We start from the raw sequence: 72,089 nt of genomic DNA on the forward strand, positions 1-72,089 counted from the left end.
GAAGCAAAGCTCTCACTGTTTGCAGATGATATGATACTGTACATAGAAAACCCTAAAGATAGTATCAGAAAATTACTAGAGCTAATCAGTGAATGTAGCAAGTTGCAGGATACAAAATCAATTCACAGAAATCACTTGCATTTCTATATACTAACAATGAAACATCAGAAAGAGAAATTGAATCAAACCCATTCACCATTGCAACAAAAAGAATTAAATATCTAGGAGTAAACTTACCTAAGGAGACAAAAGAACTGTACACAGAAAATTATAAGACACTAATGAAAGAAATCATTGGAAAGAAATCATTCCCACGTTGGTGGGAATGTATATTGCTACAGCCACTATGGAAGACAGTATGGAGATTCCTTAAAAAAATAGAAATAAAACCACCATATGACCCAGCAAATCTCACTCCTAGGCATATACCCTGAGGAAGCCAAAATGGAAAAAGACATATGTATCCCATTGTTCATTGCAGCACTGTTTACAATAGCTAGAACATGGAAGCAACCTAGATGTCTGTTGACAGATGAATGGATAAAGAAGTTGTGGTATGTATACACAATGAAATATTACTCAGCCATAAAAAGGAACACATTTGAGTCAGTCTGATGAGGTGGATGAACCTAGAGCCTATTATACGGAGTGAAGTGAGTCAGAAAGAGACAGATAAATGTCATATTCTAACACACATATACGGGAATCTAGAAGAATAGTACTGAAGAACTTATTTACAGGGAAGCAGTAGAGAAACAGGCATGGAGAATAGACTTATGGACATGGGGAAAGGGGAGGAGAGGGTGAGATGTATGGAAAGAGTAACATGGAAACTTACATTATCATAAGTAAAATAGATAGCCAATAGGAATTTTCTGTATGGCTCAGGAAACTCAAACAAGGGCTCTGTATCAACTTAGAGGGGTGGGATGGGGAGGGAGATGAGAGGGAGTTTCGAAAGGGAGGGGATATATGTATACCTGTGGCTGATTCATGTTGAGGTTTGACAGAAAACAACAAAATTCTGTAAAGCAATTATCCTTCAATAAAATATAAATTAAAATGTATTTAATAATTAATTACACTCTTTGTGTCAAATTCTGAGCTAGTTTTGGGAGAACAGAGATGGGTCTGCTAGCCCCTGTCTTTGATGAGTTTCCATGATCCATGGTTAAAAGACACAGAGAAATGTCAGGGTTCTCACCAAGATATGGACCAGATGCTAAGAACCACCAAAAGAGTCATGACTCTGCCTCTTGGGAGCATCAGCTAGGTCTTCCCTCATTTCTGCACTCCAGCATTTCTCATCAGTGACTCCAGAGGACACTTGGAAGGTTCTGGAGACATTTTTCATTGTTACAACTCAAGGAGAGAGAGATGTGCTATAATAACTAACCGGTAAAGCTAAGGAATGCTGCTCAGCACCCTTCAATGCATGGAACAGACCTCACTGCAAACAATGAGTCAGTCCCAAATGTCAACAGTGCTATGGATGATAAACTCTGCTGTATTCACTTAACAAACATTTATTGATTATCTTCTCTGTGCCAGGTATGTTTTTAGATGCCACTATGGAGCTGATTAGATATGACCCTGATCTCCATGCTTGCATGTTGAGAAAGGAATATGTGGCTATTAGACAAATATTTCTATAGATTATACTACTTAATAAATATGCTGCTAAGTCACTTCAGTCATGTCCGACTCTATGCAACCCCATAGATGGCAGCCCACCAGGCTCCCCCATCCCTGGGATTCTCCAGGCAAGAACACTGGAGTGGGTTGCCATTTCCTTCTCCAAATAAATATGTATACATATGATAAATTGTGATAAAAGCTATGAGGAGAGAAAGAAGATGCTGTGAGTTCTTGTAATAGGAGTAGTGACTCGGTATGGGGAAATCAGGGAAGGTTTTCCTGAGGAGGTGACATTTAAGGTCGGACCTAAGGGGAGATGGGCATGGTAACCCACTCCAGTATTCTTGAGTGGAGAATCCCATGGACAGAGGAGCCTGGCAGGCTACAGTCCATGGGGTCGCAAATGTGTCAGACACTACTGAAATGACTGATCACACATAGCTTATTCACTTCTTTGTACAGTAGAAATTAACACAACATTATAAAGCAGTTATACTCCAATAAAAAGACCATATCCATTTTTATCCATGTGGTTTTATCAAAACCACAATTAGAATGACTACAATTAAAAAGTTAGATAATAACAAGTGTTGGCAAGGATGTAGAGAAATTGGAACACTAATATGCTTCTGGTGGGGATGTAAAATGGTGCAGCCATTGTCATAAAGAGTCTAGCAGCTACTCACATGATTAAACATAGAGGTATCATGTGACCTATTATTTTCACTCCTACGCATATACCCTTCCAAAATGAAAGCATCAGTTCAGTTCAGTCGCTCAGTCGTGTCCAACTCTTTGTGACCCCATGAATCACAGCATGACAGGCCTCCCTGTCCATCACCAACTCCCGGAGTTCACTCAGACTCACGTCCATCGAGTCAGTGATGCCATCCAGCCATCTCATCCTCTGTCGTCCCCTTCTCCTCCTGCCCCCAATCCCTCCCAGCATCAGAGTCTTTTCCAATGAGTCAACTCTTCGCATGAGGTGGCCAAAGTACTGGAGTTGCAGCTTTAGCATCATTCCTTCCAAAGAAATCCCAGGGCTGATCTCCTTCAGAATGGACTGGTTAGATCTCCTTGCAGTCCAAGGGACTCTCAAGAGTCTTCTACAACACCACAGTTCAAAAGCATCAATTCTTTGGTGCTCAGCCTTCTTCACAGTCCAACTCTCACATCCATACATGACCACTGGAAAAACCATAGCCTTAACTAGACGGACCTTTGTTGGCAAAGTAATGTCTCTGCTTTTCAATATGCTATCTAGATTGGTAATAACTTTTCTTCCAAGGAGTAAGCATCTTTTAATTTCATGGCTGCAGTCACCATCTGCAGTGATGGCCCATCCAAAAACTTGTACATGAATGTTTATAGCAGAAACACTTATGATAACCAAAATGTGGAAACAACCAAGAAATGTATCAACAGATGGATGAGTAAAAATGTTATATATCCAAACAATGCAACTTTATTCAGCCATAAAAAAGGAATGAAATTAGCAATACATGCTGTGACATGGATAAACCTTGAAAACATGCTACATGAAAGAAGCCAGACACAAAATGATAAATATCATATGATTTCATGTATCTTAAATGTCCAGATAAGGCAAATCTATAGAGACAGTAGATTAGTGGATGCTTAGGACTGGAAAGAGAGGAGGAAAGAGAGATGATAGCTTAAGGGTACAGGTTCATTTTGAAGGTGAGGAAAATGTTCTAAATTCAGTATGGTGATGACTATACACACCTTCATGTGGATATATTATATGGTATGTGAACTACATTTTAATAAAAGTATTTTTATAGACAATAATAGCTGATGGTAAATGTGGTGACCTAGAAGGGTGAGGGAGAAGGCAATGGCACCCCACTCCAGTACTCTTGCCTGGAAAATCCCATGGATGGAGGAGCCTGGTAGGTTGCAGTCCATGGGGTCGCTGAGGGTCGGACACGACTGAGCGACTTCACTTTCACTTTTCACTTTCATGCATTGGAGAAGGAAATGGCAACCCACTCCAGCATTCTTGCCTGGAGAATCCGGCAAGGGACGGGGGAGCCTGGTGGGCTGCCGTCTCTGGGGTCGCACAAAGTCGGACACGACTGAAGTGACTTAGCAGCAGCAGAAGGGTGGGATGGTGGGGTGGGAAGGAGGCTCAGAGGGAAAGGATATATGTATACGTATAGCTGATTCACATTGTTGTAGAGCAGAAACTAACACAACATTTCAAAGCAATTATACTCCAATGAAAAAGTCTTATCTTCTCAAAAAAAATGGGAAGCTGTTATCTTCATAACTATTTAAAAAGATAAGAAGAAAGGGAGGAAGGAAGGAGAGAGGGAAGAAGAAAGATAGGGAGAAGAGAGAGACATAGAGAAAGTTTACTTCTATCTCTAACTCAAATATGTGGCTTTGGACTTCCCTGGTAGTCCAGTGGTTAAGAATCTGCCTGCTAATGCAGGAAACGTGGGTTCAATCCCTGGTCCAGGAAGATTCCATATGCCATGGCAACTAGACTCATGTGCCCAGATACTGAGCCCATGTGCCACAACTACTGAAGCCCGTGTGCCCTAGAGCCCATGCTCTGCAACAGGAGAAGCCTGCAGATCGCAACTAGAGAGTAGCCCCTTCTCACAGCAACTAGAGAAAGCACACGGGCAGCAACAAAAACTCAGCAGAAACAAAAATAAACAAATAATTTTTTTTAATGTGGCTTCTTCCTTGAGCTAAGAAAACTTTAGAGCAGTGGTTTCCAAAGTGTCATCCTCAGACCAACTTCAGCATCACCTAGGAGCTTGTTCGAAATGAAGATTCTAGAGTCTCCCCTGCCACCCCTCTTAACCCACACCTGCTGAATTAAACACCCTGGAGTGGGACCCAGCAGCTTGACTCTGATGTGCCCTCAAGTTGGAGACACATTGCCTCAGAAGACTCACTCAGCCAATCTCATTCTGCATCTATCAACCTCCCAGGTTTCTTGATTTTAGGCAACTGCCAAACCTCACTGTGTCCACTGTCTGATTTAAAAACAGAGTATAACCCAAAGGGAAACAGTGGAAACAGTGGTTGACTTTATTTTCTTGGGCTCCAAAATCCCTGCAGATGGTGACTACAGGCATGAAATTAAAAGATGCTTGCTCCTTGGACGAAAAGCTATGACCAACCTAGACAGCATATTAAAAAGCAGAGACATTACTTTGCCAACAAAGGTCTGTCTAGTCAAGGCTATGGTTTTTCCAGTAGTCATGTACGGATGTGAGAGTTGGATTATAAAGAAAGCTGAGCACCAAAGAATTGATGCTTTTGAACTGTGGCATTGGAGAAGACTCTTGAGAGTCCCCTGGACTGCAAGGAGATCCAATAAATTCATCTTAAAGGAAATTAGTCCTGCGTGTTCATTGGAAGGACTGATGTTGAAGCTGAAACTCCAAAACTTTGGCCACCTGCTGCAAAGAGCTGACTCATTGGAAAAGACCCTGATGCTGGGAAAGATTTAGGGCAGGAGGAGAAGGGGACAACAGAGGATGAGATGGTTGGATGGCATCACTGACTCAATGGAGATGAGTCTGAGTAAACTCCCGGAGTTGGTGATGGAAGGGACGCCTGGCGTGCTGCAGTCTATAGGGTCATAAAGAGTAGGACACAACTGAGTGACTGAACTGAACCCAAAGGAATTACCTGATTCTGCCTGAGTTCCTCCCTTGAAGCAGGTCCAGCCTGTGGATGCATCCTTCCAATCTATCTGACTTCACAATCTGTGAAAGTGAAATGGATTCTCATTGGGGATTTCAAGGGAGTGTAGAAAAGGGATTTGTATTAGGTACTTTATGGCTACCTTATTAACCTAATAAAATGTCCACTTATGTACCTGCTCTTTCCCCAAATTTCTTCACCAGTCACTGGATCCATCATCCCCCTTGCACGCTCAGTCACTCAGTTGTATCTGACTCTTTGTGGCACCATGGACTCACCAGGCTCCTCTGTCCATGAAATTCTCCAGGCAAGAATACTGGAGAGGTTTTCCATCTCCTACTCTAGGATATTTTCCCAGCTCAGGGATTGAACCCGAGTTTCTTGCTCCTCCTGCTTTGGCAGGTGGATTCTTTACCACTGCACCACTGGGAAGCCCCTTAGGTCCCCATCAACTGCCAGCAATCTGGTTTTTCTACCTGTTCTTCCCATATTTCTCAAACCAGCCACCACTTCATCTTTCCTCTCCCACATTACCCTCCATCTCTTTCATATTTCTTATCTTAGAAGGAGAGATTAAGACCCTTTCTCTCTTCTTTCTATAATTTGTATCCTTAGACATATCATTTGCTCAACCAACAAAAGCAACACATAGGAGAAGACACTGTACCTCCAAAAATGTGAAGATTTGAAATGAAAAACCATTTCCCCATCAACAATGCTTTCCTTTCCTTAAATACAATAAATGAAAGAGGTGAGGTCTTGAAAGCATAGAAAGCCATGCATTGCAGGCAGATTCTTTACCATCTGAACCACCAGGGAAGCCTGCTTGATTCAGAGCAGGCAAGAAATCACTGTTGCTGTTTCTGTCATTGTTTGTGGCAGAGCAAGCATCCCTCCCTCACACATTGAAGATACACTAGGTACACAGGTTCCCCAACACAGCCCATGGGCATCCCCTCATGCATTCTGCTCTCAGGCACAGTCAACGGGAGGAAACTGACTCAGAAGGTCTCATCACGAATGCATCAGGTTTACTTCCATTTTTTAGACAAGACAATGGACTGAAGTCCCTCTACCTGCCACAACTCCTGTTACAAAACCTGCCATTTCAGGATCTATGGAGAAAGAGCTTGCTGAGGAAGGTCTTCTTCACGGCTTCCTTCAGCTCCTTGTTCCTGAGACTGAAGATGATGGGGCTCAGGAAGGGAGTGAGGGCCGTGTAGGTGATGCCCATCAGCGTGTCTCTTTCCAGAGACTGGGGACCCTTGGGCTTGAGGTAGATGACAGAGGCAAAGCCGTAGTGCACGACCACCACGGTGAGGTGGGACGCACACGTGGAGAAGGCTTTGTGCCGGCCCTCGGGTGAAGGGATCCTCAAGATGGCGGCCACGATGAAGGCATAAGACAAGAGGATGAGGAGACCACAGCCCAGCAGGGCAGCGATACACACCAGGCCCACGCCCTTGGCCACAGTAGAGACGTTGTCCCCACAGGCCAGCTTCATTAGAGGAGGCACATGGCAGAAGAAATGGTGAATCACATTAGAGCTACAGAAGGGGAGGTGGAAAACGGCAGATGTCACCAGCAACCCCATGACTGAGCCTCCAGCCCAGGACCAGGCCACCAGGCAGGCGCAGCCTCGGGGGCTCATGAGCACGTTGTAGCGCAGGGGGTGGCAGATGGCCACGTAGCGGTCATAGCCCATAACAGTGAGCAGGAAGGAGTGGGTGAAGCCAAACGTGAAGGAGAAGAACATCTGGCTTGCACAGGCCGTGTAGGAGATGGAGCGGTTGGTGGAGAGCAGGTCGGCCAGCATGCGCGGGATGATGGCGAAGGTGTAGAGGATCTCAGAGATGGAGAGGGCACACAGGAAGAGGTACATGGGGGTGTGGAGGCTGCGCTCGCTCCAGACGGTGGCCATGATGAGCAGGTTCCCCAGCAGCGTGAACAGGTACATCAGCAGGAAGAGCAGGAAGAACATCAGCTGAAGGTGGGGGAAGGAGGAGAAGCCAATGAGGATGAATTCAGTCACTGCCGAGATGTTGGCTCCCTGCATGAAGGCTGTTCCTGAAGTGAGGTGTGATGTGGAGAGGTCAGCTACTGGATGGAGGGAGGTTGTCAGCTTCCATCACTCCTGGCTCTACCCCAGGGGCTGCTCCTGATAAATGACAGATGACATTGGCTGAGTTCCTACTCTGTGAAGTGAAAGTTGTTCAGTAATGTCCAACTCTTTGCAACCCCATGGACTGTAACTTGCTAAGTTCCTCTGTCCTTTGTCCATTGAATTCTCCAGGCCAGAATACTGGAATGGGTAGCCATTCCCTTTGCCAAGGGATCTTTCCAACCCCGGAATCAAACCCATTGCAGGAGATCAGATCTCCTTCATTGCAGACAGATTTTTTTACCAACTAAGCCATCAGGGAGACCCTCCTACTCTGTGCCACCTAGATTTAATCCTCTTACCAATGTGATGGGGGAGGTGTTGATTTGATTACCCCATTTTGAATATCTTGAGAATATTCATTGAGAATGTTGGGGTGCATAAATGCTAAGCAACTTGTTTGAGGTGAGCTGTCAAACATGGTAGAGTTAAGACATGACCCATGGCTAGCTGCCTCCAAAGTTTATACCTTTCCCATCCTAAAGGAGATCAGTCCTGGGTGTTCATTGGAAGGGCTGATGCTGAAGCTGAAACTCCAATACCTTGGCCACCTCATGCAAAGAGTTGACTCATTGGAAAAGACTCTGATGCTGGGAGGGATTGGGGGCAGGAGGAGAAGGGGACGACAGAGGATGAGATGGCTGGATGGCATCACTGACTCAATGGACGTGAGTCTGAGTGAACTCCGGGAGTTGGTGATGGACAGGGAGGCCTGGCACGCTGCGATTCATGGGGTTGCAAAGAGTTGGACACGACTGAGCGACTGAACTGAACTGATACATCTAGGTTATCTCTGAAAATGAAAATATTCCTTTACCAGAGGTTACAGCCTTTGCTACTTACTCCCTTCTGATAAATCTTGTTCTTCCCAGAGCTTCAGATACCACAAGACCTACCCACCCCATGTCTACAACACTTTGAACCAAGTGCATCTCTAATTTAGTATAAATCAATCAGATTCTTCCTCTAGAGTTACCCATGCTAGAAATCTGAGGCAAGAGACTGTAGAAATAACATTCTAGTTGTTTTCCAGATCCTGTGATGTGCATGTGTATGTTCTGAGCAATGCAACATAGCCATCTGAAAAAAGAATGAGGGAGTCAGCCAACCTGAGTTTGAACCCCTGCTCGGCCTGCTGTAAACTTGAGCAAGGATCTTCACCTCTCTGTACCTCCATTTCCCCCTACCAAACTCAAAGAGTTATTCTTGGACTGTGACCTGGAAAACAGTGAAAAGTATTAGTCCCTCAGTCATGTCCTACTTTTTTGCAACCCCGTGAACTATATGGCCCACCAGGCTCCTCTGTCCATGGAATTCTCCAGGCAAGAATACTAGAAGGCCATGAAGCCATGCCCTTCTCCAAGGGATCTTTCTGTGACCTGGAAGACAGTAGACACTTCATATGATAACTAACTCAATACCCTCAGTGAACAAATGTATATGGTCTGTGATCAGTAAATAACCTTAATTTTATGGGTGTTCATTGTATCTTTATGGATATCTATTTTAAGTGCTTTTTTTATTAGGCTATGTCAAGTTTAAATGGCAGTGAACCACTAATCCCTTTTCTGTCTCTCTGGATTTGCCTGCTCTGGACAAATCACCTAAATGTAATCATACACTCTGTGGCGGTTGGGGCCTGGCTTCTTTCCCTCAGCATCTTCCCCCACACACACCAGGTTCATCCGTGTTGTAGCATTGTCATAACTTCATTTCTTTTTATGGCTGAGCAATGTTCCATTTTATCAACAGATCACATTTCATTGATTTATTCACCCACTGATGGACATTTGGCTGTTTACACATTTTCACGATAAATAATGCTTCTGTGAACATTCAGATAGGGGTTTAAGGCATGTCAGTGGTTGCCAGGGGCTGGAGGAAGGGGATAAATTGGAGTGACTGCTAATGGATTTAGGGTTTCCTTTGGGGGTGTTGAGAAGGTTCTGGAACTAGACAGATGGTGTTTATACATCACGAATGCACTGAATGTCACTGAATTGTATGCTATAAAATGGCTAAGATGGTAAATTTTGTTATATGTACTTATTGTTGCTGTTGTTTAGTCACTAAGTTGTGTATATGTATTTTATCACAATACAAAATAGGGGAAAAAAAGTAGTAAGCACCCTCTTAAGTGGGCTCATATACTTGATCAAGCTCTGATAGGTTGAGAACAAAACAAAAACACAAGGGGACCAGACACTTGGGTGAATGGAGGCTGCATTCCCCAGCATGACTGGTTTCCAGAGTTTCCTGGCCTCCCTCCCTTGAAGTCGCTTGTTTCTTTCCCTCATGCTGGGTCAGCATCTGCCATAGGTCCCCAGGATCACTCATTCCTGGCACTGTGAGATCCTAGAGGGGGTGAGTCAAAGTTAGTGACTTGGAAACAAGACCCTCCAAGAAGAGGCCGAATGGGTGAGACCAAAATCAAGTGGGCTGTGCTCTCAACTTCTCCGAGCTCTCCAACATCTAGTGCAAATTTTCTCAGTATTTGGTGCTGGATCATCCTTTGCTATGGCAGGGGGTGGTCATCCTGTGCACTGTATGGTGTAGAGCAGCCTCCCTAGCCTCTACCAGCTGGATGCCCATAGCTCCTCCTCAGTAGTGACAAACAAAATTAACTCCAGACATTGCCCATGTCCCTGTGGGGAGCAAAGTTGCCCCCAGTTGAGTACCAGTGGTCTAGAGAGCACAATTGTAATTACTTAGCTGGTCTTTCTACCCAGATTTTGGTTCTTCTCCTTCTCCAACTGGCAAACACCTGTTCATCTTTAAGACTCAGCTTAAATGTCACCTCCTCTGCAAAGCTTTCCTGAACATCTCATCCCAAAACAGATTTAGTCACTTGTTCCTGTCTGCTTCCAAAACAACTCCTCTGTAAGTTTAAACCTCCATGAGTTTAGCTCTTTCATGACCTTCCTTACAATGTGTCATGTTGGAGATACAATTGTCTATGGCACTGGATTTTCAGTTCTTGATGAGAGTAGCTACAAGTTGTTGGATGGTGGCACTTATGCTTACATGTTTCTTATGAAATCTTTAATCCAGTATTGTGAGGCACCTGTTACGATCTCTGTTTTACAGAAGTGGCAGCTGTGTCCCATAGAGGACACACTATTTGTCCAAGGGACCATGGCTCCTGAGTGGTGGAGCCAGGATCTGATCTGCATCTGAATGACCCCAATGCCTATCTTTTCCAACCTCTCTTTTATACTCACCACTTACTGGTGGCTGTTAGTGAATGTCCAGGCTACTTCCAGGACCAGGGCTAGCTTCACCATATCAGACCATTCACACACTCCCTCTCTATATTAATAAAGATTACAAAAGCCACAGCCACAAAGAAAGAAAGAGAGAAACTGTAAGAAGATAAGAGTTCACCGTGTCCTGGGGAGGCAGCCCAGGTCTGCATATTTATTTTCTGGGATTATGGGGATGTAGAACCCTGCTAAGACTGGTATCTGTTCAATCTGGAAAACTGTGGAGACAATAAAAAGATTGATGGTTGTCAGGGGCTCAAGGAGAGAGTAGAAGGGATGAATAGGTAAAACTTGGGATTTTTAAGGTGGTTAAATTCTTCTGCATGATACTATAATGGTGGGTACAGGACATTGTGCATTTGTTAAAACTCGTAGGATGTACGGCACCAAGAGTGAACCCTAATGTAAGCTGTGAGCTTTAGTTAATAATAATGTGTCAGTATTGGGTTAACAATTGTAATACAGTTACCTTATCAATACAGGATGTTAATAATAAGGAAATCTCTGTGCAGGGAGATAGAGGGTACATGGTAATCTTTTGCAGTATTTGCTAAATACTCTGCAAACCTAAAATTACTCTAAAAACTAAATTATATTGATTTTTTTTTAAATTAAAATAAATAGGCACAGAACCATGGCATGGGACCAGGAGAGCAGAGAGGTAGACTGAAGTCTCCTGGCATTGATCTACCAAGAGAACACCTAGTGGGTTTCCTATAAGTAAACTGAGCAACCCTGGAGAAAGAGGGAGAGAGTGTGTGCAATCCAGCTATATGACACTTAGATGAACTCATAGTGGGGCCAGATCCCCACCCAGAAACTCAGGGAACAAAATCCACACATGGACAAATCCTGTGCTCATGTACCACTGCAGGTTTTCCAACTTCAGCAGTAGGGACTTTAGGGGTTGATAATTTTTTTCTGGCTGGGGCTGTAGGGCTGTGGGACTTCCTGGGCTTTAGAGGATGTTGAGCAGCATCCCTGTCACTCTCTAGATGCAGTAGCATCTCCCAGTTGTGACGATCAGAAGTATCCTCACACATTGTCAAGTGTCCCCTGGGGAGAAGAACTGCCCCTGTTTGAGAAACGCAGGTAGCTGTATTGTCTCCATCTTGTCTTACCTGTCTGCCCCCATCCTGGCTCTCTCTTCTCATAAAGCTGTTTAGGTTCCCCTCTCTGCAACCTCCCTCCCATCTCAGCCACCTCCTGCTTCCCTTTTCTCTCCCTATTTTCATCCTTGACTCCTTACCATCAGAGCACCTGTCTACCCTGGTGGCTCCCTAATACTTTACACCCCCCAGGAGGTGACTAGAGCCCCTCAATCCTAAATTCTCTTGTCTATTTCTTTTCTCTACTTCCCCACAATCCTTTTACCTCTGGTTTTTGGCCAGGACAGAAAGAGGAGAGAGGGTAAAATTCAGGCAGGTGTTCTCGGTAATGTGGGGTGTGTGTGTTAGTCGCTCAGTCATGTCTGACTCGTTGCGATCCCATGGACTGTAGCCTGCAAGGCTCCTCTGTCCACAGGATTCTCCAGGCAAGAATACTGGAGTGGGTAGCCATTTCCTTCTCCAGCAGATCTTCTTGACCCAGGGATCAAACTCTGGTCTCCTGCTTTGCTGGAGGATTCTTTACTGTCTGCACCACCAGGGAAGCCAACTTGGGGTGGTAGCTCTTTTCTCTCTGCTTATGTGTTCTCACCTGTCCTGCAAAGCAATCATCACATTATCTTGAAACTGGGAAGTGGAGCCTTGACTGCTGTCCCCACCCCATTGACTCAGATTGCACAGGGAGTTGTCTAAACAGGGTGGCTTCTCTGAGTCTGTGGCAGGTGTTGGCTCCTTAGGTCTGTCCTGCTCAAGTGAGAGCGAGTGATAGTGACCCACCTGGAGCTCTAGGTTCTGCATTTTCCTCTGCCTCACTCCAGCATCTGCCTCACTCCAGCATCTGCTTCACTCCAGCAAGAGGCCCCGGCGTGGTGTTTCCCTGCCAGGGAGGGCTGCAAGGCAAGGAGCCTGCCAGCCTGAGCATGCCAGCCGCTCAGTGGGGTTTAACCTGGGCCTGTCTTCCATCATTTATGCTGCCTTTACTCTCTGCCTGTTGCCTCCTCTCACTGCAGTACCATTGTCCCTGCCTGTGCCTCTGATACAGGTATGCCAGGACTCTGAGGAACCCTGTGAGGCACAGGATAACCCCAGGGAGACTCTGTCCTCACTGTTCCTCCCTCCCTGCCTTCCAGGGGTGAGTTGATTCCCTGTGCTTCTCAGAGGCTCCAGCAGAGTCTAATGCTCTGCAGTTGGGGGGTTTGGGGCCCTGGCTTCTGACTTTGGGAGAAAAGCAGCCTTTTCACTGCCCACTGGGGCTGAGAAAACTACCCAATGTACCTTTCCAGCTTCATTCTTTCCCTTCCAGGTTATTTTCCCAAGTAAACGCCTGTTGTTGTTGTTTTTTAATTTTAAATTATCATGCAAATATTTTTTCTTCTTATCAAATAATTGAAATGCTGTAAATCAGGCTCAAAGTCATGCAATGGCCAGTCACAAGATGACTATGATGAATGTGATGGACATATTTACAGACCTCTGTATGCACTTGTATGTATGTATACAGACCTCTGTATGTACTTGAACAAACACAAGCCCATAAAATAGTAGTGTCGTGGGGTTTTGTTGTGCTTTTTTATTTTGTTTTATTCTTGTAGTGAAATTCACACAACATAAAGTTAACCATTTTAAAATGAACAATTCAGTAGCACTTAGCACATTAACAATGTTGCATAACCATCATCTTTATCTAGTTCTAGAACATTTTTATCATGCAAAGAATTGACTCATTGGAAAAGACTCTGATGCTGGGAGGGGTTGGGGGCAGGAGGAAAAGGGGATGACAGAGGATGAGATGGCTGGATGGCATCACTGACTCGATGGATGTGAGTTTGAGTGAACTCCGAGAGTTGGTGATGGATAGGGAGGCCTGGCGTGCTGCGATTCATGGGGTCGCAAGGAGTCGGACACGACTGAGTGACTGGACTGAGCTGAACTGAACTGAAAGTGGGAGATCCCATCCCATCAGCAGTCCTCCTCCCCCAGGTCATTAGCCCCAGATTAGTGGAAGACACAAATCTGCTTTTTTACCTTATGAATTTGTCTCTGCTGGACATCTCAAATAAATGGAATCATACAATACATAGCCTATAGTGTCTGGCTTTTTTTTGAGATTATAAATACTCAGCATATTTTTGAGATTCACCCATCGTGCAGCAAGCATCAGTGCCTCGTTTCTTTTCATAGCTGAGTAATATTCTATTGTGTGGTTTGACCACATTTTGTGTATTCATTCACACACTGATGATATTCTGCCTTTTGTCTGTGTGAATAGTGTTTCTATGGATATTTGTGTACAAATATTTGATTGAATTATTTTTACTTCTTTGGGGGTATATTCCTAGTAGTGAAATTGCTGGGTCATACAGTGATTCTGGATTTAATTTTTTGATGAACCACCAGACTGCTTTTCATACTGTGTGTTTAACACAGGTCTGATTGTTTTGTAGATATCTTTCTGTAATTTGCTTTCTTACTCAGTATTTTGGAGTGATATTCATGTTAGTTTATGTAGCTCAAGTTTTCTTGACCTTGGCCGTGTTGAGATTGGGGGCTGATGGATCATCTTTTGTGGTGGGGCTATACTGTATTCTGTGTGCTCAGCCATATCCGACTCTCTGTAGCCCCATGGGCCATAGTCTGCCAGGTTCCTCCATCCAAGGAACTTTCCAGACAAGAATACTGGAGTGTGATGCCATTTCCTCCTCCAGGGGATCTTCCTGACCAAGGATCAAGCCCACATCTCTTTCATCTCCTGCTTTGGCAGCTGGGTTCTTTACCACTAGTGCCACCTGGGAAGATTAGCATCCTTGATTTCTAGATGCCACTCTGGTCTTGACAAAATTGCCTCTGCTGCTGCTGCTAAGTCGCTTCAGTCGTGTCTGACTCTGTGAGACCCCATAGACAGCAGCCCACCAGGCTTCCCCATCCCTGGGATTCTCCAGGCAAGAACACTGGAGTGGGTTGCCATTTCCTTCTCCAATGCATGAAAGTGAAAAGTGAAAGTGAAGTCACTCAGTCATGTCCGACTCTGTGCGACCCCATGGACTGCAGCCTACCAGGCTCCTCCATCCATGGGATTTTCCAGGCAAGAGTACTGGAGTGGGGTGCCATTGCCTTCTCTGAAAATTGCCTCTAGATATTGCCAAATGTCACCTAGGGGACAAAATCACCTGTAGGTGAGAACCACTGCTATAGAAACACCTCATTTTTATAAAATCAATTTAATAAAGCTGTTTCACAAATATAGGCAGTATACATTCAAGTGTTAGAGATCTAAGCTTGCTTCTAATGTTTCTCCATTATTAGGAATAATACAGTACATATCTTTGTACATCTTCTACTACAAAGAGGCACTATCTAATTCAAATACAAACCAAGTAGTCAGATAATCATGTCATAAGAAACATGAATCTTAAATTTAAGAAGAATAGTCAAGCTAAACTTCCAAGTGACTGTGCTAATTTACACTCTCATCCATGTGTCAGAAGATCTATTTCCCCCACCCTCACCAATGCTTGATGGTGTGAAACTTAATTTTGCTAATATGGTTGTCAAGCAGTCAAGTGACTTCCAACTGTCCCTTAAAACTGCTTGTCCCTAATTACTACTGGGTTGAAAAATCTCCACTTTTTTCATGTTGGAGTGTACTGATTTACAATGTTGTGTTATCCAGGTGTACAGCAAAGTGATTTAGTTATACATATACATATATCAAGGTTTCTCTGGTGGCTCAGACAGTAAAGAATCTGCCTGCAATGCAGGAGACCCGAGTTCGATCCCTGGGTTGGGAAGATCCCCTGGAGAAGAGAATGGCAATCCACTCCAGCTACAGTCCATGGAGTTGCAGAGTCAGACACGACTGAGTGACTAACTAAATACGTATATCTATTCTTTTTAGATTCGTTTCCCATAAGGTTATTGCAGAGTTTTGAGTAGAGTCCCTTGTGCTATATAGTAGGTCCTTATTGATTATTATATAGATAGTGGTGTGGTATGCTAAGTCGCTTCAGTCATGTCCTACTCTGTGTGACCCTTGGACTGTCCTCTGTCTACGGGATTCTCTTGGTTTCTCTGTCCATGGGACTCTCCAGGCAAGAATACTGGAGTGGGGTACCATTTCCTTCTCTAGGATAAATAGTGGCATATATTTGTTAATCCCAACCTCCTAATTTTTTCCTCCACCACACCTTTCCCCTTTGGTAACCATACATTTGTTTTCTAAGTCTATGAGTCTGTTTCTGTTTTGTAAATAAGTTCATTTGTATCACTTTTTCAGCTCAGTTCAGCTCAGTCATGTCTGACTCTTTGTGACCCCATGGACTGCAGCATGCCAGGCTTCCCTGTCCATCACCAACTCCCAGAGCTTGCTCAAACCTATGTCCATCAAGTCAGTGATGCCATCCAACCATCTCATTCTCTGTCACCTCATCTCCTGCATCTCCTGTACTGGCAGGCAGATTCTTTACCACTGTACCATCTGGGGAGCTATGTATCATATTTTGGATTCCACAAATAAGCAATATCATACAATATTTGTCTTTCTCTGTCTGACTTACTTCACTTAGTATAATAGTTTCTAGTTGCATCCATGTTGCTGCAAGTGGCAATATTTCATTCAGTTTTATGGCTGAAACTCCATCATATATATGTACCACACTTTCTTTTTTTTTTTTTTTCACACTTTCTTAATTCATCTGGCATTGTACATTTAGCTTGTTACCATGTCTTGGCTATAAATGCTGCAATGAACATTGGGGTGCCTGTATTTTTTGAATTATGGTTTTCTCTGAATATATACCTAGAAGTGGGATTGCTAGATCAGATGGTAGCTCTATTTTTTTTTTTTTAAAGGAACATACATACTGTTCTCTGTATAGACTGTCACAATTTACATTCTCACCAATGGTGTAGGAAGGTTCCCTTCTCTCTACACTCTGTGTAATATTCATTGCTTGTAGACTTTAATGATGGACATTCTGACCAGTGTGAGGTGATACCTCATTGTAGATTTGATTTTAATTTCTCTAATAATTAGCAGAGTTGAGCATCTTTTCATGTTTTATTTATTTTGGCCTTCTCTATGTCTTCTTTGGAGAAATGTCTATTTAGATCTTCTACCCACTTTTTAATTTTTTTTTCCTTTTCTTTTTTATGCTGTTGAGCTACATGAGCTGTTTGTATACTTTGGAGATTAATCCTTTGTTGGCTGCATCTTTTGCAAATATTATCTCTCATCCTGTGGTTTGTCTTTTCATCTTGTTTATGGCTTCCTTTGCTGTGTAATGCTTTTAAGTTTAATTAGGTTATATTTGTTTATGTTTGTTTTTATTTTCATTACTCTAGAAGGTGTATCCAGGAAGATACTGCTGCAATTTATGTCAAAGAATATTCTGCCTATGTTTTTCTATAAGAGTTTTATAGTACCTGGTCTTACCTAAGGTCTTTAATCTATTTTCAGTTTATTTTTGTTGTGGTGTTAGAGAATGTTCTAATTTCATTCTTTTGCAAAATCTCCATTGTTTATTAACCATATGGGTTCCCTTTTTTGATTGCCTATTTAAAACTTTTTCTCTATTTTTTTAAAGATTGTTTTGTTCTTATTGGTTTGCAGGCATATTATTAGAGATTTTTTAAAATAAATTTATTCATTTTAATTGGAGGCTAATTACTTTACAGTATTGTAGTGGTTTTGCCATACATTGCCATGAATCAGCCACGGGTGTACATGTGTTCCCCATCCTGAACCCCCCTCCCACCTTAGAGATTCTAAATACTCATTTTGCCAACTAAACTTTTTCCTTTGCCTTCTATTTCTTGTGCCTTAATACGGTTCCTGTCAGAAACTTTCTACTTGGTCTCTTCTAATAGTTTTATACTGAAGGTTCAAGGGTTAAAAACTGCAGTTTGTGGGTCCACTGCCTGTTTTTATGAATAAAGTTTTATTGGAACGTGGTCATGACAATTTGTTGACATATTGGCTGTGACTGGTGTGTGCCACAATAGCAGAGTTAAATAGTTGTGACAGATATGTGACCTGCAAAGTTGAAAATATTTACCATCTGATCTTTACATAGAAGTTTGCCAAGCTCTCAAAATTTAATCTACAAAAAATATGTTGCAAACATTTCAGATTTGGTTTCAACTTATTTTTTTAATTTAAATTTATTTATTTTAATTAGAGGCTAATTACTTTACAATATTGTATTGATTTTGCCATACATCAACATGAATCTGCCACGGGTGTACACGTGTTCCCAATCCTGAACCCCCCTCCCACCTCCCTCCCCATACCATCCCTCTGGGTCATCTCAGTGCACCAGCCCCAAGCTTCCTGTATCCTGCATTGAACCTGGACTGGTGATTCGTTTCTTATATGATATTATACATGTTTCAATGCCATTCTCCCAAATCATAGCCCCTCTCCCTCTCCCACAGAGTCCAAAAGACTGTTCTATACATCTGTGTCTCTTTTGCTGTCTCGTATACAGGGTTATCATTACCATCTTTCTAAATTCCATATATATGCGTTAGTATACTGTATTGGTGTTTTTCTTTCTGGCTTACTTCACTCTGTATAATCGGCTCCAGTTTGAGACTTTATTTTCTTTAGAATGGTTTTAGATTCACAGCAAAATTGAAGAGGAAAGCACAGAGATTTCCCATATACTGTCTGTCCCCCCACCCCCAACATGTACAGGGGCTCCCATTATCAACATCCTCAACCTGAGTGGTATATTTATTACAATCATTGAACATACATTGGTACACCATCATGACCAAAGTTCATTGTTTACATTGTCCTTCACTCTCATACATTTTCTGGATTTCAACAAATGTTTAATGAGATGTATTCATCAGTATTATACCATGTGGAGTATTTTCACTGCCCTAACCATCCTCTGTGTTCTGCCTATTTATCCATCTGTCACTGCTAACCTCTGGCAACCACCAACCTTTTTACTCTCTCCATGGGTTTGCTTTTCCTACCGTGTCATTCAGTTGGAATTATACAGTAGGTAGCCCTTTGAGATGGGCTTCTTTCATTTCTTTGTGTGCATTAAAGGCTCTTCAATTGTTTTATGGCTTGATAGATCACTTTTGTTTGTTTGTTTGGATTTCTTGCACTTAATAATAGTTTCTTGTCTGGATGTTTCACAGTATTTATCTATTCACCCACTCCAGGATATCTTGGTTTCTTCAAGTTTTGACAGTTATGAAGAAACCTGCGTAAACATCCATGTGTAGGTTTTAGTGTGAACTGAAATGAGTATTTGGGTAAATACTAAGGAGTGTGATTGATGGATTGCATAGCAAGAGTATGTTTAGTTTTGTAAGACACAGCCAAACTGTTCTAAATGACTGTGCCTTTTCACATTCCCTGCAGTGAGTGAGAGATCCTATTGTTCCACATCCTTGCTAGCGTTTAATGTTATCAGGATTCCAGATTTTAGCCATTGTGATAAAGTTTATTTTTAATGGCTAACATTATCTCAGCACAGTTTAATAAATAACCCACTGATTTGCAATGCCACCCTTTTTAATATAGCAAATTTATTTACACATGGGGCTTTCCATGACACTTATGCTGTTCTACTGTTTTACATGTCTATTTCTGTACAAGATAATGTTATTTTAAAAAATTATTTTAGTTTTCTAACTTAACTTTCAGTTTAGTTCAGTTCAGTCGCTCAGTCATGTCCGACTCTTTGCGACCCCATGAATCGCAGCACGCCAGGCCTCCCTAACTTAACTTTAGTGGTAGTAAAATGTTTATAGTATGTTATTTGTGTACTATAATTGTATGGTAGCATAGTAGTTCATGCTGTCTGATTTAGACACTACTCACTCTGATCCTTGAAGTAAGCCAAAAAGAAAAACACCAATACAGTACACTAATGCATATATATGGAATTTAGAAAGATGGTAACGATAACCCTGTATGCGAGACAGCAAAAGAGACACAGCTGTATAGAACAGTCTTTTGGACTCTGTAGAAGAGGGAGGGTGGGATGATTTGGGAGAATGGCATTGAAACATGTATAATATCATATAAGAAATGAATCACCAGGCCAGGTTCAATGCAGGATACAGGAAGCTTGGGGCTGGGGAACTGGGATGACCCAGAGGGATGATATGGGGAAGGAGGTGGGAGGGGGGTTCAGGATTGGGAACACGTGTACACCTGTGGCGGATTCATGTTGATGTATGGCAAAACCAATACAATATTGTAAAGTAATTAGCCTCTAATTAAAATAAATAAATTTAAATTAAAAAACAAACAAACAAAAAGAAGCTACTCACTCTGATCCTGATAACCTTCTTAGATTATAATTATTAATATATAAACAGGTGTATATGTGAATCATTAATTCTCACAATAATTGCATGAGTTAGGTATTCATGGCCTCCCAGTTTTCCAAGTTTAAGAAACAAAGGCATAGAAAGGTTAAATAACTTGGCCAAGCTATTCAGCCATGAAGAATTCGTTGCTTGGTTTGTATGTGTGTGTTGTTTTGTTACAATGTTTATGTCACCTTTTTAAGTTTCATTTGTACAAAATTGCGTGTCTGTTCTGTAGAGTAGACCCTTGACAGTGTGCTCATCACCAAAAATTTAGTTTCTCCAACTTAGATGTAGAGAACAAACTACTGGTTACGTGAATACTTAACTCATGTGCCTCCTTGGGGAGGAACAATTCAGGAGCAGGGAAAGAAGAGGTACAAACTGTTACATATAAAATAAACATAAGGGTATGCTGTACAGCATAGGGAATATAGTCAACATTTTATAATGAGAATAAATGGGTATAACATTTAAAAATTGTAAATTACTATATTGTACACCTGTAACTTACATTAATATAATGTTTCACATCAACTATAATTCAATTTAAAAAGTAGTTGTTATCCATCAACATACAGTTGACCCCTTTATCCAATTTTCCCTTCTCACTATTTCCCATCTGACAACATCTACTCTGTTTTCCATATCTATGTGTTTGTTTTTGTTTGATTTGGTTTGTCCATTTATTTGGCATTTTTGTTTATTCTTTTTTATATTTCATGTATGAGTGAAATGTATGGTATTTGTTTTTCTCCTTCTGACTTATTTCACTTAGCATAATACCTCCAACATGTATATATATGTGTATGTATACATATATATAATCCTTAAAAGGTGAAATCCTGCCATTTATGACTTCATGGATGGATGTTGAGGGTATTATGCAAGATAATCAGGCAAGAATATTGGAGTGGTTGCCATTTCCTTCTCCAGAGGATCTTCCAAACTCAGGGACTGAACTCTTATCTCCTGTATTGCCTACGTTGGCAGGCAGATTCTTTACCACTGAGCCACTGGGGAAGCTGGTAAAAGATGAAATCTTGCCAACTATGACATCATGGATGGATACTGAGGGTATTATGCTAAGTGAAATAAGTCAGCTGGAGAAAGACAAATAACATACAATTTCATTCATACAAGGAATTTAGAAAACTAATAAACAAATAACCCCCCCCAAAAAACCCAAATAAGTGAACAAACAAAACCTAACAAAAACAAAAATGTACATATGGAAAAAAGTAGATGTTACCAAAGGGGAAATAAGGGGAAGGGCAAACTGGGTAAGGGAACGACTATCTGGGGCTATGGATAATAACTAATTTTTAAATTGAATTATAGTTAATGTACATCATTATCCCTTGGAGGAGAGCATGGCAACTCATTCCAGTATTCTTACCTAGAGAATCCCATGGACAGAGGATCCTGGCAAGCTATAGTCCACAGGGTTGCAAAGAGTTAGACATGACTGAAATGACTGAGCACACACACACATATACAAAAAAAAAAGATCTTAATGACCCAGATAATCACAATGGTGTGATCACTCACCTATCGCCAGGCATCCTGGAGTGTGAAGTCAAGTGGGCCTTAGGAAGCATCACTATGAACATAGCCAGTGGAGGTAATGGAATTCCAGCTGAGCTCTTTCAAATCCTAAAAGATGATGCTGTGAAAGTGCTGCACTCAACATGCCAGCAAATTTGGAAAACTCAACAGTGGCTACAGGACTGAAAAATGTCAATTTTCATTCTAATCCCAGAGAAAGGCAATGCCAAAGAATGTTCAAACTACTGCACAATTGCCCTCATCTCACGTGCTAGTGAAGTAATGATCAAAATTACCCAAGCTAGGCTTCAATAGTACATGAACTGAGAACTTCCAGATGTTCAAGCTGGATTAATAATAGGCAGAGGAAACCACAGATCAAATTGCCAATATCTGTTGGACCATAGAAAAAACAAGAGAATTCTAGAAAAACGTCTACTTCTGCTTTATTGACTCTGCTAAAGCTTTTGGCTGTGTGGATCACAACAAACTGTGGGAAATTCTTAAAGAGATGGGAATACCAGACCACCTGACCTGCCTCCGCAGAAATCTGTATGCAGGTCAAGAAGCAACAGTTAGAAGCAGACATGGAGCAGTGGACTGGTTCCAAATTGGGAAAGGAGTATGTCAAGGCTGTATATTGTCATCCTGCTTGTTTAACTTATATGCAGAGTACATCTTGCAAAATTCTGGGCTGGATGAAGCACAAGCTGGAATCAAGACTGCTGGGAGTAATATCAATAACCTCAGATATGCAAATGATACCACCTTAATGGCAGAAAGTGAAGAGGAACTGAAGAGCCTCTTAATTAAGGTGAAAGAGAAGAGTGAAAAAGTTGGCTTAAAACTCAGCATTCAAAGAACTAAGATCTGGTCCCATCACTTCATGGCAAATCGGTGGGGAAACAATGGAAATAGTGACAGACTTCATTTTCTTGAGCTCAAAAGTCATTGCAGATGGTGACTGCAGCTTGCTCCTCGGAAGAAAAGCTATGACAAACCTAGACAATATATTAAAAAGCAGAGTCATTACTTTGCCAACAAAGGTCCATATAGTAAAAGCTGTGGTTTTTCCAGTAGTCATGTACAGATGTGAGTTGGACCGTAAAGAAAGCTGAGTGCCAAAGAATTGATGCTTTTGATCTGTGGTGTTGGAGAAGACTCTTGAGAGTCCCTTGGAGTGCAAGGAGATACAACCAGTCCATCTTAAAGGAGATCAGTCCTGAGTGTTCCTTGGAAGGACTGATGCTGAAGCTGAAGCTCCAATACCTTGGCCACCTGATGCAAAGAGCTGGCTCATAAGAAAAGGCTCATACCTTTCCCTGATGCTGGGAAAGATTGAAGGCAAAAGGAGAAAGGAGCATCAGAGGATGAGATGGTTGGATGGCATCACTGACTTGATGGACACAGGTTTTAGAAAGCTCTGGGAGTTGGTGATGGACAGGGAAGCCTGGGTTGCTGCAGTCCATGGGTTCTCAAAGAGTTGGACATGACTGAAAGACTGAACTGAAGTGCGATAAGTAAAAAAGAGAAAGACAAGTACCACGTGCAAAACATATATCACTTACATCTGGAAGCTAAAAAAATAATCAAACATGTAAAGACCTGAATGGTAGTTATCAGGAAATAGAGGAGTGGAGTAGTAAGACTGGTGTTTTTAGGGGTACAAAATTGCAATGAATAGTAAATAAGTCATAGAGAATATAGTGAATAGTATAGACAGCAATATTGTACTACAATCATAAAACTTGCTGAAAAACTAAAACTGATTTATCCCAACCAGTTAAGAGAAAGGAAAATTGTTTAACGTGATAGAGGTGGGGAATTTCACTGCAATGGAAGTCATATCGCTATATATAAATGTGTCAAAGTAAAGCTTTATACACCTTAAATTTATACAATGTTATATGTCAATATATGTCAATGTAAGTACTTTATATGTCAATAAAGTATTTACATGAATAAAAATATATTGTTTCTATCCTTAAAAGAGAAACATTCTAATATTGGGAAGCATTCCTGCTCAGTCACTAAGTTGTGTCCAACTCTTTGCAACACTGCCGCACTCCAGGCTCATCTGTCCTCCACTATCTCCTGGAGTTTGCTCAAATTCATGACCATTGAGTTAGTGATGCTATCCAAACATCTCATCCTCTGCTGTCCCTTTCTCCTTTTGCCTTCAACCTTTCCCAGCATCAGGGTCTTTTCCAATGAGTTAGCTCTTTGCATCAGGTGGTCAAAATATTGGAGCTTCAGTTTCAGCTTCAGCATCAATCTTTCCAATGAATATTCAGGGTCGATTCCCTTTAGGAGTGACTGGTTTGATCTTGTTGCTGTCCAAGGGACTCTCAAGAGTCTCTTCCAGCACCACAATTCAAAAGCATCAATTCCTTGGTTCCCAGCCTTATTTATGGTCCAACTTTCGAATCTGTACATGACTACGGGAAGTGATGTCTGCTTTTTCACTGTCTGGGTTTGTCATAGCTTTCCTTCCAAGGAGGAAGCATCTTTTAATTTCATAGCTGCACTCACTGTCTGCAGTGATTTTGGAGGCCAAGAAAATAAAATCTGTCACTGCTTCCATATTTAGTTTATTTCAAAAGCAATTAGGTCTAAAAAGAGTCTTTAAAGAGGCTGGGCAAAGGGGTTCTTGCTGAGAAGAAGTTTCTGGAGGGCACCCTTCAGATCTCGGTTCCTCAGGCCATAGATGAAGGGGTTCAGCATGGGGGTGACCATGGTGTACATCACTGTGGCTGCCATGTCCCTCTGGGTGGTGTGTGTGGATACAGGGTTGAAGTAGACCCCAATGATAGTCCCATAGAAGAGACAGACAACACAAAGGTGAGAGCCACATGTGGAGAATGCTTTCCATCTGCCCTGGACAGAAGGCACCTTCCACACAGTCACAGCAATGGGTGTATAGGAGGCCATGATGCACACAAAAGAGATGAGAACCACTGGGCCCCCAAGGACCAACACCAGCATCTCATTGACTTGGGTGTCAGAGCAGGAGAGCTTGATCAAGGCATTGATATCACAGAAGAAGTGTGGGATCCTATTGGTGCAAAAGGACAAGTGGGACATCAGGATAGCGTGGACCATGGAGATGAGGTTGGCTGAGATCCAGGGTATCACCACCAGCAAAGTACACCGAAGGACACTCATGATTGTCATGTAGTGCAGTGGGCTGCAGATGGCCAGGTAGCGGTCATAAGCCATGGCTGAGAGAAGCATGCTGTCAGCTGCCCCAAAGGTGATGAAGAAATACATCTGGGCCAGGCAAGCTGAGAAGGAGATGGTGGTGAGCCCACACAGATGGTTCACCAGCATCTTGGGGATGGTGGTGGAGGTAAAGCAGATGTCAAGAAGAGACAAGTTGCTGAGGAAGAAATACATGGGGCTGTGGAGGTGAGGGTCCAAGATGATGGCCAGGATGGTGAGAAGATTCCCCAGGCACCCACTCAAATACAGAATGCAGGACAGGCTGAAAAGCACCTGCCTCTGCAGGGGCTGCTGGGAGAGGCCGAGGAGGATGAATTCAGAGACTTGGGTCTGATTGTCCATGTCCAGGCAGTGCTAAAGCCAGAAATAGGGGCATCAACAGTGGGAAGAAAACAGATTACCTCACTGCTCTTTCAAACCCATCCCTGAAGATGCATCTCACTTAACCACGCTGAGCCTAGTTTCCCCATCTGTTGCTGCTGCTACTGCTGCTAAGTCGCTTCAGTCGTGTCCAACTCTGTGTGACCCCATAAACGGCAGCCCACCAGGCTCCCCTGTCCCTGGGATTCTCCAGGCAAGAACACTGGAGTGGGTTGCCATTTCCTTCTCCAATGCATGAAAGTGAAAAGCGAAAGTGAATTTGCTCAGTCGTGTCCGACTCCCCATCTGTTATATGGGACTAATTTTTCTAATTCCTTAGGATTGTTATAAGGATTAAGTGAGAAAAACAGGATAAGGGGATTAAATCCATAGCTGATGTGTTATATGGACAAACATTTTTATTTGTGGGAACTCTTAGTGATATTATCAAAATAAAGAGTCTTACATTAATTAGCTTGATTGTGGCAATTATTTCAGAGTGTATACATGTATCAAAGCTTCAAGTCTTACATCTTAGTTATACACAATTTTTGTCAATTATTCCTTAATTAAGATAGGGATAAAAGACATAAAATGAAAATAAACAGCCTAGGCACTTTTTAGGGTTTGGTATTTAAAAGAAATAGTAAAAGTGATTAAAGACAAACTCTGAAAACACACCTGGGTTTCAGTTCCAGTTCTGCCACTTACTGGCTGTGTGATTTAGCCAAGGTACATAACTTTCTGTGCCTTGGCCCAGATGGTAAAGAATCTGCCTGCAATGTGGGAGACCTGGGTTCAATCCCTAGGTCAGGAAGATCCCCTGGAGAAGGGAATGGCTACCTGCTTCAATATTTTTGCCTGGAGAATTCCATGGACAGAGGGACCTGGGGGGCTATACAGTCCATAGGGTCACAAAAGAGTCAAACACAACTGAGCGCTTAACACTTTGGTCCTTTGCACCTGCTGTCTCCTGCTTGGAAGCTTCTAGCCTCCAGCTTCACCTCACTTAAGTTGCCTCCACTTCTTCAGGGTCCCTTCCCTGTTCCTCTCCTCTTTGGGGTGGAGCCTAGTGGTTCTCATCCTGGCACTACTGACATTTGATGCTGAATCATATTTTTGTTTGTGGTGCAGACTGTCTTATATATTATTGTATGACGTTGAACACCTGGCTTTGACCCACTGAATGCCAATAGCATTCCTCCTATCTCCAGTTGTAAGGAGCAAAAATATCTTGAATAACACCTCTTGAGCAGAGTAGAAATTTCCCCCAGTTAGGGATCACTGACACCCATGGTTAAAGCATGACAGACTCTCTCCTCCCCTCAGCATCTATACAAGTTGACTAAGTTAGAGTGGTCTGTGTGAGCGTGCATGTATGTTCAGTCACTTTAGTCGTGTCCAGCTCTTTCTGACCCCATGGACCATAACCCTCCAGGATCCTCTGTTCATGAGATTTTCCCAGCAGGAATACTGGAGTGGGCTGCCATGCCCTCCTCCAGGGGATCTTCTTGACCCAGGGATTGAATCTGCTTGTGTCTTTTGCACTGCTGAGCCACTGGGGAAGTCCTTAGAGTGGCACAGTGACCTTTATTCTATGCAATCCACAATGAGCTAACCTCTTAACAATTATCATCCCATTTAACCTTCAGCCACATCATGAGCCAACAGCTGAGGCTCCAAACCTGACTCCTGCATGGATCTGGGATCCAGCTCATGCTCTGATCCAAATATCCACTCTCTTGACCAACTCACAATACCCCTACCCATCTATGAGTCACTGATACCAGGTAACCTAAGTCCTTGTGGATGAAACTGATCAGAGAGTACCCCTAACCTCTGAAGGCAAGTTTGGTGGGGGAGGATCTTCCCTGAGATCAGCTCGATTGTGGCTTGTCTTCTTGATGCCTTATTAACCAATAACTACTATACCTCTATCAGATTCCAGGACCTCTCAACCCATCAAGAGTCCTGTTTCCAGGGATTTGGGATTCCTGCAGCCTCTACTTTGTCTTGCAACTGTGGATGAAGAGTAGGCTTTCTCAGAGAACACACAGCAGAATCACACTAACAGATTAATATCAGAATCTCTGGCCTTCAGGTATGATCCCCGGAGAACCTTGTTAGAGTGACTACAATTAGTTCATCTTCCCCAGTGAAGCCTTTGAGTCTAGGACCCCTGAGGGAAAGAGCTTTTGTCCCAGGAGCATTGCCATTCTTCAAATCTGTCTCTTTTGGCTGCCAGATGGTTAGCATGGAAGTCAGTTTTTCCAGTGAAGAAGATTTTAGATATGTTATTCCTGAAAACAGTTGTGTGTGTTCTCAGGCATTCAGTCATGTCTCTTTGTGACCCCATGGACTGTAGCCCACCAGGCTCCTCTTGTGCATGGGATTTTTTAGGCAAGAATACTGGAGTGAGTTGCCATTTCTTCCTCAAGGGATCTTCCCAACCCAGGGATCAAACCCACTGTCTATTGCATTTTCTGCATCAGCAAGCAGATTCTTTACCACTAGTGCCACCTGGGAAGCCCCTTGAAAACAGTTATGATGTGTTAAGGATTTGTAATGTGGCTGGAGCTGTGCAGAGCATGCAACATCCTATGCTTCTTACAAAAGCCCAATGAGGAAGGAAGCAGAAACTCTCACTTGTCCATTGTTCACCCAGCCTGAAGTGGCAGATTTAGCATTCAAATCTAGGTAGTCTGACTCCAGGGACAAACTAATGAATGCAAATGTCTCTCAGCACACATAAAGAGATATTCATTCCTTTGAATGGCTGAACAATATTACATTGTATTTATACACCTAGTTTGTTTATCCATTCATCTGCTGACAGACAGTTGAGTTGTTTTCCATCTTTTGGCCATTACAAATAGCACTGTTGTGAACATTCATGGATAAATGTTTGAGTCCCTATTTTTAATTCTTTGGGGTTCAGTTCAGTGCAGTGCAGTCTCTCAGTCATGTCTGACTCTTTGCGACCCTGTGAATCACAGCATGCCAGGCCTCCCTGTCCATCACCAACTCCCGGAGTTTACCCAAACTCATGTCCATTGAGTCGGTGATGCCATCCAGCCATCTTATCCTCTGTCGTCCCCCTATCCATAAGTGGAATTTCTGGGTCATATAGTAATTGTATCCTTTGAGGAACTGCTGAACTGCTTTCCATAGTGGTGGCACAGTTTTACATTCCCACCAGCAATGTATAGTGGTTCTGAGATAGAGTGGGACCTGGGACCCTTTACAGGAGTGCTTTGTTGTTTTTGTTGTTGTTTAGTCACCAAGTCATGTCTGACTCTTTACGACCCCATAGACTCTAGCTCACCAGGCTCCTCTATCCATGGGATTTCCCAGACAAAAACACTGGAGCAGGTTGCCCTTTCCTTCTCCAGGGGGATCTTCCCGACCCAGGGATCTAACCCAGGTCTCATGAGTTGCAGGATTCTTTACTACTGACCCACCTGGGCAGCCCTACCGGAGTCCTTGCATCTGGTCAAATGTCTCCTTGAGCAACAGAATACAAAGAAACCATAAGGGACTAAAAATAACCGTGAATAAACAAGTGTAGTCTGAGCAACATGAACAATAAGATACAAAAAGACAACAAACCAGCAAGCCATTTCTGAGATGCCAAGAGCACAAGAAGGGTACTGTACATGACAGCACTACCAAGGGGATGGGCAGCCACCTAAGCTATGCCTCCGGTCTAACCCACTGATCCCAGCATCCGATTTAAGAAACCCGCTTGCACCCTGCCCCCACTTCCGCCCGACGAAACTGAGAACCTAGCAAGGGCACCTGTTTCTTGTTTTTGCTCCCTTCTGCTGCAGCATGAGCCCCAGTAAAGTCTTACTTGAAATTCTCATCTGGCCTTCTAGCAACTTCCACTGATTAAAGAGCCCAAGGGCCTGAATTTAGCAGTTCCAGTTTCTCCACATAGCTTTCAACACTTGCTATTTTCTGTTGTTTAAAAAAATTTAGTCATTTCATTTCTTCCACGTTGTCCATTTTATTGGCATATAATTGCTGATAGTAGTCTCTTATGATCCTTTGTATTTCTGTGTTGTCTGTTGTGATCTCTCCATTTTCATTTCAATTTTATTGATTTGATTTTTCTCCCTTTGTTTCTTGATGAGTCTGGCTAATGGTTTGTCAATTTTATTTATCCTTTCAAAGAACCAGCTTTTGGCTTTGTTGATTTTTGCTATGGTCTCTTTTGTTTCTTTTGCATTTATTTCTGCCCTAATTTTTAAGATTTCTTTCCTTCTGGGGTTCTTCATTTCTTCCTTTTCTAGTTGCTTTAGGTGTAGAGTTAGGAAATATACCATGTTCATGGATCAGAAGAATCAATATAGTGAACATGAATATACTACCCAAAGCAATCTATAGATTCAATGCAATCCCTATCAAGCTACCAATGGTATTTTTCACAGAGCTAGAAAAATAATTTTACAATTTGTATAGAAATACAAAAAACCTCGAATAGCCAAAGCAATCTTGAGAAAGAAGAATGGAACTGGAGGAATCAACCTGCCTGACTTCAGTCTCTACTACAAAGCCACAGTCATCAAGACAGTATGGTACTGGCACAAAGACAGAAATATAGATCAATGGAATAAGATAGAAAGCCCAGAGATAAATCCACGCACCTATGGACACCTTATCTTTGACAAAGGAGGCAAGAATATACAATGGAGAAAAGACAATCTCTTTAACAAGTGATGCTGGAAAAACTGGCCAACCACTTGCAAAAGAATGAAACTAGAACACTTTCTAACACCATACACAAAAATAAACTCAAAATGGATTAAAGATCTAAACATAAGACTAGAAACTATAAAACTCTTAGAGGAGAACATAGGCAAAACACTCTCCGACATACATCACAGCAGGATCCTCTATGACCCACCTCCCAGAGTAATGGAAATAAAAGCAAAAATAAACAAATGGGACCTAATTAAACTCAAAAGCTTCTGCACAACAAAGGAAACTATAAGCAAGGTGAAAAGACAGCCTTCAGAATGGGAGAAAATAATAGCAAATGAAGCAACCGACAAACAACTAATCTCAAAAATATACAAGCAACTCCTGAAGCTCAATTCCACAAAAATAAATGACCCAATCAAAAAGTGGGCCAAAGAATTAAATAGACATTTCTCCAAAGAAGACATACAGATGGCTAACAAACACATGAAAAGATGCTCAACATCACTCATTATCAGAGAAATGCAAATCAAAACCACTATGAGGTACCATTTCACACCAGTCAGAATGGCTGCAATCCAAAAGTCTACAAGCAATAAATGCTGGAGAAGGTGTGGAAAAAAGGGAACTCTCTTACACTGTTTGTGGGAATGTAAACTAGTACAGCCACTCTGGAGAACAGTGTGGATTCCTTAAAAAACTGGAAATAGAACTGCCTTATGACCCAGCAATCCCACTGCTGGGCATACACACTGAGGAAACCAGAATTGAAAGAGACACATGTACCCCGATGTTCATCGCAGCGCTGTTTATAATAGCCAGGACATGGGAGCAACCTAGATGCCCATCATCAGATGAATGGATAAGAAAGCAGTAGTACATATACACAATGGAGTATTACTCCGCCATTAAAAAGAATACATTTGAATCAGTTCTAATGAGGTGGATGAAACTGGAGCCTATTATATAGAGTGAAGTAAGCCAGAAGGAAAAACACCAATACAGTATACTAACGCATATATACGGGATTTAGAAAGATGGTAACGATAACCCTGTGTACGAGACAGCAAAAGAGACACAGATGTATAGAACAGTCTTTTGGACTCTGTGGGAAAGGGAGAGTGTGGGATGATTTGGGAGAATGGCATTGAAACATGTATAATATCATATAAGAAACGAATCGTGAGTCCAGGTTCAATGCAGGATACAGGATGCTTGGGGCTGGTGCACTGGGATGACCCAGAGGGATGGTACGGGGAGGGAGTTGGGAGCGGGGTTCAGGATGGGGAACACGTGTACACCCGTGGCAGATTCATGTTGATGTATGGCAAAACCAGTACAATATTGTAAAGTAATTAACCTCCAATTAAAATAAATAAATTTAATTTAAAAAAAAACTTAAAATCAGATTCTAAAACTTAAAAAAAATATTTAGTCATTCCAGTGAGAGTGAAGTGATACTTCACTGTGGTTTTGATTTGTATTTCCCTGATGACTAACGATGTTGTTCATCTTTGTTTTTATTTTTTTACTTTTCAAAGCAGTTTATTAGACAATATTTATTACTATGAAGTAGTGTGAATTAACTGATATGATGATTTAAAAACAAACAGGAAACCCCTTTGTATGCTGTCTTAGCCTGGGTTCCTCAGAAAAAGTCTCTGAGAGGGAGATGTTCAGGCAGTTTATGGAGGAGGCTCTCGGAATATCTGTAAGAGATGAGGCAACCAAGATTAGTCAGAGGCTGGTATGATCTGCAAGCTAATCCCTTCAAAGTTTTCCCTTTGAGGCAAGGGGGCTGAGCCCCTGTACCACCGGCCCCACTCCCTCACATCCAGACATTGGGTATTGGCTGGCTGTTAGTAAAGAATCTGCCTGCACTGTAGGAGACCTGAATTTGATCCCTGAGTCAGGAAGATCTCCTGGAGAAGGAAATGGGTGCTCACTCCAATATCTTGCCTGGAGAATCCCATGGACAGAGGAGCCTGGTGGGCTTCAGTCCATGGGGTTGCAAGAGTCAGACACGACTTAGCAACTAAACCATCACCATCACAGTGCTGGAGAGGACATTACCTGGTTAAAGCAGTTCCTTCAGCTGGGGGAAATTCTGTTTTCCAGAAGTGACTCAACTGTGAGCCTTCTGCAGCCAGCTTTTCTCACAGCTGGGCAAATGATTTCCTGGATCCTAAAGGGGACCTTTGTGGCACATTACAGCATCCCCTAAATCTGATTATTACCTTGTTCCAAATGTCCACTTGCCATGTTGTTGTTGTTCAGCTGCTTAGTCGTGTCCAACTCTCTGTGTCCCTATGGACTGCAGCATGCCAGGCTTCCATGTCCTTCACTGTCTACCCGAGTCTGCTCAAACTCATATCCATTGAGTCAGTGATGCCTTCCAAACCTCTCATCTTCTGTCATCCTCTTCTCCTCCCCTCAGTCTTTCCCAGCATCAGGCTCTTTTCCAATGAGTCGGCTCTTTGCATTAGGTGGCCAGAGAGTCCAATACTCTCTGGCCATCTTTGTTTTTAAAAGAGAAACTGTAGGTTTATTGGTATTGGAAGTGAAAATCTCATGAATACTTCTTTTCTTAGCAGCTTTTTTTGTGTGTTGACACATGCTACAAAGTGTATGAACTTCAAGAGCATCACTGTAACTGAGAGAAGCCAAACACAAAAGGAAATGTATCATATAATTCCACGTATATGAAAAGTCCAGAATAGGCAAATCCATAGAGACAGGAAGTAGATAGTAGTTTCTGGGGGATAGGGGAGTGGAGAACGGGGAGTGACAACTTAATGAGTATGAGGTCTCTTTGGGGTGAAGGAGATATTTTGGAATGAGATGTGATAGTTGTACAACATTGCACGTGCAATAAATCCCACTGAATTGCTCATTTTTAAATTGTTGATTAAAAGTAGAAACAGACTCACAGATGTCAAAAGCAAATTTATGGTTATCAGAGAGGAAATGTTGGGAGGGGGAATTAAGAGCTTGGGTTTGACATACATACTACTATATATAAAAGAGATAACCAATAAGAACCTACAGTATGGTAGAGGGAACTCTACTTAATATTATGTAATAACCTATATGGGAAAATAATAAATACATGTATAACTGAATCACTTTGCTATATACCTGAAACTAAGACAACATTGTAAATCAACTATACGTCAATATAAAACAAAAATGAAAAAATGAATAATGCTGCTATGAATATATATATATATATATATATATATATATATATATATATATATATATTCTTTACCACTGTGCCACCTGGGAAGCCCCATGTAAGGGGAATTATAGAGTATTTGTTTTTCTTTGACTTCCTTCTTTCACTTAGCATAATGTCCTCAAGGTTCGTTCACATTGTCTCATATGGAAGAGTTTATTTCTTCTTTAAGGCTGAATAATATTCCACTGTATGTATGGACCACATTTTATTTATCCACCTATCCATCAGGAGACATTTAAATTGCTTTACTACTCAGACAGCCTGGGTATGCCAAAACCAATACAATATTGTAAGATAAAAATAATAATAATAAATGTTACTCCAGTTGTTTGGGCTGTGTGAACCTGCACAGTTGATTTAGTCTGAGTTCAACTGCTTCATTTAGAAGAATTATTTTGGAAAGAAAAACACTTGAAAATGATAGTACTTTTTGTTGTTGATGAGCTTAGGCATTAATTCAAACAACATTGAGGTACTCAGCTTACTTTATGAAAGTAAATATAAATTAAGATATTATTCAATACCAGCATACTGGCAGCACAATTGATATGCTATACACATAACTTGGCTTCCCAGATAGCTCAGTGGTAAAAAATCTGCATGCCAGTGCAGGAGACACAAGTTTGATCCCCAGGTCAGGGAGATTCCCCTGGAGAAGGAAATGGCAACCCACTCCAGTATCCTTGCCTGGGAAATCCCATGGACAGAGGAGCCTGGTGGGCTACAGTTCATGGGATTGCAAAAGAGTCAGACACAACTTAGTGACTAAACAACAGCACAGACATAACTGGAGACATTGTGAATTGTCAAAGATTTTTTCTGAACAGAAAAAGGCAGATTCATAAAGATGTTTAAAGCATTGAATATTAAAGTCTAGAAAATCTGACAGGACTCCTACAGAACACTAGAAGTAATGGATAAAATATTACAAGCATTCTCCTAAATGCATACATGAATTTATACCAAAAAAAAATAAGGAAATTCTCAAAGGGTTAACAACAAATGTCCATTAATGGATTGGTGGATAAACAATATATGGTATGTTCATATAATGTAGCATAATTCAGCCACCCCCCCCCAAAAAAAAGCAAAAAAGCCATAATGTCCTGATACATGATGCAACATGGATGAATAGTAAAAGAAGCCAGACACAAAAGGGCACATATTGTGCAAATCCATTTATGTGAAGTGTATGGGACAGGTGAAATCAGAAGGACAGAAAACAAATTGGTGGTTTCAAAGAGCCTAAAAGTGGGACAGAATGGGGAATCACTGCTTTACAGGTGTGTGGTGATAAAAAAATATATATATATATGGTCAGCGGTATGATGAGGGAATCCTAGGGGACTGTGAGAGCTAAGTGCAGGTCAAAGACTGGCCTGTGGCTTTGAAGCCTTCTAGAGGGGGTTGCTCATTGGAAGGACTGATGCTGAAGAGCTGAAGCTCCAATACTTTGGCCACCTGCTATAAACAGCTGACTCATTGGAAAAGACTCTGATGCTGGGAAGGATTGAGGGCAAAAGGGGAAGAGGGTGGCAGAAGATGAGATGGTTGGCTAGCATCACTGATTCAATGGACATGAATTTGGGCAAACTCCAGGAGATGGTGAGGGACAGGGAGGCCTGGAGTGCTATGGTCCATGGGTCACAAACAGTCGGACATAACTTAGTAACTGAACAATGACAACAGAGGGGTCCATGCTTAAAGCAAGACCTGAAGGGCAAGGAGGTGCGATCCAGAAAGATAGGCAGGTGAAAGAGGGGCTTCTAAGAAAACACAACAAGTGTAAAAGTTCAGGGTGACAGATGCATAGTGCATTTGGGGACAATGTTATGTCTGGTGAACCCTGGAGAGCTGAAGGTGGCTAGGGGCTTTCTGGGATGTGTAGGCATACAGAAGGAAAGGTCAAGGGCATGCAAGATCATGAAGGCCACCTGAAGGGTTTGTTCCATTGGCAATAGGGTACTTTAAATATTTCTATAATACATAGATTAAATAACTAAAAGATACTGTATGAGGTAAACATACTCATAAACATTTGGGTTGTTTCCACTTTGGGATTCCTATGAATGGTATTCCTGTGAACATCTCGTACATGTCCTTTAATGGATAATACATTCGTGTTCCATTGGGTCTGTACCTAAACGTGTAATTAATGAATAATGTTGTTGTTGTTTAGTCACTAAGTTGTGTCAGACTCTTTTGCGACCCCATAGACTGTAGCCCACCAGGCCCCTCTGTCCACAGGATCTCCCAGGCAAGATTACTGGAGTGGGTTGCCATTTCCTTCTCCAGGGGATCTTCCTGACTCATAGATTGAACCCACATCTCTTGCATTGGCAGGCATGTTCTTTACCACTCTGCCACCAGGGAAAACCATAGTGGGGTCATATGAGTCATAGCAGAGATCTATGTTCAGCTTGAATAGATACTGCCAATCAGTTTTTCAAGATGGTTGTACCAAGGAGTTGGTTTCAGACACAAGCAGCGTGGTCAGATTCTTGTATGCAGAGAGCCCTTTCTGGCTGCTGTGAGGGGAGTAGGCTGCTGAGGGCAGAGATTGGTATGAGGAGATGCAGGGAGTGATGGGAGAGGAGGAGCAGCGGGGAGATAGGTGAGGGTATCCAGGATGAGCTGAGTGGCCGGAACTGAGGCTGATTACAAGGCTGGGAAGACTATGCTGCTGAGCGTTTATGACATTACATGTGTGGCTTTTTTCTACAGGAAGGGAGGTCAATTCTCGCACTCTCTGTACACTAGTAGTGTCCTACAATTCAGTTGGGACACTCACAACCTGCAGCTGGTGCCAGAACTCACAGGTGAAGGGCTCAGTCCCACAAGACTGCTCCCACTTTGGCTGCCAGTCTTCACTGACTAGAAAGATGGATGTTTCCACGATCCATCCCTCCCCTTTCACATCCTACATGTTGCTAAAATAACTCATAGAATTCAGAAAAGTGCTTTAAATTCCTGTTACCAGTTTATTATAAAAGATACAACTCAGGAACAGACAAATGGAAGAGAAATGAAGGGAAAATTATGAGGGAAGGAATAAGGAGCTTCCTTGCCCTCCCTGGATGCACCCCACTTACCAGCGGCTCCATATGCTCATCAGCCTGAAAGCCCCATTTGGGAATTTTCTGTAAAGGGATCAGCATGGAGCCCTGATTGATTAAATCACTGGCATTAATGCTTAAATCAATCTACATCCCCTCTTCTCTCCCTAGAGATCTAGGGAGTGGCACTGAATGTTCCAATCTTTTATATCTTGCCTCGGTATCCTGGAGACCAGATGCATCCTGTAGCTACCAACAGCCTATAAGCCCTTATCATTTCATCAGCTATCAGCATAAAAAAGATACTATCACTCCTAAGCTGACTGTCAGTAACCATGGGCAAAAACTGAAGGATCAAATTATTATATTTTATCCCAGGGTGGTTTATGCTAACATCAGGCTTCCTGGCTTGGGTCAGCAGGGCAATGGGGATAGTGTAGAACTTGATCAGGAAGAAGGTGAGGTTTTCCAGTTTGGCTAGAAGACAGCACACCTATATTGCCCAAGAGTAAGGTATTAGTTGCTCAGTCATATCAACTCTTTGCGACCCTGTGGACTGTAGTCAGTCAGGTTCCTCTGTCCATGGAATTTCCAAAGGAAGAATACTGGAGTAGGTTGTCATTTCCTCCTCTAGGGGATCTTCCCAACCCAGAGATTGAACCTGGGTCTCCCTCATTGCAGGCATATTCTTTACACTCTGACCCCAAGAGAAAACCACTCTCCAAGACTCAGCTCCAAATTACTCTTATTCTGGGAAGCCTTCCAACTGCTCTTACCCAAGGCAACAGCCCAGGATTCCCATTCTGTGTTCCTGCTCTACCTCTGACAGTACCTTGACCCCAAGAGGTTGAAGGCATCTATATACAGCTCTGTCTCCCCCAAGACTGGGAGCTTCTCTACCCTCAGTAAGGGCTGAGGTCTCAGGGGTCAGAGAGAGGCAACCAGGAGACTTCACTTTGAATGGGTAGGTGGAGGAGGAAGCAGAGACTGCAGATCCCAGAAGGCCCCCTGAGATTCCTCCAGCATCTCCTGACCTTGAAGACTGCACATCCAGGTTGGTTTCATGAAGGGGCTCTTGGGAAGAGTCTCCTGGAGCCTGCAGCAGGGATAAAGCACAGTGTATGAGTTCCAGAACTTATATCTGTCCCCACACCTGCCTGTGGATGCTGCTGACAGCAACAAGCAGGAGAGCTTCTTCTCCCCTTCCCTGCTGGTCGTTTCTTGGAAGAGGCAACTCAAGCAAAGAAGGACCTCCCTCAAGCAGAGGAGGGAGAGAGTAGGAAAGCAGAATCCTATAGCTGTTGGTAGCACTGCTCAGCCTGGGAATGAGGCCAGGGCCAGAGAGAAGAGTAGTAATAGAGGACTGTAGCTTTGGGAGGCTCCTGGGAATCTTTCCTGTTTGCCCATCTGGGTCCCTAGCTTTTGCTTAGCCTAGGTACTCTTTGCAGCTTCTAGGTCAGCAGTTCTCACCCCAGGGCGATTCTGCCTGACACTGGATATTGGGATATATCTTAATAATTTTTAAAATTTCATTTATTTATTTTTAATTATGAAAGTATGATAACACAAGTACAGGAGACTTGGAACACAGAACAAAGTTGCAGGAAGCAGTGTTAGTCACTCAGTCATGTCTGACTCTCTGTGACCCCATGGACTCTAGCCTGCTAGGCTCCTCTGTCCATGGGATTCTCCAGACAAGATTACTGGAGTGGGTTGCCATTCCTTTCTCCAGGGGATCTTCCTGACCTAGGGATCCAACCTGGGTCTCCTGAATTGCAGGTGGATTCTTTAGTTATGCTATCTATTACAATTACTTTTTTAAGTAGATAAATTAAGATTTTTAGTTGGAGTTTCAATATCAAACTCTCAAAAATTAATAGAGTGGATGTATAGAAAAGTAGAAGGATTTAGTAGACCTGAAAAGCACCATGAACCAACTCAACATAATTAAGATGCATACAATTTTCACACAACAGTAGGATACAAATTCTATTCAAGTTCTCATAGACTATAATCTAGGAGACACTGGAACATATCCAGAAACATAAAACAAGGTGCAAAAATTTCATGGTCTAAAGGTACTGAAATCATAGAGTCTGTTCTCTTATCACTGTGGAATTATGTTAGAAATCAATATCAAAAGATTTTAGAAAATAAGCCACATATTTTCAAGTGCAATGTGACATTTACCAAGAGAGATCTTCGACTTATCCATTGAAAACCTCAATAGAGTCAAAAAGCTGAAAAAACACAGAGGGTGATTGCAGAGAAGAAAGCACGTAGATGAGAAATTGATACGTCTTGATAATTTTTGATTGTTATGACTCATTGTGGGGGAGGGATGCTCCTGGCATCTGTTAGGTTCTGACTAGGGATGCTGCTAAGCATTGTACAAGGAGAAGGACAGCCAAGAAATGATCTGGCCCCAAATATCATGAGTAGTGGGAGCTTGAGAAATTGTGCTTTAGGCATGTTTGTCTCAGCTGCTGTGTCTTGGGCTGGTGCTAATCTTAAGGGGAGGCTCTGGGGGAGGCATAAGTATGAACTGGATGCACTCAGTGATGGTGTGATGTTTGTTCAACACCTGTGTGTGAACCGTTCTCTGTGAGACCAGAGGAAACAGAATTCTGTTCACCTGTCAGAGGAGTTGGGAGAGACCAATCTCAAGGATCACGGCCATTCCACCGAGCCGGAGGTAGGAAGGCAGACTGTAGGGATGAGGCAGGGGCTGGAGAAGAGAGTGGAGGTTGGATCAGCCTCCTGGGGGTAGGGGGAACAGTGTTGTGTGGCTACTAGGGGGCTAAGTACTCCACTGAGGTCAGAGACCATGAGTTTAGAACGGGGCCAACTGGTGACATGTGATACAGGATGGCAGAAAACCAATCAGAAGAAGAAGAACCATCTCAAAGTCTGTGATAACTACATTTAAGTATTTTTTTATAATTTTATTTTATTTTTAAACTTTACATAATTGTATTAGTTTTGCCAAATATCATTTTTTTTACTCAGAGGTAAACTCTGAGCCCTTCATGTGAATCCTCACGGACCCACTGAAGGCAGTTCTCTAGGAACTTTGATTTTTCAGAGAGGAGGCTCAGAGCTCTAAAGTTCTTTCTCAAAGATACAAGGTGGGAGCGGGGATTTGAACCCTGGGTCTGAGGACTGCTTACCTGTACATGTTTCAGAAAATACTCTTTGGAAATCAGAATGGAGAGGGGACAGAGGAGGAGAGTGGAGGGTGATTCAGGAGAGGGGATGGAGCCACATGAATGTAGAGGAGTGGGAGAAACTGAGCACTTCTTGGGGAAGGAGAATGGAGGGATGAAGCATGGAAGGCAATTGACACTGCAGACTGTAGGAGTGAGGCAGGGACTGGAGAAAAGAGTAGAGGTTGGATCAACTTCCTGGGGGTTGACATTAATGTCTTGATTTCTTGGTGGAGTGCATAGATGGCCAGAAGAATTTTGGGGCCATAAATGCATCTTCATCATTCCATAGAGCATCTTCACTCCAGCTAAGGTCCTCACTGTCCTGGTGATTCTGTGTCCTCCCAGTTCCAGGCTGACCCTTACTGTGGGGGATTCTTGAGACAATGCCTTAATGAGACAACCAGGGTATGCAATGAGGGGGAGACTTGTCTCAGAGTCAAGGAGTTTAGGAGCTCTGGGCAGCAACATAACTCAAATTATTCATAAAAATATATTTTAAAAACTTCATTATGGACTTCAGCTGTTGAGGTTTGAATCAATGGTATTTCCAACTTGCAGCTTTGATCATCATGGGTTTGCCCAAGATTCTTCTCATATTTCATGAATGTATTCCATTTTTTTCCACCCCATTTCCTTCTTGTTTTGACAATCATTTCAAAATACTTCGTGTGTTTTGTTTAGGTTTGTATGTGTTCTTTCAAGTTATGTATTGTTCTCTATATGCAATTTTAAATGGATTTTTATCTAGTTTTTAAATGAATGAGGCTTATTAGAGAAGTTTAAGGTTTACAGAAAAGCTGATCAGATAGTATAGCAAATTCCCACTTACCTCCTTTTCCTGAACACAGCTTCCTCTATTATTTATGTGTTGCATTAATGTTGTCCATTTGTCACAACTGTTGAACAAATATAAATACAATATAATTAACCAATGTCCAAGTTTACCCTAAGCTTCACTCTTTGCATGGTACACTCTATGGGTTTTGCCAGTGTGTGATAACGTGTATCCACTGTGCCAGTTTCACAGAATAGTTTCACATTCTACATTTTCAATGTGCCTAAAAGGAATTATGCTGGAGAGGTCATCTTGTTTTTTGGCTGATTCACTCCATCTTATTGTAAAATTTCATTTACACTGTTAGGCACACATCTAACGTCTGTTTGGGCATCCAATCCGTTTTACCTGGAGTCTCCCCGGTTGTGACCAACAAACGTTTCCAATTCCCCTACTACAGCAATGCTACCAGGAACATCCTCTTGCATTTGTGTGTGTTAGTTGCTCAGTGGCGTCCGACTCTTTGCGACCTGGTGAACTGTAGCCCACCAGGCTCTTCTGCCCATGGAATTCTCCAGGCAAGAAGACTGGAGTGGATAGACATTCTCCTCTCCAGGGGATCTTCCCAACCCAGGAATCGAATCCAGGTCTCCCACATTGCAGGCAGATTCTTTACTGTCCGAGCTACCAGGGAAACCCCAAAATACTGGAGTGGGTAGCTTGTCCCTTCTCCAGAGGATCTTCCCAACCAAGGAATCTAACTGGGACCTCCTGTGTTGCAGGTGGATTCTTTACCAGTTGAACTACCAGAGAAGCCCAGCCTCTTTCATCCTTCCCTGTAAATAAGTTTAAGAAGTAGAGATAGACTTAGGATCAAATTTGCTGGTGTACAGAGCTTGTATATTCTGAATTTTCACCGTTCTACATTCTCAGCAGCAGCATAGGAGGATTCTTTTGCCCCATAGTCCAGTTGACATGGAATTTTCTAATTTTGGGAATTAAATGCTGCTGTATGCAATAAAATTCCATTGCTGGTTTCCATTAACCACCTTGACACCCCCCCCCTTTTTTTTGAGTATCTTTTCATTTTCATTGGTAACTTCTGTGATTTATCTGCTCATATCCTTTGCTCATATCTGTATCAAAGTTCCTACTTGTTTCTTCTTCTAGATAGTATTCCTTAGTACAGAATGGAATTTATTTTTTCCTAACTTTTCATCTGCCAGATCATTTTATCTAAAATATCCCACATGGAACAAAAATACTTAATGTCAATGTTTCAGATGTTTTAAAAATCACCTGAACGTTTCTGGTTTTAAAAATCAACAAAGTTAATTCTCTTCTACTTTTTCCTTTTAATGTTATGGCTTATATTTAATATTTAGGTCCTGAATCCAAATGGTTTTCATCTTTGCATGTGGTCTTAGGCATAAATTCAAATTTACTTTGCTTCATAAAATATAGTTTTCCCACCACAAAGGAGTAAACAATCCATCTTTTCCCTTAGATTCATGCTGCCACCCTAATAATATATTAGATGTTGAATAATGAAAGGATATTTTCTGAGATAGCCAAACCATTTCATGAGTGTCTATGTCTGTTCTAGATTTCACACTTTATAAAATGACAATGACTAAAGCATGTCTCACAATCTAGGAAGGCATATCTCTCCTGCTTAGTTCATTTTTATAGCATTAGCGGAGTTTTGTACTGACTTTATTTTCATAATGGATTTTTGCTTGGTTTTTATCAAATTCACAGTCGATACACCGGAATTGTAACTACAGTTGCACTCATCATTTGGAGGAGAGCTGGCTTCACTACAATATTAGCTCATTTGAGAATATAGTCTATTTTCATATATTCAGGTTTTTATTAGTGGTTAGATTTTTTGTCTTTGGAGTTACTGAATATTTTTTGTTAACTCCTAGGTATTTTATAACAGAGGTTTTCAAAGTGTGATACAAGGACCGATGAGGGTCCCAAAGACATTTTCTGGGGGTCCAGAAAATGGACCCCCCTACTTTTCCAATTGCATTGTGTGAGTGCTGTTGTGTCTGACTCTTTATGGTCCCATGGACCATAGCCCACCAGGTTCCTTTGTCCATGGGATTTCCCAGGCAACAATACCAGAGTGAGCTACCACTGCCTACTCCAAGGGATCTTCCTGACCCAGAGATCGAACCTACATCTCCTGCATTGACAGGTGAATTCTTTACCACCTGAGCCACCTGGGAAGCCCCTTTCCAATTACAGGTGTGTGAATGTGTTTTCATCATATGCTTCAGTTAAAATAATGTATTTACCACAGACTAAATGAAGAAGCAGACATGAACATCAAGTTCTTATAAGGCAGTCATTACGCATATTTTCAAAAATATAAAACAAGGCTATTCTTCTCACTAAATGTTTTTGAAAATGGAATTACTCTCATATAAATGTTACCATTATTAACTTGAAGTAGGTTTACTATTATTCTTTAAAATGTGCTAACTAAATACTTTAAAGATTCTCTGCTTTAATTTTTAATATGGTAAAAATTGATAGCTACAGTCCACCTAAACAAAAACCCTTTAGGAGCCTCAATAATTTTGGAGTTTTAGTAAAGGGATCCTAAGACCAAAATGCTTGAGAGCTGTTTGTTTATAATGCTTGTTACTCTGGGAGTATTATCTTGATTTTAACTTAAGTTGCATATTTTGAATGATTGTTACTGGTGTAATACCTTGAAAAAGACTATGATTTTTGGAAGCTGATCTCGCCTTCTGCAGCACTGCACTTTCTTACTGCACTAACATATTATGTCTCAACTCTTTTATCTTTCTAGATGCTCAAGTCTCTTCTCTTCCAATCCTTATATATATATATATTTTTTTTTCTTTTCTTTCCTTGTAGCATCATTCATGACTTTCAGTTCCATGTTAAAGAACAGCAGAGACAGTAAGTAACTTTGACTTGCTTCTGATCCTAAAATAATACACATAAACTTCCCCACTTAGTATATTACTTTTTAGTTTTGTAGTATATTCTCTTTATCTAGCTAAGAAAGTTCCTTTTGATTTCATGTTGCAAAGGATTTTTTAAAAGTCATAAATAGATATATAATGAATCATTATGTTGTGCACCTGAAACTGATATCTTATATGTCAATTAAATAAAAAATCATGATTGTTGAATTTTAGAAAATATGTTCTTTACTTGATAAAAATACTTATATAATTTTTTAGTTTATGCGATGAACCACATGATAGGTTATCTGTTGCTGTGCATCCTGTCATTCATGGGATAAACCAATACCACTTGATCATACTATATATGATTTTTACTACACTATTTCATTTGACTTGTAATATCATATAATGGATTTTCAAATCTACATAAACAGGTAAACTGAGTCTATAATTATAAACATTCTTGACCTGGTTTTAGAATCAAGATTACATTAACATGAGGAAATGAGCATGGTAGATTTCAACTATTTTTCTGTTATTTATTTATATTTTGAAGATTATATATAAAGTATTCATCAACTGTTCTTTAAAAATTTATGAGCATTCACTTATAAACCCACTGGGGTTAATGATTATAGAAAGAGAAGGTCTTTAACCATTTCAATTTCTTTAAAGCTTATTTGAATATCCAGAGTGTCTATTTCTTGAACCAGGTCTGAAATTGTACATGTTTCTGAGAATTTATTCATTTATTGTTTTGAATTTCTTAACATAGTTTTCTTATTATTTTCATTGATTTAGAAATGTCATTTATTTCTGTACTTATTTTCCAATTTTAGTTTTGTGTTTTCTCATTGGCAATTTTCTCCTTGTTTCTATCTTATTAATCTTTTCCAATTGCTTGATTTGGGCTGTGTTAAGGATGATTTGTTTTCTGAATAAAGTCTTATGACATATATGTATATGTATGCTTAAAGCAATATGTTTCCCATGACAGTACTGTTTTAGCTTATAAATTTGACATTTGATGGTTAATTACAAATATTTCTTCATTCATCTTATGACTTGCTACAGAAAAAATATTATTTAATATTATATTGAGTTCCTAACTTATAGAATTTGGAAAGGCATTTCTTCTCTACTGATTTCCAATTTTAATGCACTACAATCTATATAATATTTATACTTTGAAGTGTATGGAGGTTTGCTCTATGTCCAAATAGAAGGCTAAGTTTTGTTAAAATTCTCTATATGGTTGAAAATTATGTTTAGTCTCTGCTTGGTGAAGAGCCTAAGTATATTCAGGAGCTAATGTCTGAATATTATTATTGCATAATAATTAATAATTCCCAAATTACATTTCTGAACCCTATCAAAACTTGCAACCTCAGTTTTAAAATCTACTTATCTAGTTTCAATTTATATATTTCTGCCTCATATCTATTTCACTGAAAGTTGTGTTCATTATTTCTTTATTAATTATCTAGGGTACATTGCTGTTGTTCAGTTGCTAAGTCGTGTCTGACTCTTTGTGACTCCATGGACTGCAGCATGCCAAGCTGTCCTGTCCTTCACTGTCTCCCAGAGTTTGCTCAAATTCATGTCCATTGAGTCAGTTATATAGGTTATTTATATCTATTAGGTTGCTACAGTGTTCTAATAATCTTCACAAAATATTCTTCTTTCTTCCTTGGTGTGCACATGTGTGTAATTTTTAAATTTCAGTACGTATTTAAGCTACTAATATTTTCCTTCATAGCCAAAATAACAAGCTCATACTTAAAGTTAATAACTAAATTAAGAATGATCTCTTCATATTATTAATACCTCATCATTCACCCATAACAAATCAAAATCTTCTCTATATCCTTAATAACACCTTACAACTAGCTTATCTAAATCCACATCAAATCTAGAACTCTATGTTGGATGTGATTGTTATGTCCCTTGAATTTCTCTTCACTCTTTTCATGACCCTGGCTTGCTGATGAGATTCAACTAATTGTTCTTTGAAACTTTTCACCTTCTGGATTTCCTGATTGCTTCTTCTTGGCATCCTTTAGCTGTTCCTCCATCGTCTGCACATGATCACTCTTTCTGATGCTCAGCTATGCCAATGGGCACATTTTCAGTCTGGTTCCTTTAGCACTAACACACTATTCAGTGAAAGTTCCATTACACTGTTGAAGAGATCTAGGTTTGCATCCATGCACAGACCACTTCTCCAGGGAACCTGGTTCCTTTTACTGGCATATGGTATCAGAGATTTTATGATTATTATTTCATTAAATTCTATTTTTTCTGCTTTCAGCATTGCTTCTTCATTTTCCTTTGGTGAACATTTGCCTGGCATATATTCACCCGTCCTTTTATTTTCAAATGTTCCCTTCAATTTCTTTAGGTGTGTATATATTTATTTATATACAATAATCTGGTTTCTCTTCAGATTGCATATATAGGCTTCCCAGTGAAGTAGGAAATGGCAATCCACTCCAGTATTCTTGCCTGGAGAATCCCATGGACAGAGGAGCCTGGTGGGCTATGGTCTGTAGGGTCACAAAGGGTTGGAAGCACCTTAACATGCATGCATATACACGCACACAGGATACGATGGCAGGAATGAATTCAGTACTAAAAGAAGACAGTACTGAAATAAAGACAGTACTGAAATAAAGACAAATGGGTTACTCAATAAAAAGAAAAATATCTCAGAGGAAAAATTATTTTGATAAATCCAAAATCCAATCTAGAACAGGCACAGTATTCAGGAAACTATGACCCTGATCATCTATGTCTGTCTTGATTACAAACCTGGATATTCTATTTCTTTTCATCGCTGTTAATAAACACCCAGGAACCAAAACTATGTCTTAAGCACTTAATTCACTGGTGTTTATCACAATGCTGAAAGGCAAAAGCTATAATGATTTATTCCAACTTACCGATGGAGACTGTGTGACCCAGAGAAGTTAAGCAAATGGATATACGGTAAGCCCCCTACATACAAATGAGTTCCATTACCAGAGTGCGTTCATAAGTGTAATTTTCTTTCAAGTCCAACAAGGTTAGCTTAGGTACCCAATTAACACAATTGTCTATATAATACTATACCATTACCAGCTTATAATACTTTTCAAACAAAAAAATACACAGAAAATAAATAAACACAAAAAATAAAGAAAACATTTTTAATCTTAGAGCACAGTACCTTGAAAAGTATAGCAGGTCTCACCAAATATGTGAACTAACTTATATGAGTGGACATTTGAACACAAGTTCATATCTTTGAAAGTTTACAACTTGAAGATTCATATGTTAGGGACTTCCTGTACAGCATGAAAAAAGAAGTGAAGTGAAAATGGTAGCTGCTCAGTCTTGTCCAACTCTTTGTGACATCACGGACTGTAGCTTGCCAGACTCCTCTGTCCATGGAATTCTCCAGGGAAAAATACTGGGGTGGATTGCTTTACTCCAGGGGACCTTTCCAACCCAGGGATCGAATTCTGGTCTCCTGCATTGCAGGCAGATACTTTACTGTCTGAGCCACTAGTTAAGTCCAACTTCTCTGTATAGTATGTGCTTAGTCACTCAGTTGTGTCCTACTCTTGTGACCGCATAGACTGTAGCCTGGCAAGCTCCTCTGTCCATGGGATTCTCCAGGCGAGAATTCTGGAGTGGGTTGCCATTTCCTTCTCCATCTGTATAGTGTAGAGCTCTTCAATTGGTCTTTAATGTATGCTAGCGCCTCTGTTTTGGAGAAGGCAGTGGCAGCCCACTCCAGTAGTCTTGCCTGGCAAATCCCATGGACAAAGGAGCCTGGTGGGCTGCAGTCCATGAGGTTGCTGAGGGTCGGACACGACTGAGCGACTTAACTTTCACTTTTCACTTTCATGCATTGGAGAAGGAAATGGCAACCCACTCCAGTGTTCTTGCCTGGAGAATCCCAGGGACAGGGAGCCTGGTGGGCTGCCATCTATGGGGTCGCACAGAGTAGGACACGACTGAAGCAACTTAGCAGCAGCAGCAGTGCCTCTGTTTTAACCACTGTGCCTTCATTCTCTTTCTGATCTCCCCAGATGCAGCATCCTTATCTAGTCAGAACTACAGCACAGTGTCTGAATTCATCCTCATTGGCTTCTCCAACTTCCCTCAGCAGCTCCTGCCCACCTTCTTCCTGCTGTACCTGCTGATGTACCTGTTCACACTGCTGGGGAACCTGCTCATCATGGGCACCATCTGGAGGGAGCACAGCCTCCACACCCCCATGTACCTCTTCCTGTGTGCCCTCTCCATCTCTGAGATTCTGTTCACTGTTACCATTACCCCTGAAATGCTGGTGGACATGCTCTCCACCCATCACTCCATCACCTTTGTGGCCTGTGCCAGCCAGATGTTTTTCTCCTTTACGTTTGGCTACACCCACTCCTTCCTGCTCATGATCATGGGCTATGACCGCTACGTGGCCATCTGCCACCCCCTGCACTACAACGTGCTCATGAGCACCCATGACTGTGCCCGTCTTGTGTCCTGGTGCTGGGCTGGAGGCTCAGTTATGGGGATGATGGTGACACTGATAGTTTTTCTTCTCACCTTCTGTGGGTCCAATGAGATTCACCATTTTTTCTGCCATATTTTTTCCCTCTTGAAGTTGGCCTGTGGGAGGGACACAGCCTCTCTCACCCTGGCTGTGATCCTGGTCTGTGTCACAGCCCTGATTGGGTGCTTATTCCTTATCGTCCTCTCCTATGTCTTCATCGTGGCTGCCATCCTGAGGATCCCCTCCACTGAGGGCCGGCACAAGACCTTCTCCACCTGTGTCTCCCACCTCACCATAGTGGTCGTGCACTACGGTTTTGCCTCCATCATCTACCTCAAGCCCAAGGGTCCTCGTTCTATGGACAGTAACATTCTGATGACCACCACTTATACAGTCTTCACCCCCTTTCTTAGTCCAATTATTTTCAGTCTTAGGAATAAAGAGCTAAAGAACGCCATAAAAAGAAGCTTCCGCAGAACTTTCTGTCCCCTAAACTCCTAGCCACCAATATAGGGTAGAAGTGTTGGAGACAATGATGCCTTTCCTCATAGAACCCTTGTGATGATACAGATGTATGAAAATACCCACACTCCTTAGGAGTATGATGCATGGTAGCTATTTGACTTTCTCCAGTTTTCCCCCTCTTATAGCCTCAAGCCATCATAATATCTTGTTTATATCCAATGTGATGAACTGTATCCCATTATCTATGCCTAGGAATATGCTACCTACTTATAGGCAGGTGAGCAAAATCACAAGGATGTGTCAGATCCCTAATGCACATGATTCTTCTTGAATGGACTACCAAGAGAAGATTTTGTCCCTTCACCCCCTCCCCAAAATAAGAATCAACAACCTAAAGAATAATAATAAATAACCTAAAATTAATAACCCACCAGAACTGAGTCTTTTCTATGTATAAAGTGCTATGTCTAGAGTACTATTACTATTATCCTTTAATTATAACAAATGTACAAAAGAAAACAGAGTGTCTCTCAGAAAATGATTTGCTATTTGTAGTTTCTCACTCCATTTTGGAGTAATGGAGTCTAAGGGAAGTTTTTATTTTGAGCTGAATGAAGTGAAAGATTCTAAAATGAAAAGGACAGAGAGAGAGTAGAGCACTAGGAATAGATCTGATTACTCAATTGGATTAAAAACTATAAAATATATGGGAAAAATCTGGAAAAGAGAGGAGGAAGGAAGAGGTTGGCAATGAAACTAAGCAGGACCCTGTGGGGCTCCTGGGCACAGAGGCCTTTATGTATCCACCCACCCTGCCATTTCTTGTTTGTAGGAAATAGGCTCCAACCTCTATGACCTACCCTGAGTTCCAAAGGGCACATTTAAGTAGTTGTTAAATCAGGGAATTTGGGGGATGCAAGACAATGGAGAAGCAGTCAAGAAATGATAATGTGTGAAATGGTATCTCATAGTGGTTTTGATTTGCATTTCTCTGATAATGAGTGATGTTGAGCATCTTTTCATGTGTTTGTTAGCCATCTGTATGTCTTCTTTGGAGAAATGTCTATTTAGATCTTTGGCCCATTTTTTGATTGGGTCATTTATTTTTCTAGAGTTGAGCTGTAGGTGTTGCTTGTATATTTTTGAGATTAGTTGTTTGTCTGTTGCTTCATTTGCTATTATTTTCTCCCATTCTGAAGGCTGTCTTTTCACCTTGCTAATAGTTTCCTTTGATGTGCAGAAGCTTTTAAGTTTAATTAGGTCCCATTTGTTTATTTTTGCTTTTATTTCCAATATTCTGGGAGGTGGGTCATAGAGGATCCTGCTGTGATGTATGTCAGAGAGTGTTTTGCCTATGTTCTCCTCTAGGAGTTTTATAGTTTCTGGTCTTACGTTGAGATCTTTAATCCATTTTGAGTTTATTTTTGTATATGGTGTTAGAAAGTGTTCTAGTTTCATTCTTTTACAAGTGGTTGACCAGATTTCCCAGCAACACTTGTTAAAGAGATTGTCTTTAATCCATTGTATATTCTTGCCTCCTTTGTCAAAGATAAGGTGTCCATATGTGCGTGGATTTATCTCTGGGCTTTCTATTTTGTTCCATTGATCTATATTTCTGGCTTTGTGCCAGTACCATACTGTCTGGATAGCTGTGGCTTTGTAGTAGAGCCTGAAGTCAGGTAGGTTGATTCCTCCAGTTCCATTTTTCTTTCTCAAGATCGCTTTGGCTATTCGAGGTTTTTTGTATTTCCATACAAACTGTGAAATTATTTGTTCTAGCTCTGTGAAGAATACTGTTGGTAGCTTGATAGGGATTGCATTGAATCTATAAATTGCTTTGGGTAGTATACTCATTTTCACTATATTGATTCTTCCAATCCATGAACATGGTATATTTCTCCATCTATTAGTGTCCTCTTTGATTTCTTTCACCAGTGTTTTATCGTTTTCTATATATAGGTCTTTAGTTTATTTAGGTAGATATATTCCTAAGTATTTTATTCTTTTCGTTGCAATGGTGAGAGACAGTAATAGCAAGAGAATGAGTGAGATAGAGATGGAGACAGAGACAGAAACAGAGATAAAAATGGAGATAGAGATTGGTTGCACTAATGGAGGGAAAAGAGGGTGTGTCAAAGTATAAACCGGCTGTAAAAAAATCCACCTGGAAATGACACATCTCTGCTCACGAAAAAAAAAAAAAAGAAAGAAATGATAGTGTGAAATATAGACCAATGGAATAAGATAGAAAGCCCAGAGATAAACCCACATACCTCTGGGCATCTTATCTTTGACAAAGGAGGCAAGAATATACAATGGGGAAAAGGCAGTCTCTTCAATAAGTGGTACTGGGAAAACTGGACAGCTACATGTAAAAGAATGAAATTAGAATATTTCCTAATACCATACACAAAGATAAACTCAAAATGGATTAAAGACCTAAATGTAAGGCCAGAAACCATAAAACTCTTAGATGAAAACATAGGCAGAACACTGTGACATAAATCACAGCAAAATCCTCTATGACCCATGGAGATAAAAACAAAAATTAAAAAATGGGAGCTAATTATACTTAAAAGTTTTTGCACAAAGAAGGAAACTATAAGCAAGGTGAAAATAATAGTGAACTAAACAAAGAATTTATCTCTAAAATATTCGAGCAGCTTATACAACAATACCAGAAAAACAAACAGCCCAATCAAAAAGTGGAAAAAAGACCTAAACAGACATTTCCCCAAAGAAGACATACAGCTGGTGAATAAACACATGAAAAAATGTTCAACATCCCTCATTAGTAGAGAAATGCAAGTCAAAACTACAATGAGATATCACCTCACACCTGTCAGAATGGCCATAATAAAAAAAAAAAAATCCACAAAAAATAAATACCGGAGAGGGTGTGGAGAAAATGGAACTCTCTTGCACCGTTGGTGGGAATGTAACTTGATACAACCACTATGGAAGAGTATGGGGATTCCTTAAAAAACTAGGGGTAACACTATCATATGACCCCACAATCCCACTACTAGACATAAATGCTGAGAAAACCATAACTGAAAAAGACATATGTACTACAGTGTTCATTGCAGGGCTGTTTTTTGTTTGTTTGTTTTTATTTTGTTTTGTTTTGCTTACCCAATGTTTTCTTTTCCATCTTTTAAAAAAATTACTTACTTTTAGTTGGAGGATAATTGCTTTACGGTATTGTGTTGGTTTCTTCTATGTATCAACATGAGTCAGCCATCACTATATGTGTGTCCCCTCCTTCTTGAGCCTCCTTCCCACCTCCCTCCCCATCCCACCCCTCCAGGTTATCAGAGTACCGTATTTGAGCTCCCTGTATCATACAGCACATTATACAGCACAATTTCCACTGGCTATCTAATTCTGCATACAGTACTGTGTATGTTTCAAAGTTACTCACTCAATTCATCCCACCCTCTCCTTACACCCACTTCACCATGTCCACAAGTCTGTTCTTTATGTCTGTGTTTCCATTGCTGCCCTGCAAATAAGGCAGTACCATTTTTCTAGATTCCATATACACACATTAACATAGGGTATTTGTCTTTCTTTTTCTGTCTTACTTCAGTCCATATAATAGGCTCTAGTTTCATCCACCTTATTACAACTGAGTTGAATGAGTTCCTTTTTGTGGCTGAGTAATATTCCAATGTGTATATGTACCACAACTTCTTTACCCATGTATCACTGATGGTCATCTAGGTTGCTTCCATCCCCTAGATATTGTAAATAGTGCTGTGATGAACATTGGGGTACATGTGTCTTTTTCAATTATGGTTTCCTCAGGGTATATGTCTAGGAGTGGGATTGCTGGGTCATGTGGTAGTTTTATTTCTAGTTTTTAAGTAAATCTCCATACTGTTCTCCATAGTGATTGTATCAATTTGCATTCCCATGTGATCCAAGCAGCTGTGCCACCTCCAAGATAGAAAGCTTTTCCATTTTTATATGAATTGCTTTTCTCCCCATTGAAGTCTCAAATTACTACCCCCAAGAGCCCCTTTTTCTTTAGCTGAAGATGGTGTTTAAGATGAAGTGCTATTAATATTAGCCTCCCCACTGGCAGAAGGTGACTCAGAGAAGTCAATTCACTTCACTAAAGTCTCACAGCAAGAAATTGGATGGACCAGGGTTTGAATGTGAGTCTTCTGATATGAGTCATTCAAAGAAGCACTAAGTTATCCAGGCCTTGGTTTTCAATATACCTTTAAGAATGTGGAGAGAACAGTTCTCACCAGCTTCATTGACTATGCTAAAGCCTTTGATTGTGTGGATCACAACAAACTATGGAAAATTCATAAAGAGATGGGAATACCAGACCACCTGACCTGCCTCCTGAGAAATCTGTATGCAAGTCAAGAAGCAACAATTAGAACCAGACATGGAACAATGGACTGGTTCCAAATTGGGAAAGGCTGTATATTTTCACCCTGCTTATTTAACTTATATGCAGAGTGCTGCTGCTGCTGCTGCTAAGTCGCTTCAGTCGTGTCTGACTCTGTGCGACCCCACAGACGGCAGCCCATCAGGCTCCCCCATCCCTGGGATTCTCCAGGCAAGAACACTGGAGTGGGTTGCCATTTCCTTCTCCAATGCATGAAAGTGAAAAGTGAAAGTGAAGTCGCTCAGTCCTGTCCGACTCTTCGGGACCCCATGGACTGCAGCCTACCAGGCTCCTCCGTCCATGGGAGTTTCCAGGAAAGAGTACTGGAGTGGGGTGCCATTGTCTTCTCTGTATATGCAGAGTATATCATGCAAAATCCTGGGCTGGATGAAGCACAAGCTATAATCAAAATTGCTGGGAGAAATATCAACAACCTCAGGTATGCAGATGACACCACCCTAATGGCAGAAAGTGAAGAGGAACTGAAGAGCCTCTTGATGAAGGTGAAAGAGAAGAGTGAAAAAGTTGGCTTAAAACTCAACATTCAAAAAACTAAGATCATGGCATTTGGTCCCATCACTTAATGGCAAATAGATGGGGAATCAATGGAAACAGTGACAGACTTTATTTTCTTGAGCTCCAAATTCCCTGCAGATGGTGACTGCAGGCATGAAGTTAAAAGATGTTTGCTCCTTGGAAGAAAAGATATGACCAACCTAGACAGCACATTAAAAAGAAGAGACATCACTTTGTTGACAAAGGTCCATATAGTCAAAGCTATGGTTTTTCCAGCAGTCATGTACAAATATGAGAGTTGGACCATAAAAAAGGCTGAGCACCAAAGAATTAGTGCTTTTGAGCTGTGGTGTTGGAGAAGACTTTTGAGAGTCCCTTGGACTGCAAGGAGACCAAACTAGTCTATCCTAAAGGAAGTCAACCTGAATATTCATTGGAAGAACTGATGTTGAAGCAGAAACTCCAATACTTTGGCCGCTTGATGTGAAAAGCCAACTCATTGGAAAAGACCCTGATGCTGGGAAAGACTGAAGACAGGAGGAGAAGGGGATGACAGAGGATGAGATGGTTGGATGATATCACCGACTCAATGGACGTGAGTTTGAGCAAGCTCTGGGAGATGGTGAAGAGCAGGGAAGCCTGGTGTGCTGCAGGCCATGAGGTCACAAAGAGTTGGACACAACTGAGCAACTAAACAACATCTACAGTCAGCTTCTCTCTGTTTAAGAACACAAATTGAAAAATTCCTAAAAACTGAGCTGAAATGATGTAGTATGGTCTTCTTAGCAGATGTCAACTAAAAAAATAGTCACAACCTAAAAGTTGAGAGTTATGTTTTATTTGATGGGAATTTTTAGAACTTCAAACCTGGGAGACAGCATCTCAAGAACCCTGAGAGAGCTGCTCCAAGGAGGCAAGCAGAGGAGTCAGGTTATACAGAGGTTTGCAACAAGGGACAGGTAGTCTGAACATCAAAAAGATTATTGCTAATAAAGGAAAACTAAGTATCTCAAGTCAAGGAATCTAGCACTTTTCTATTTATGGGAAGATGCAAGAGTCCAGGCTCATTGAAATCATTTTTTCCTCTGCATCTCAGCTATCTGGGGCCAGTGTTCTGTGTTTTTTTACATCCTGAGTTCCTCAGTGTTCACCACAGGGAGTGGCTGCAGCCTTGTGGCTGCCAGGTTGCACAGGTATTGTTCTCCTTTTTGGTTGTCCTTAGGGCTCAGGAATTCACATTTTGAGGGCCAGAATTGCTGATGACTATGACATTCTTGTTACTGATATGGTAGGAAATACTCCATTTCTCACAGACAGTTAGTATATCTCATCTGAACCTGCCACTTCCAGCTGTACCCCAGTGTTGTCATCAGTGAAGGTCCCTGCTCATCCTTCTTGGAGGACATAGAGAGATGAACAACACTTGCCCTGAACTGCCTGTGAAACTCCACTGACATAACATTCCCTGTGAGCCAATTCCAAGTTTCATTAGCAAATGAGCCAAGGGATATTCTGTGATCCCTGGGGACTCATTAAAAGTTGACACATAATTCCCATCCCCACTTCATTTCTGAATTTTTTTTAAAGTTTCAGGCACAAAGCTAAGGCAGATGAGGTTAGATGCATAGCTCAAGGATAAGGTACAGACAAAGCCACAAGTCCACCCCACTCTGGAGGAATGGTCCCAGGCCTACTTTTTCCCACTTACTTTCAAGCCCCAAATTTAATTGGCAGCAAGAGATATAAGTGGGAATTGGAGGTGGCCTTCTTTTTCCCCAAGGCACAGGATTGCCAGACCTCCAAGCAGCCAAATGCTACGTCATGCACCTTGGTGCCCCAGGCTGCAAACCCAAGGCACACAAAGCAGCTAAGTGTTGCATACTCCTGGGAGCTGAAGCTTCTACTTCTTCAATCATAATGCTCACATTCCTATGTGATATAAATTACATGTTCAATACCTCCCCTCTTTCCTTGTCCTGTTGGCAACCCCAAAGGGGTAGGACCACTCTGGATTTGCTTGCCATTGTGTTTCTAAAACCTGACAAATAGTAGGTGCTTGTTTCTAAACAAGCAAACAGCTCTCTCATTACAACTCTATGGAATCTGTGAGCTACAAAATGCTTCTGAAGTGTAAATGGCTATCCTCTAGCTTCTCTGAAACTCATTTTCAGGCCTGGCTGGCATCACAGAAACCTGCTTCCTCTTGTGTATGTGTCATAGCTAGTGTCCCTGTGCCAGTGAGTGTCATCTTGTGGCTGTGGGGCTATGGAGTAAGGTCCTATTGTTACTGAATCCAAGCTCACCCTGCTTGTCTCACGACAGGCCAGTGAATCAGAGCCGAGGTGTTGAGACAAGGAATACAGCTTTGTTTGGAAAATAGCAGACTCAGAAGGTGGCAGACCAATGTCTCAAAATAACCATCTTATGGAGTCTGGATGTCAGATTATTTTATGGATCAGAGATGTGGGGAGGTGAGGAAACAAAGTAAAAAGACCATTCATCTTGCAAATATCTCCTAGAACAGAAAGTTTCAGGCAAGGGGATGTGTTAATTTCTTCCATCCACAGGTGGACAGGGCTCTGAACAAAAGAACTTTTAGTTTAAGGCAGAGGGACAAGGGCTTTTTGAGGCAGGCCGTTGTGTATAATTATAATAACAAAAGCACCAAAAATCAAGTCAAAGAAACATTTCCAACATGGAGTCAGAACTGGCTTTTCCCTGCAACACTATTATTCAGACCCCTGCCAGTAGTCACCATGAGCCACAGCCTCTCCTTGCTGCCCAAGTGCCCTGTCATATTGGCCTTCCTCGGTTCCTCAAACAGGCAATTGTCTTCCCACCTTAGGTCCTTTGCACATGCTGTTCCTTTTGTCTAGTGCCCCTTTTCCTCTCCCTTTTGACCAGAAAGTCTTATTGAAATGCTACCTTCTCCATGAGGTCTCCCCCTAGTCTGCAACATTCTCTATGAATTCAGTTATTGAGCTTTCATGGCACTCTGCTTTCTCTTCCTCCTACTTGTAACTTCTTTTGTAAGTTACTCACCATCTACTTCTTCTCTCCCTTGTAAGGTCCATGAGAGCAGGTATCCCTGTCCTGGTCACTGTGGTCTCCCCAGAGATGGGCTCAGATGCTCCATACACATCTGTTGAATACATGGATGCTGGAGCCGGGCTTCCTCTGAGCTGGAGATAAGAGTTATTTCATGCACAGTCTTTAGGTACTGAGGCTGGTCATGCTTATTAAACTATTCTGCAAGGGTGGTTGGCTCTGACTTCTCCTAGTTGTAAAAGAGCAGATCAAGTATTTGATTCAGGTATTCAAGAAGAAGAATCAAGTATTCTTCTATTTACCACTGCACAGCCTCAGAAAAGAGGACACCTCCTGAGCAAGCCAATCACCTAGAAATTGAAGAAGAGTTCAACTCCATTTAATGGCCCGATCCTTGGTGGGAATTTTATCCTGTAAATATTTATGGTATACCTAGCATGTGCTAGACATAAAAAGTCAGTGGGACTCAGATTCCATTTCTAAGAGACTCTGGATGAGGGATGGAGACAGGCAAGTGCCTAAGTCATTTAGATACTGCAACATGAATACAATGGAGATGTGAATCTCAAGATAAAAAGATCCCCCCCAAAAAAATCCACTGAGAACCAAGTTGTTATAAATGTTGCAGGGAAGGGCCAATACTGACTCCCGGTTGGAAATGTTTCTTTGACTTGCTTTTGGTTGCTTGTATTATTAAAATCACACAAAATGACCTGCTTCAGAGAATCCTGCCTCTCTGCCTGACTGTTAAGTTACAGTGCCTTTTTTCAGAACCCTGTCCTCTGGTGGATGGCAGGAAGAAATAAATTAACAAATCCCCTCCCTGAAGCTTACCATTCTAGGAGATATTTACAAGACTAGTGGCATTTTTACTTAATTTCCTCACTTTCCCCCATCTTTTTTCTGTAAAAGAATTTGACATCCAGACCCTATAAGATGGATATTCTGAGACACTGGTTTGCTATCTTCTTCCTCTGCTGGGTTTCCTTTTTTTTTTTTTTTGAATTTGTTAAAATATTGCTTCTGTTCTTTTTTTTTTTTTAATTTTATTTTATTTTTAAACTTTACAAATTGTATTAGTTTTGCCAAATATCAAAATGAATCCGCCACAGGTATACATGTGTTCCCCATCCTGAACCCTCCTCCCTCCTCCCTCCCCATACCCTCCCTCTGGGTCATCCCAGTGCACTAGCCCCAAGCATCCAGTATCGTGCATAGAACCTGGACTGGCAACTCGTTTCATACATGATATTTTACATGTCTCAATGCCATTCTCTCAAATCTTCCCACCCTCTCCCTCTCCCACAGAGTCCATAAGACTGTTCTATACATCAGTGTCTCTTTTGCTGTCTCGTACACAGGGTTATTGTTACCATCTTTCTAAATTCCATATATATGCATTAGTATACTGTATTGGTGTTTTTCTTTCTGGCTTACTTCACTCTGTATAATAGGTTCCAGTTTCATCCACCTCATTAGAACTGACTCAAATGTATCCTTTTTAATGGCTGAGTAATACTCCATTGTGTATACGTACCACAGCTTTCTTATCCATTCATCTGCTGATGGACATCTAGGTTGCTTCCATGTCCTGGCTATTATAAACAGTGCTGCGATGAACATTGGGGTACACGTGTCTCTTTTCCTTCCAGTTTCCTCAGTGTGTATGCCCAGCAGTGGGATTGCTGGATCATAAGGCAGTTCTATTTCCAGTTTTTTAAGGAATCTCCACACTGTTCTCCATAGTGGCTGTACTAGTTTGCATTCCCACCAACAGTGTAAGAGGGTTCCCTTTTCTCCACACCCTCTCCAGCATTTATTATTTGTAATAAAGACTTTTGGATTGCAGCCATTCTGACTGGTGTGAGATGGTACCTCATAGTGGTTTTGATTTGCATTTCTCTGATAATGAGTGATGTTGAGCATCTTTTCATGTGTTTGTTAGCCATCTGTATGTCTTCTTTGGAGAAATGTCTATTTAGTTCTTTGGCCCATTTTTTGATTGGGTCATTTATTTTTCTAGAGTTGAGCTGTAGGAGTTGCTTGTATATTTTTGAGATTAGTTGTTTGTCGGTTGCTTCATTTGCTATTATTTTCTCCCATTCTGAAGGCTGTCTTTTCACCTTGCTAATAGTTTCCTTTGATGTGCAGAAGCTTTTAAGGTTAATTAGGTCCCATTTGTTTATTTTTGCTTTTATTTCCAATATTCTCAGAAGTGAGTCATAGAGGATCCTGCTATGATGTATGTCAGAGAGTGTTTTGCCTATGTTCTCCTCTAAGAGTTTTATAGTTTCTAGTCTTACATTTAGATCTTTAATCCATTTTGAGTTTATTTTTGTGTATGGTGTTAGAAAGTGTTCTAGTTTCATTCTTTTACAAGTGGTTGACCAGATTTCCCAGCACCACTTGTTAAAGAGATTGTCTTTAATCCATTGTATATTCTTGCCTCCTTTGTCAAAGATAAGGTGTCCATATGTGCGTGGATTTATCTCTGGGCTTTCTATTTTGTTCCATTGATCTATATTTCTGGCTTTGTGCCAGTACCATACCGTCTTGATAACTGTGGCTTTGTAGTAGAGCCTGAAGTCAGGTGGGTTGATTCCTCCAGTTCCATTCTTCTTTCTCAAGATCACTTTGGCTATTCGAGGTTTTTTGTATTTCCATACAAATTGTGAAATTATTTGTTCTAGCTCTGTGAAGAATACTGTTGGTAGCTTGATAGGGATTGCATTGAATCTATAAATTGCTTTGGGTAGTATACTCATTTTCACTATATTGATTCTTCCAATCCATGAACATGGTATATTTCTCCATCTATTAGTGTCCTCTTTGATTTCTTTCACTAGTGTTTTATAGTTTTCTATGTATAGGTCTTTAGTTTCTTTAGGTAGATATATTCCTAAGTATTTTATTCTTTCCGTTGTAATGGTGAGTGGAATTGTTTCCTTAATTTCTCTTTCAGTTTTCTCATTATTAGTGTATAGGAATGCAAGGGATTTCTATGTGTTGATTTTATATCCTGCAGTTTTACTATAGTCATTGATTAGTTCTAGTAATTTTCTGGTGATGTCTTTAGGGTTTTCTATGTAGAGGATCATGTCATCTGCAAACAGTGAGAGTTTTACTTCTTCTTTTCCAATTTGGATTCCTTTTATTTCTTTTTCTGCTCTGATTGCTCTGGCCAAAACTTCCAAAACTATGTTGAATAGTAATGGTGAAAGTGGGCACCCTTGTCTTGTTCCTGTCTTTAGAGGAAATGCTTTCAATTTTTCACCATTGAGGATAATGTTTGCTGTGGGTTTGTCATATATAGCTTTTATTATGTTGAGGTATGTTCCTTCTATTCCTGCTTTCTGGAGAGTTTTTATCATAAATGGATGTTGAACTTTGTCAAAGGCTTTCTCTGCATCTATTGAGATAATCATATGGTTTTTATTTTTCAATTTGTTAATGTGGTGTATTACATTGATAGATTTGTCGATATTGAAGAATTCTTGCATCCCTGGGATAAAGCCCACTTGGTCATGGTGTATGATCTTTTTAATGTGTTGTTGGATTCTGATTGCTAGAATTTTGTTAAGGATTTTTGCATCTATGTTCATCAGTGATATTGGCCTGTAGTTTTCTTTTTTTGTCGCATCTTTGTCAGGTTTTGGTACCTGGGTGATGGTGGCCTCATAGAATGAGTTTGGAAGTTTACCTTCCTCTGCAATTTTCTGGAAGAGTTTGAGCAGGATTGGTGTTAGCTCTTCTCTAAATTTTTGGTAGAATTCAGCTGTGAAGCCGTCTGGACCTGGGTTTTCGTTTGCTGGAAGATTTTTGATTAGAGTTTCAATTTCCGTGCTTGTGATGGGTCTGTTAAAATTTTCTATTTCTTCCTGGTCGAGTTTGGGAAAGTTGTACTTTTCTAAGAATTTGTCCATTTCTTCCATGTTGTCCATTTTATTGGTATATAATTGTTGATAGTAGTCTCTTATGATCCTTTGTATTTCTGTGTTGTCTGTTGTGATCTCTCCATTTTTGTTTCTAATTTTATTGATTTGATTTTTCTCCCTTTGTTTCTTGATGAGTCTGGCTAATGGTTTGTCAATTTTATTTATCCTTTTAAAGAACCAGCTTTTGGTGGGTTTCTGAATACAGTCGTATTCCTTGCCTCCACCCCTTGTCGCTCAGATTCATTGAGTCATGAGCAAACAGAGCTTGGACAGGGTAGCATAAACATGAAAGGGTATCTGTCAGATTTATATATTAGGGATCAGGTTGAATACATATGGGAAACTACCAGCACACCCATTAACTCAAGGGCTTGGTACAGTGGAGGAAAGTGGACGGAGAACATTCTTCTTGAATCTGATCCATATTCTCATGGGTTGCCCTGAGCATAGGACTAGCACAAAGCAGGGGATGAGAAACGTTTGGGGAATGAAACAACTTGGGTCACTATCGATGTTTACTGGTCATACCCTGGGACAAACCCAGTGGAGAGATCAAGAGATGCATGGGTCCTGCCTGGGAGAAAATCTTAGCAAAGCTACAAGGCCGTGGTTCAAAGGGAATTTGGCTTCTTGTCATTGTTTCTCTAGTGGCCACACACTGTTAAGGAACATCGTCATTGCTCAACAAATATTTGTGACGCAAATGAAAGAACAGCATCCACAGTTCACATGCACACATACACACAAACTTGAAATGGAGGTAGATGGAGGGGATTTTGCCCCCACCACTCACCTACCCTGTGCCAGTCTCCTTACATGCATTGTATATTTCAGCCCCATTTTACAATAGAGAGCATGAGACCCAGAGAGTCTAAGACCTGTGTCCTGGTCACAGCACTGCCTCCAGTGAAGACACTAAGATACAGCTTAATTGTGACCTTGGTTTCCTGTATTCTGTTTCTAGGCTTATTACTGACTGCATTCTATGACTCCAGTCACATTTCCTGACCTCTGGCCATGCGGAAACAGACATTTAGATCTTTTGCCTATGTCTTGACTCCATTTCTTGGCTGAACACTTGTCCCTCTGATGTTCTTTTGAACTTGATTGGTATCATTTCAGGGGGGCTTCGAAGAACTCTGGTACCACTGTTCTTTACATGTCAGTGCAGAGAAGAATTCAGCAAGAGCAAAGTGATATAAGACATGATATATTAGAATAGGACGCTTGTGAGACTTACAAATGGGCAGGCAAGACATGCTGTGTGCTCTGAGAACTTAGTGGGCTACAGCTTTATAATCAAAGGAAAAGTTGGGGGGGGTGCGGAGAAGACTTTCTTTGTCTTTCTTGAGTTGACGTCATGTTTCCATCATCAGTTCCCACCCTACATAGGGCAGGGAAGTTTTCTTATCCCTCCCTACATGGTCAGACCAGGAATGTCATCGCACTTTGGAAAAATATTTTCTGGCCTCAGTACAATGAGGGATTTTCATTTTGAAAAGGTCACCTTCCCATAAATGATGTTTTTTTGAGTGCACAGAGCCTGTTTTGGGGGTCATTAACTTATTGAGCTCACTGTGGGTTTCATGCCACCATTGTTTTATTGTTTGGGGGCATGTACCATGCTTCTGTTGCTAAACAAGCCTGCTTTCTTGAATAATCACTAACTTACAGAAGTTTCCCATATTTTTCTACTTATAATCCCCTTTGCTGTGTTAGTCACTCAGTTGTGTATTCTTTGTGACTCCATGGACTGTAGCCCTCCAGGCTCCTCTATCCATGGGGTTTTCCAGGCAAGAATACTGGAGTGGGTTGCCATTTCCTTCTCCAGGGGACCTTCCCAACCCACAGATTGAACCCGGGTCTCCCACATTGCAGGCAGATGCTTTACCATCTGAGCCACCAAGGAAGCCCTTACTATCCTAGTGGGGTTAACTATTTAATCACCTATATTGTCCCTTCATTCTGTCCCTCTCACTTTCTAGAAGTGGACTGTGCCAAGAAATTCCTTAAATTCTGGGTCTTCTGCTGTCCCAAGAGGATGGAACTCAGTAGACAGTCTTGGCTAGACCCTCAGTCCAGGCTGTCATCTGCCTGTGCCATCTGGCTGCCCCAGCCCCTCTTCCTGGCCTCTTCTTCCAGCCCACTCACACTCTGAGGGATAGAGGGGTGGTTCTGAGGTGCTATCAAGACCCTTCATAATTCAACCCCAGTTTGAATTCCCAACCTATCCTAACCCTACTCTGGACTCTTCTCCATGCCTTTGCTCAAGCTGGTTCCTCTGCCTTGGATTCCCTCTCTGACACCATGTACCCAATGACTCTTGTCCATCCTTCAAAGTTCAGTTCAGATGCCACCTCCTCACTCCTCTGCCTGCATGATAAAGTCTCAAGGGCACCATGAAAGTTCCTCTATTCACTATTTTCTTCAATATTTATTGACTGTTCACTATGTGCTGGGAACATAGCATGGAAATCAGTAAGGCACCACTCTTACCCTTGGGAATTCAGTCTAGTGGGAGACCCTGACTCATAACCAGGCGATGATGACAACTTTGCTACAGTACTCCAGGGGAAGATGGGAGTCAGAAGATGTTCCTGTCTTATTTTAGGCTGGAGATATAAAAATGGGAGTGGTCGACTTAAAAATCAGTCACAACCCCAAAACAGAGTGTTTTATTCAGTGACAATAGTTAGGAATCCAAGCCCAGAAGAAAGCATCTCAGTAGCCCCGAGAAACTGCTCTGAAGAGGCAGGAGAGGGAGTCAGGCTACATGCAAGTTTGCAGCAAAGAGGGCAGGCAGTTGGAACGTCAAAGATTGTTGTTAAGTAAGGAAAACCGGATATCAAATTAAAGAATTTAGCACTCTTCTACGTATGTGAAGATGCAAGAGTCTGGGATTATTGTGCATCTCAGCTATTTGGGACCAACATCCTGTCTTTTTGATTTCTTGAATCCCCCTACCCCATCCTCCAGCATCTGCTGGATAACACATGTTGTGTTCCCTTTTGGGATCCCTCTTCACATTTGGAGGCCCAAAATTGCTGATGGCTGTTATATCCTCATTTATTGATATGACAGGAGATATTCCATTTCACAGTGTTGCATTGGAGGAGGGGATGGGAGCTGAGATTGGAAACTGGAGATGCTAACAAGAACCAGATTGCACAGGGCCCTGTAGGACACAGTGAAGCATCTGGGCACTAGGGAGCCATGGCTGGCTTTAAGCAGGAGAAGGAAGTAATCAGCCTGTTTAGCAGGATCTCTCTTCTGTTGTGTAAGAAGTGGATGTAGAGGTAACAGCTGAAGCAGAAAATTATAACAAGAAGGATGCTATAGTGAGTTAAAATAGTGTCCTTCAGAAGTCCATGTCCACTTGGAGCCTCAGAATTAGACTTCTTTCAGAAATAGGGTCTTTTCAGTTGTAATTAGTTAAGCATCTCAAAATGAAATCATCCTTGCATTTGGGTGGACACTAATGACTTCTCTCCTACAATAACCCGGTGTACGAGACAGCAAAAGAGACACTGATGTATAGAACAGTCTTATGGACTCTGTGGGAGAGGGAGAGGGTGGGAAGATTTGGGAGAGTGGCATTGAAACATGTAAAATATCATGTAGGAAACGAGTTGCCAGTCCAGGTTCTATGCACGATGCTGGATGCTTGGGGCTGGTGCACTGGGACGGCCCAGAGGGATGGTATGGGGAGGGAGGAGGGAGGAGGGTTCGGGATGGGGAACACATGTGTACCTGTGGCGGATTCATTTTGATATTTGGCAAAACTAATACAATTATGTAAAGTTTAAAAATAAAATAAAATTAGAAAAAAAAAAAAAAAACATGAAAAGATATACAGCCATACAAGGAGAAATCCATCTGAAAAAGTAGCCAGAGATTGCATCAATGCAGTCAAGGGTTACCAGCAGCCCACCAGGAGCGAGGCATAGAACAGATTCTCCTTCAGAGATTCCAGAAGAACCAATTCTTCTTTTTGTCATTCTTTATGCTTTTTTCCCCCAAAAGTTATTTATCTTTAATTGAAGGAAAATTGCTTCACAATATTGTGTTGGCCTCTGCCATACATCAACATGAGTCAGCCATAGGTATACATGTGTCCCCTCCCTCCTTCACCTCCCTCCCACCTTCCACCCCCTCCCGTATATAAAACAGATAATCAATGGGAATTTGCTGTATGACTCAGGGAGATCAAATATGGGCTCTGTACCAAATCTTGATTTTGACTTTGGCCTTCCAGTACCACGAGAGAATAAATTTCTGCTGCTTTAAGTCCACCCATTGTGTGGTAAATTGCTTTATCAGCCCTAGGACACTAATACAGGGTTATTAGTTACAGGGTTACACCAATACCTATCCTCCAGGTTCTATGTGCTCGTACCAACCAGGCTGGGGTCTTGGAGATGAAAGTGTGGAAAATGGAAAGAGAGCAGACACTGAGCTGCATTTTAGCCCAACAACCTGGAAGCCCAGTTGTTTGTGGATGTCAGGGCCTGACACTCCTTCCCTCTCCAGTCCTTCAGTTTCAAGGGCTTGGGTCCAGAGCAGGTTCATGCTTTAGAGATTCCATGTCTGACCTAACCCCTCTCCTTCCCACAGAGGTCAGAGCATCAGCGTCTACTAGGACACTTCCTGTAGCTGGGAGCCAGGGCTTCCTGACCAAAGTGGGGACAGGTCTGGTCTGGGAACCTTGTGATGTCTTCTGGGATGGCCCAAGGGTATCTTTATGGGGTGTGGATGGTCGTAGCCTTTTGAGCTGCAAGGCCCACAGTGGACCCTTCCAGGAAGGGAAGGAGCCCCTGGGGTTGAGAGATTAGGGGAGGGGCATCTACTTCTTCTCTATTCGTTCCTTGGTCTAGTTAGGGGCTGTCTTGTCACCTCTATCTCCCAACCTAATATTCCCTTTGGTGCTACAAAATAGCCCAGCTCCCAGCAGAGCACAGAGGGCTGTCAGGGAAGGTTTGCAGGCTGCATATACCTCTGTGGGTTGATCCCAGGGGTGCCTGGTGTGCCCAGAAGTCCCCCAAAGGCCCCATCCCACCTGACTCTGGGCCCTGAGGGAGCCCCCCTGCATCCTACACCAGGCTCCCCTGGGATGCTTTTGAAATGTGCCTCTGAAGAAGAAAGGGATAAAGTGAGGGAGAAGCCTCCCACCTCACCCACTCCCTTCTGAGCTCCCTGTGTGAGTGAGGGGGCCAGGGCCTTCTCTGCTACCTCTTTAGAGTGCTCCTGGTGGCTGCCAGGAGCAGGGAGTGTGAGTCCTGGATGTTTTCCTGGAGAAGGTGATGCAAGCATGAGATAGGGGGACTGGCCATGGATAATAGGAGTGTTGGGTGTGGAATGCAGATCAGGAACCCAATGGAACAAAGTTCAGGGCAAGCAGTGCCTGAGCAAAAGCTCCTTACTCCTGAATCCTGCACCCAGGCTCCAGTGGGCACACACACTCATGCACATTTGTGTGCACAATGTAGTTGTCAGGCAGACCACAGAGTGAAAGTTGCCAGACAGCAGCACAGGCATCGGTCATCTTCCTCGAGTTTCTGCAGTATCGTGCTGTGACAGTGTATAGGTCTGGGTGCACATCCAGGTGTGCTGGAGGCCAGGACTCGGCAGGCGTGCATCCAGCCTCGAGGGTGGGGTCTCTGCATCTGTGTGAGTGCACAGGTCTGAGTGCAGTGGACTGCCACATGCGTATCTGGTGGAAGTAAGAACATAAAATACTGTATGTAGTGGGGGAGACGGTGGTGGGATGCCGGGATGTGGAGATGTGGGGACACCCATATGTAGGTGTGTGTGAGAGAAACAAGGGGTACCTGGGTCCCAGTCTGTAGGGACAGGAAGGTGCCCACCCCTCAGAAGAACTGTCCTGAAGTGCCTCCCCTTCTGCTTGGGTCAAGGTCAGAGGCTGCGCACAGCAGGAGCAGGGAGGCTGAACCAGAGAAGGTGCATTCTTCCTCCCTTGGCTCAGGGTGGGCCCTGGGCACTCTGAGAGCCTCCTTCTCCATTTCTGGGGACCGGCTGGGCTGTGAACCAGGGGAAAGACAGTGCAGAGGTTTAAGAGGGCTGAATGAAGGGATCATTTTGCTTTTAAAAAAATTGAAGCAAAATTCACATACTATAGAATTAATCATCTTAAAGTGTACATTTCAGTGGCATTTAGTACATTCACAATGTGCAGCTATTACCTGTATCTAGTTGCAAAATATTTTCATCATCCCAAAAGGAAACCTTGCTCTCATTAGCAGCCAGACTCCTTCATTGCCCTTAGCCCCTGGAAACCAGTAATCTGCTCTTTGTCTCTATACATTTGCTTATTTTAGGCATTTCATGTTAATAGGATCAGGCATTCTTTTGTATCTGCCTTTTTTCATATAGCATACCGTTTTCAAGTTTCCTCCATGTTGTAGCATGGGTCAGCACTACTCTTTTGTGTGTGTAAAGCATATAATATAAAATTTATTATCTGAACCATTTTTAGATAAGCAGTTTGGTAGTGTTGGGCTTCCCTGGTGGTTCAGATGGTAAAGAACCTGCCTGCAATACAGGAGACCAGGGCTCAGTCCTGGGAGGATCCCCCGGAGGAGAGCCTGGCAACCTGCTCCAGTATTCTTGCCTGGAGAAATCTATGGATAGAGGAGCCTGGAGGGCTACAGTCTTTGGGTCACAAAGAGTCAAACACAACTTTTTTTGGTAATGTTAAGCCTATTTATAATGCTGTATATAGACCTCCAAAACTCTATTCATTGTGCAAAAGGGAAACTCTATACCCATTAACCAGTAACTGTCCATCTCCCCTTCCCCCCAGCCCTCGGCCAAATTCATTGTACTTTCCATTTCTGTGAATTTGACTATTTTAGGTACTTCAAGAAATGGAATTATGAAAGATCTTTCCTTTGGGGAGGACTGACTGATCCTACTTAGCATAATGTTCCTGAGGTTCATTTATGTTGCAGCATGACACGGGATTAACTTCCTTTCAAAGTTGAATGACATGATGTTATATGGGTAGACTACATTTTGTTCACTATTCATCCAGTGATAGGTATTTGGGTTGCTTCCAGCTCATGGTTGTTTTGACAAATGCTGCTATGAACAGGGATGTGCAAATATCTTCCTGAGATCCTACTCTCAATGCTTTTACAGACATATCCAGAAGTAGGATTACTATATGATATGGTAGTTCTATTTTTAATATTTTGAGGAATATCCAGATGGTTTTCCAGAGCTGTTTACAATCCCACCAACAGTTCACAAGTATTCCAACTTATTCACAGCCTCACCATTTTAAACAGCACAGTTCAGTGGCATTTAGGACATTCACAATATTGTGGAATTATCACTTCCATTTAGGTCCAAGACATTTCACCATCCTTAAAGGAAATCTTGAACCCATTAACAGTCATTCTCCATTCCAGCCTATTCCCATTACTAATCTGCTTCCTAATTTGATAGGGTTACCTATCCAAGGTATTGCAAATAAATGGAGTCATACAATAGATGGTCCTTTGTGGCAGGCTACCTCCACTTAGTATAGGTTTGAGGTTCATCCATGTTGTAGCATGTATCAGTAGTTTGTTTTTTTGTATGTCAAATGGTATACCATATTTTCATTACTCATTCTGAATCTGTTTTTTTTTTTTTTTTTACTTTACAATATTGTATTGGTTTTTCCATACACTGACATGAACCCACCATAGGTGTACATGTGTTCCCCATCCTGAACCCCCCTCCCACCTCCTTCCCCATCCCATCCCTCTGGGTCATCCCAGTGCACCAGCCCGGAGCATCCTGTATCATGCATTGAACCTGGACTGGCGATTCATTTCACATGTGATAATTCACATGTTTCAATGCCGTTCTCCCATATCATCCCACCCTTGCCCTCTCCCACAGAGTCCAAAAGCCTCTTCTATACATCTGTGTCTCTTTTGCTGTCTCACATACAGGGTTATCATTACCATCTTTCTAAATTCCATATATATGCATTAGTATACTGTATTGGTGTTTTTCTTTCTGGTTTACTTCACCCTGTATAATAGGCTCCAGTTTCATCCATCTCATTAGAATGGATTCAAATGTATTCTTTTTAATGGCTGAGTAATACTCCATTGTGTATATGTACCACAGCTTTCTTATCCATTTGTCTGCTGATGGACATCTAGGTTGCTTCCATGTCCTGGCTATTATAAACAGTGCTGCAATGAACATTGGGGTACACGTGTCTCTTTCAATTCTGGTTTCCTCAGTGTGTATGCCCAGCTAAAAATTGTTGTATTTTGCATCAAGTTCTTTTGTGACAAATGAAAGCGAGAGAGAACCAGAGGGAGAGAGAAAAGGATTGCTGGTGGAGCAGGTTCCTGGAAGGAGAGCTGACCTCACAAGGAGCTGGAACAGATATGAATCTGCTGCCACTCAGGGAGGGAGATGAGAGAACCTACCACTGAGCATCTTGGCTTCTCCATGAAGCATCATTTTTACTTCAACAACAAGCAGGTTGTTGATAGGAGAGTGGCATAAGAGTTGAAGAGAGGTGAGGAGCTTCAGAGACTAGCACTGGGAAGTGACCAGAGATAGAGGGTCCAGTTGGGGTCAGAGAACAGGACTTTATGGTGATTCCAGTCAGTATCACATCCTTGTGAGGAACTAATGCAACAAAAGTAGTAGCTAAGAGTTTAAGGTGCATCACCTCATCGAAGCAAAAAAGTAGCCCTGTGGAATAAGGAATATTACTTCATTTCCAGGTGAGCTGCAAAGAGTGGTGCTGAGAAATAAAAATAGAACCTAAGTCCTTCCATGTGGTAGCAGAGTTGACTTCTAACTGAAGGTAGCAATTAAGGAATAGATTGATCTTAAAGTTTAGGAGGGAGTTGGTCTCATGGAGATGGGGAGAAGTACATAGTGACCAGCAAGCTCAGAGACAGAAAAGCTTAAGAAAAGACTGGTTGGGGGAGCAGGGATGGGGTGGGGGGGGGGGTGAGGGGTCCTGCATGGAGTTGACAATAGTAATAATAGTAGTCACAATAATTGTTATTATCCATATTATGTTTTATTGACTTCTTCCTATGTGTCAGTATATGTGCTACAGCACTTAAGATGCATGATCTTATTTAAACCTCAACCCATTATTATGAACACCATTTTGCAGATGGATTAACCATGGCTTGGAGAGGTGAAGGAACCTCTCCAGGAAGTCTTCCCAGGTAGGGCTCATTAGAGCCTCTAAATTCCTTCCCACTGGGTCTTCACTCTCTCCTCAAGCAGGTATGCTGCCATGTTGGGGCTAAACTACACCTCCGTGTCTGAATTCATCCTCATCGGCTTCTCCACCTTCCCTCAGCATCTCCTGCCCGTCTTCTTCCTTCTGTTCCTGCTGATGTACCTGTTCACACTGCTGGGGGACCTGCTCATCATGGCCACCATCTGGAGCGAGCGCAGCCTCCACACCCCCATGTACCTCTTGCTGTGCGCCCTCTCCATCTCTGAGGTCCTCTACACCTTCGCCATCATCCCGCGCATGCTGGCCGACCTGCTCTCCACCGACAGCTCCATCTCCTTCACGGCCTGTGCCAGCCAGATGTTCTTCTCCTTCACGCCCGGCTTCACCCACTCCTTCCTGCTCACCGTCATGGGCTACGACCGCTACGTGGCCATCTGCCATCCCCTGCGCTACAACGTGCTCATGAGCCCCCGAGGCTGTGCCTGCCTGGTGGCCTGGTCCTGGATTGGAGGCTTATTCATTGGACTGCTGGTGACATCTGCCATTTTCCACCTCCCCTTCTGTGGTCTCAGTGAGGTTCACCATTTCTTATGTCATGTGCCTCCACTACTGAAGTTAGCCTGTGGAAATAATGTACCGGGAGTAGCCCTGGGGGTTGGCGTTGTGTGTATCACGGCTCTGCTGGGTTGCTTTCTCCTCATCCTGCTCTCTTACGCCTTCATCGTGTCCACCATCTTGAGGATCCCTTCCACCGAGGGCCGGCACAAAGCCTTCTCCACATGTGCATCTCATCTGACTGTGGTCGTTGTGCACTATAGCTTCGCCTCTGTCATCTACCTCAAGCCCAAGGGTCTCTACTCTGAGGAAGGCAATACTCTGATGGCCATAACCTACACGGTCCTCACTCCCTTCCTCAGCCCGATCATCTTTAGTCTCAGGAACAAGGAGCTGAAGATCGCCATAAAGAAGACCTTCCTCAGCAAACTCTACCCCTCCAGCATCTGAGTGGCCAGGGTGGAGGTGGTCAGGATATGGCAGGATGACCAGCAGTAGGTTGAGGTTAATAATGACTACCTTGTATGATTGGTGTGTGTGTGTGTGTGTGTGTGTGTGTGTGTGAATGACAGCACTCATCACATAGTAAGTGCTCAAAAAATATTAACTTATTTTTCCTCCCTTGGTCTGTGTGTCTGATATTAGTTTTATTTTTAATCAAATAGTTTTATTGAGATATAATTTATGTACTATTATAATTCAACCATGTACACAGTTCAGTTGCTCTTCATTATATGCATAAACAGTAGTCACCACAATCAATTAAAAATATTTTTGTCACTCAAGAAAGAAACCCATACACTGTGAGTTTTCATCAGTAACTTCCTTTTTCCTCCCAATGCACTTGCCCCTAACTCTGGGAGATAAAACCAGTCAATTCTAAAGGAAATCAACTCTAAATATTCATTGGAAGGACAGATGCTGAAGCTGAAGCTCCAATACTTTGGTCACCTGATATGAAGAACTGACTCACTTGAAAAGACCTTGATGCTGGGAAAGGTTGAGGCAGGAGGAGAAGGGGGTGACAGAGGATGAGATGGTTGATGGCATCACTGACTCAGTGGACAGGTGCTTAGTCACTCAGTCATGTCCAACTCTTTGTGACTCCATGGACTGTATCCCACCAGGCTCCTCTGTCCGTGGGGATTCTCCAGGCAGTAATACTAGAGTGTGTTGCCATACCCTCCTCCAGGGGGTCTTCCCAACCAAGGGATTGAACCCAAGTCTCTCACATTGAAGGTGGATTTTTACTGACTGAGCCACCAGGGAAGCCCATGGACAAGAGTTTGAGAAAACTCTGAGAGATAGTAAAGGACAGGGCAGTTTGGCATGTTGCAGTCCATGGGATAGCAAGAGTTCGACATGACTTAGTGACTGAACAGGAAATCACTTATTTTTTTCTCTCCCATTTTGCCTATTCTGGGTATTTTGCATAAATGGAATCATACATTCAGTTCAGTTCAGTTCAGTCGCTCAGTCATGTCCAGCTCTTCGTGACCCCATGAATTGCAGCACACCAGGCCTCCCTGTCCATCACCAACTCCCGGAGTTCACTCAAACTCAGGTCCATCAAGTCGGTGATACAATCTCATCCTCTGTCATCACCTTCTTCTCCTGCCCCTAATCCCTCCCAGCATCAGGGTCTTTTCCAATGAGTCAACTCTTCGCATGAGGTGGCCAAAGTATTGGAGTTTCAGCTTTAGCACCATTCCTTCCAAAGAAATCCCAAGGCTGATCTCCTTCAGAATGGACTGGTTGGAGCTCCTTGCAGTCCAAGGGACTCTCAAGAGTCTTCTCCAACACCACAGTTCAAAAGCATCAATTCTTCAGTGCTCAGCTTTCTTCACAGACCAACTCTCACATCCATACATGACTACTGGAAAAACCATAGCCTTGACTAGACGGACCTTTGTTGGCAAAGTAATGTCTCTGCTTTTGAATATGCTATCTAGGTTGGTCATAACTTTCCTTCCAAGGAGTAAACGTCCTTTAATTTCATGGCTGCAGTGACCATCTGCAGTGATTTTGGAGCCCCAAAAAATAAAGTCTGACACTGTTTCCACTGTTTCCCCATCTATTTCCCATGAAGTGATGGGACCGGATGCCATGATCTTAGTTTTCTGAAAGTTGAG

At 41.9% G+C, this 72,089-nt stretch overlaps 4 protein-coding genes across 4 annotated transcripts; 2 read left to right on the top strand and 2 right to left on the bottom strand.

Moving 5' to 3' along the window:
* Positions 1–6,436: 6,436 nt before the first annotated feature.
* LOC113896671 (olfactory receptor 10H1-like) lies at positions 6,437–7,384 on the bottom strand. Its single transcript, XM_027548885.1, has one exon. The coding sequence runs from the start codon at positions 7,382–7,384 to the stop codon at positions 6,437–6,439; it is 948 nt and encodes a 315-aa protein (XP_027404686.1).
* A 16,984-nt stretch (positions 7,385–24,368) lies between these two features.
* Positions 24,369–45,336, bottom strand: LOC113896485 (olfactory receptor 1361-like). Its single transcript, XM_027548654.1, has 4 exons — positions 45,285–45,336; positions 36,721–36,803; positions 36,363–36,410; positions 24,369–25,319 (listed from the first exon to the last, which is right to left on the bottom strand). Exons 1-4 carry the CDS (start codon positions 45,334–45,336, stop codon positions 24,369–24,371), a joined length of 1,134 nt encoding a protein of 377 aa, XP_027404455.1.
* A 535-nt stretch (positions 45,337–45,871) lies between these two features.
* Positions 45,872–48,299, top strand: LOC113896486 (olfactory receptor 10H3-like). The gene is made up of 2 exons (XM_027548655.1): positions 45,872–45,905; positions 47,338–48,299. Exons 1-2 carry the CDS (start codon positions 45,872–45,874, stop codon positions 48,297–48,299), a joined length of 996 nt encoding a protein of 331 aa, XP_027404456.1.
* Positions 48,300–69,456: 21,157 nt separating this feature from the next.
* Positions 69,457–70,407, top strand: LOC113896672 (olfactory receptor 10H2-like). The gene has a single exon (XM_027548886.1). The coding sequence runs from the start codon at positions 69,457–69,459 to the stop codon at positions 70,405–70,407; it is 951 nt and encodes a 316-aa protein (XP_027404687.1).
* Positions 70,408–72,089: the final 1,682 nt, after the last annotated feature.

Source organism: Bos indicus x Bos taurus, chromosome 7 (genome assembly GCF_003369695.1).
Source record: "Bos indicus x Bos taurus breed Angus x Brahman F1 hybrid chromosome 7, Bos_hybrid_MaternalHap_v2.0, whole genome shotgun sequence".
In the NCBI taxonomy this organism is placed as follows: Eukaryota; Metazoa; Chordata; class Mammalia; order Artiodactyla; family Bovidae; genus Bos; species Bos indicus x Bos taurus.

Coding starts and splice junctions, on each gene's coding strand:
- LOC113896486 (XM_027548655.1), top strand. CDS start 45,872: ATGGCAGGAATGAATTCAGTACTAAAAGAAGACA. Junction 45,906..47,337: donor TTCAGTACTAAAAGAAGACA/GTACTGAAATAA, acceptor TGATCTCCCCAG/ATGCAGCATCCTTATCTAGT.
- LOC113896485 (XM_027548654.1), bottom strand. CDS start 45,336: ATGGAGGAACAGCTAAAGGATGCCAAGAAGAAGCAATCAGGAAATCCA. Junction 36,411..36,720: donor CCCAAGCCAGGAAGCCTGAT/GTTAGCATAAAC, acceptor ATCCCTTTACAG/AAAATTCCCAAATGGGGCTT. Junction 25,320..36,362: donor ATGAGCATATGGAGCCGCTG/GTAAGTGGGGTG, acceptor TTCTGGCTTTAG/CACTGCCTGGACATGGACAA.
- LOC113896672 (XM_027548886.1), top strand. CDS start 69,457: ATGTTGGGGCTAAACTACACCTCCGTGTCTGAATTCATCCTCATCGGC.
- LOC113896671 (XM_027548885.1), bottom strand. CDS start 7,384: ATGCAGGGAGCCAACATCTCGGCAGTGACTGAATTCATCCTCATTGGC.